The sequence below is a fragment of the Amblyomma americanum genome, chromosome 3, assembly GCF_052857255.1.
Source record: "Amblyomma americanum isolate KBUSLIRL-KWMA chromosome 3, ASM5285725v1, whole genome shotgun sequence".
In the NCBI taxonomy this organism is placed as follows: domain Eukaryota; kingdom Metazoa; phylum Arthropoda; class Arachnida; order Ixodida; family Ixodidae; genus Amblyomma; species Amblyomma americanum.
Genome location: NC_135499.1, coordinates 115,697,278 through 115,769,366, shown reverse-complemented (window position 1 = coordinate 115,769,366; position 72,089 = coordinate 115,697,278). Strand labels below are relative to the sequence as shown.

Sequence of the window (72,089 nt, the reverse complement as noted above, 5' to 3'; positions counted from 1 at the left end):
CTGGAATCGCAATGATAAAGCCTGCACTTCCAATACATTTCTGTCACAATCCACAAAGGATTCCTTTCATGCGGCGTCGCATTTCGCGACGGCATATGAGATGACATATGAGATGAAAAGAGAGTAAACTTTATTCCAGAGAAGGTGACGGTGCACCGCCGTGCGGGTAGACACCTCAACCTAGGACTCTAACGGCTTCGACGACCCCCTGCAAGCCCCTGCTGCACATGGGAGAAGACGTGCATAAGGTCCTTACGTACCACCACCAGCACCGCATTAGTGAGTTAGTTGCCAAACCTCTCAGCTCGCAAATAATAAAAATTTAAAAACACAAACATCTACAAAACTAACCTCAAAGTATTAAGTGCAAGTGCGCCGATACTACGTGTGTACCACAAACAGCTTTCCCGGACATTCGGCAACTAGCGCCATCTGTTGGCACCCAGTATCGAACGCCGCGTAACTCAATAAGGATATTTTAAACTTGTGATTTTGAGAAAACTAGAGAGTCCAGAGATACTTTTCGTGGAGATGGTGATTATCATGGCCGAATTTTCCTCCTCGTTAGAAAACACGGCCTATGAAATGTTTGTTGCGCTCACGCCAGCTATATCCGACGGCCTTAGAAAACCAATGGGATCATTCAAAAACTGGAAGTTTTGGCGGTTATTTTGAGTGTTTAGCGCCACGCTGCGTATGGTGGAAGCCGAGCAAACTAAAAGATACAGGCCGGGAAAAGTGCGTTCTTGTGTTCTTCCTGTGACTGTCTTTTACGTGCGAGCAACTCGTCTTTAAGAACAACCATGCACCAACTGCCCCAACAAGAAGTTCATCTAAACTAAAAGCTAGTTGCTATAATGAAAACGCGACGGAGCAAAAAAGAAACATTTCGAGTGTGCGATTCAAATTTCAGTTCAAATGTGCGCCCCAGACTGGATGAGTAGAATAGTGTAAGGAACACAATATGATGACTGATCGCATCTAGATGAAACTGGGAACACACTGCACGACAGGAAGAAATAATGTAGCTGTGGCAGCAACGGGCAAAAACGCTACTACGAGGAACCTTTCTGATGCTCTTCTACAGGCGATGAAAGTTCATAAAGCTTCAGAAAGATCCCTTTGGAACGACATAGGAGTCACGTCTTTATCATAAATGATACACCGGCCAGTCATCATCAGCTAAACAGGGTACGCAATTATCTTGTCTCGGGCACTGATAATGTGCGTTTTATTTGTTATTATTCATTTTTAGACAGCAGGTACTGCCACAGTTTTTACTAAAATGTTGCTGCTCCGGTAGGCCACCGTTCCTGATCGCGAGCACGAGCTCTGATTGCTATATCATTCATTCACCCTCGCCACTGCTGCTTGCAGTGACGACTGTTATTTTTTGCAGCCGTGAATGCAATCACTTTTGGCTTTTAGAATAATAAGAAAACTGATTGACATACTCTGTGTGCCGCATTGTGTGGGCGTGGTTTGTGCATTAAGTGAGCTGCAGCCGCCTCACGGAGGCATTTTTCTCATAAAACCCCTGCGAAACAGTAATGGCATTCGAATCAGTTTCATTTGAGACGAGCCTACCGTTTAAAGCACATTTAGTATACCACGTGTTTCAGGGAAGACTAAGCAATCTTAATCAGGCGTAGTCCGGCTCATGGTGATGAATAATAATAATAATTGGTTTTTGGTGGAAAGGAAATGGCGCAGTATCTGTCTCATATATCGTTGGACACCTGAACCGCGCCGTAAGGGAAGGGATAAAGGAGGGAGTGAAAGAAGAGAGGAACAAATAGGTCCGTAGTGGAGGGCTCCGGAATAATTTCGACCACCTGGGGATCTTTAGCGTGCACTGACATCGCACAGCACACGGGCGCCTTAGCGTTTTTCCTCCATAAATACGCAGCCGCCGCGGTCGGGTTCGAACCCGGGAACTCCGGATCCTCATGGTGATGATAACGAGAGATAACACGGTTATTTTTTTCTCCTTCCAGTATTTGTTTCACACAGCCTGCCCACATCCGCGGTGCTCGTTCACTAACTTTCACAACCCACCCTAACAAGAACTGCGCCACCTAGGTTGGTCAACTGTGATATGAGGAGAAGTCAGCTTGCCGAAATTTGAAAACGGTCCGTTGCTATGGACAGTCGACCAATCCTGTGTCTTCTTTCTTCTTCTCCTAGCTTAAGCTTCTATTTCTACAAACTAAGTAGAAGGGAAAAATCTGCCTCTCCGTGTTCCGGCGTCAGGCTAGAGTAAGGCAGCATCAATCTTTATGAATCTTCTCGTTTAAGTAGTGATGGCAGGTAAAATTGGCCAAGCAAGTTGTTGGAAGAGTTGCTGACGATCTTCTATTGTCTTTGGCGCTGTAACTATAGTAACATTGACCAAAAAATATGTTCTCATTTTCCGCGTAAAAACTACCAGCTTCATGAGGAACCTATCCTCCAAACGGCACGCTCTTGTGATCATTGGAAGATATTTTAAAATGGTGCCGACCACACCTATTCGTTCTTTACATGTGGAGCGATTTTATGGCAACGTGCGTTTGCATAGCTGTTTTGGGGTTTCAAGCCAATAACAAAGCTCCTAAAGCTTAATTGGTTTTTTTTAATACAGCCGATACACTGAAAAAAAACTTTTCTTGCTTATAGGTAGTTCAATTTTGGATGCACTGGCACTATCTATAAGTATTGAATCATCGTCAGTATACATTGCAAGTCGTTTACCCGTGTTTATTGGTATACAAAAGCTGGCGACTGCTTCCTGCTTTCCAGATACATTTCCAATACACTGATACACCATTTCTCTGCCAATATGCGAGATAAGTGCATGTTTTCGGCAATTCAGTGTGCAATATCAGATGTATTTTGTGATCTGGCGCTGAACCGCATGGACAACACCCGGATAACCTTCGGGGATCTCCCAAAGCAAGAAGAAAGATGAAGGAATGTTGTATGAACTGCTTCATAAGCCGACTATGCAGCAGGTTCATTTTAGGAGTGTGATAGCGCGACCAGACTTTAAACGGCAGTCTCTGAGAACACAATTTTTATGTCTTTAAGAAACGCTTTCTCCGCGACTGGTGCACCATTAAGGTTGATTTTTATGTCAGATTTTATTACGCCTGTTAAGTATGTTGTGGATTAGAAAATTTGCATTTTGTTGAAAATGAGTTTATTTGTAAACAAATTTCTCTCAAAGAATAGTGCAAAACCTGCGTCACCATTGGTTAAAAATTTATATTGAAGTATCAATAAAAACAAATACAATTTTAGACCATAAGAAAGCCACGTGAAGGAAATAAGTGACAAATTAATTGCTCTAGCTTAAATTGCGAATTGAAAAGTTATTCTTAATAAAAGTATACACTTTTTAAATGTATTTTTATTTAAATCATTGCACTTTTGTTAATTTTATTGAAACTTATGAAACGCATGGCTCTATAAAAAACATGGTAAGTGTCATGCTAATTTTCAGTTCATTTGCTTGAACGGAAGCAGAAATAATAGCAAAAAAAAAAACGATTCTTACATTAGGCTACTATTTCTTTTTAAAGTGCGCACCTCCTTTTGCAGTGAGGCCTAGCGTGATGCACGCTTTACAGGCAAAAAAGAAAAAATCGGTGGTTTGCAATTGGGGCGCAGAACGTTGACCTAGAAGTAAGCACGCAGGTAACGAACACGCCTTTTGTTTTTAATATGCCTTGTTTTGCAATGCGGCCTACTGCCCCATCGAAAGTGACAAGCGAGGACTGATTAGCGTCTGTAGTTCAGCTCACTTTGATTTCTCGCAACTGGCTGAGCGGCTTTCCGTGCCCTGTTCTCGGACGACACTAATATCAATAAAAGTAATGGCTGCACACTCGTCTCCGGTGTCTTTAGTGATTTCTTTTTTTTATTTCTAACATAGAAGAGGCGGCAAACGCGGTGAATCATTTTTTTTGTCGAAGTAGGGCTGGTCCTAGGTCTCTCTCAATCCGCTATACTCGATCCCGTCGAAGGGTTTCGATCTGCTGGCTGTCCGCGCGCGAGGACGAAAGGTGCCATCTGCGCAGTCTGCACTCCCGACTGTCGCCGTCTGTGCCGGCAAGGCAATCTGGAGAGCGTCCACGCCGACAGACTCGGCCGGCATCGATCGCCGGAGCCGCCTCCCACCGGCGCCGCGGCGGCCGAATCCCGGCGTCCGGTGGATCCGGAGTCAGACCCGCCGCTCAAGAACGGCCGCGCCTGCGCTCCTTCGCTCGCCCCTTTCCGGCTCCCTGATTGGCCCACTCGGGTTTCGACGTCACGGCGGGAACACCGCCCTCGGCGACCAATCGACGAGGTGTTCCTCACGTGAAGACGCTGAAGCACAACGTCCGCCGGACTTGTTTCACGCGCACCGCCGCGCGAGAGCGGGTGCGCGCGGCAGCAGTGCAGCTTGCCCGTCGGCTCGGGTATGCAGACTGTGAAGAGCTGTCATTCACGGGGCTTACAGATGCACTTCTACGGCAGTATAAGGCGGGGGGGGGGGGGGGGGAGGATTCCCCCTCCCCTTTCTTCCCCACAAGTGAGAAGCTTTGCAATAGGAGAAACCATGCTCAACCTCCCTTCCCTTTTTTTGACGAAAAAAATTGGCAGGCGATTGATGGATCGATCCGACAGAAATACGGATTATTAGGCTTTCATTCCTCTTGGCATGACAAGACATATCACATACATTTCTTTACACCGACATTTATTGCGCACTTAGTCTTTTTGGTACTACATTACACTTGCATGCTATACTTGCGTCCCCTCGAGAGCATGGACGCACCCTCCGAAGTCGTTGCTGTTAGTTTAAAGTTCCACTTCCATGAGACCCACTCAGGAGCACCGCACAGCGCTGTTAAACCTTCAAAAGAAGCTCGCTCACAATCACTTCACCAAAAGAGAGGCAACCGGCGCTGGCGCGCTGGACAGATATTTCAGCTCCCTTTTCAGCTTACTTTCCGCTTCACTCTCCACCTTCCACGGTATCCACCCGCCCGGTTGTTCCCGTGGCAACCACCCTCAGATTGCGCATTCCTCCGCCTGCGACAGAACCTCTTCCGTCCACGTTAGCCACCCTCTGTCTTCTTCCTCGTGGAAGTCACCTTCCGGCCTCTCCTTCCTCTCCCCTACAAGTGGAGAGGAGTTTTTCTCTCTCCACTTTGCCACCTGCCACCCGTGGAAGTTTAAAGTTTCACACAACACCACCGGTAGACACTTTTTTTCCGACAGGGGGTTCAATGCTACGCATTAAACGAAGAAATACATGATCCAAATCGGACCACCACCCTCTGCTAAACTGCTCCCTCTAAGATTGACCTATTAATCTCCCGTCCCCCCCCCCCTCCCGCCCCAGCATGGTGGACACATAGGTCTATGTGCTCGGCCTCGGCTCTAGTAGACTGGTGATCCCGCGTCAAGTGATCTAGACTTTACGCGCGACAATCTGAGATTTACTTTTGTAGCGATAGCTACATTACGCTAGCATTTCGAGCCTTCAGTGTAGCCACCTCGTGGCCACCGTGGCGGCGCCGTGGCTGGTAACGAGGTTGGTCCCGTGGCTGATCACGTGGTTCGTCACGGGCTTGGTCACGTGACCAAGTTCCACTCGGCCAGCTGTAGCTATCGCGTCACTCCAGGTTTAGCCAGAGCTAAACCACCGCCAATTTTTTTAAAAATCATACCTTATCGTGTCGCTGGTCAACGCTTTTCAAGATTGTCTCTGCCGAATTTTTTTTGTTCGCCGCAAAACTAGACAAAAAGACGCGGCAGTAAAATTCTTCGAAATCGAAATAAGAACCAGTGCAAAAAATCAGGCGCTAAAACCAATAAGACCCATGACCGTAATGAAAACATGCCCAAGTTTAAACGAAAAAGACTTCACCGTAGTGCCAATGGCGCTGAGCATAGCATGTACCATTTTGAAAATAAAAATACTAGAAGGGACTATTAAGCCCCGCCTTTAGGGTATGAAATTATAGTGTTAATGGGTTCATGCCCAAATATGCGCAATTATTAATTCTCGATTTTACGTTCATAGACTGCTGGCAGACCTGCTACCGCCCTCCTGGCGCAGTGGTGTAGCGGTTAAGCGATGCGCTTACTGCCCCTGCGATGGCGGTTGCTGCCACCGCCCTTTAAAAAATTTCTTTAGGCAGTCTATAGACTGTTCATAGACTTCTGTCCACAAATTCTATCGACTCTATATAAAAAAAACCATACAGAACAGTCTATAGGCAATACAAATCATGTAGACACACTAAAGATAATTTTAGATTTATGGCCATACACATTTAGTAGAGTTTTGTCTATAGACAGTCTATAGGCTATGAATAGAGAAAAATAAATATCTACAGGAAGGCGACAGAGTCTATAAGAAGCCTATAGACTGTCTATAGACCATTTTTGTAAGGGGTGTGACTTGTGCGACCCAGGTTGCTCTCGCTGAGCAATCTCTCGCTACCAATCTTGAATTTAACTGCCACCGTGGTCACTTTGCTCACAATCCGGTGGGCAGGTTTGTGTTGACGTCACAAGGTCACATGACCTAGGTGGCCCACCAAGGTTGCCGGAGCGCCCCAGCTGCGAGGCTTCAAATGGTCGCCGCAACCGACACTTTTTTCCGACATGGGGATACTAACGCTGTCACGTTAAAATGATCGTCCGCCTGTGCATTCTAACATTAAAATATATTGTAACAAATACAGTCGGCGCTGGAAGCACCAGCGGACAGTGCCAAAGAACCAGTTTGTACATTTCCTCTAATCACTGCAATTGTGACAGCATTCTAACATTCGTAACCTGGGCTTAAAAACTTCGATACGCAAGCCACCAGCGGATTGTACCCGTACTTTCTTTTTGTACGGTTACGAACTTTCCTGCATCACGGACGCCGTTCACCCACACTGACCTGATGCCCCGAACTGGCGACCGTTACCCAATGAGCAACTTACGCCGAAGAATTCTCTCCAGCTTGCTCGCTCCTTTCCGTCTTTGCGACCAACAACGTCAGAAAAGCGGACGTGCCGCTTCTGCATGTCTCCGCCTTGTCTTCCCGACTGCTTGGGATGGCTGTGGGCTCCGTCCTCCTCCCCCGGTCTGTCCACGAAACTTCTGAGCAAGTACCATAACCCCTGTCACGTTTTGGCAAACAGCCCCAGGCAACAACATCACTGGGCCCCTCACGCCGTTTCCTGATCACCGCCACCGATTGTCATGAAAGTTAGTTGGAGGCACTTGAATATCTCTTAACTGCGGGAAGGCGAAAGCTCTTTGCGACTCATTTCAGTGATTTAAATTTGCCACTCTTGAATTCATTTCACGACAGAGGAGAAGAGCAGCTGGCGCGAGCGTGGCAGAGAGATCACGTGACCTAAAATGTAACGGACGGACGCGAGAATGGGCCATTAAAGGCCATTGCCTTAAAATTGTCCATGCCGACCGGCTGCAGCGTTCTACGCCTCAGCTATCGTCAACTGCCTGTAGGTTGTCAGGATGTCACCTTCTCGGCAGGATGGAAGTATTAATGACAGTCGGCGCTGAAACCACCAGCGGAAAGGAAGGGGACGAGCGATGAATTACTCGACGCTCCGACGCTCGTGCTTGCTCTCGAGGGCTCTGGCCGACCGCAGTATAAATGTTCTTATGAATGAATGAATGAATGAATGAATGAATGAATGAATGAATGAATGAATGAATGAATGAATGAATGAATGAATGAATGAATGAATGAATGAATCTTTTTTTGGGGAGCAAGAAATAGGGAAACAGCTGCTGCCTGTCTCGGCGGCTGCGTTTTTATGGAGGCAAGACGCTAAGGCGCCAGTGTGCTGTGCGATGTCAGTGCACGTTAACGATCCCCAGGTGGTCGAAATTATTCCGGAGGCCTCCACTACGGCATCTCTTTCTTTCTTCTTTCACTCCCTTCTTTATTCCTTCCCTTACGGCGCGGTTCAGGTGTACGCCGATACATGAGACAGATACTGCGCCATTTCCTTTCCCCCAAAACCATAAGAAAAGAAATTATTATTATTATTATTATTATTATTATTATTATTATTATTATTATTATTATTATTATTATTATTATTATTATTATTATTATTATTATTATTATTATTATTATTATTATTATTATTATTATTATTATTATTATTATTATTATTATTATTATTATTATTATTATTATTAGACCTCATTTGTTTACACTCCAACCAGCGGGGTTCCTCAGGGCTCGGTATTAGGCCCGCTTCTGTTCTCTGTTTTTATCAATGACGTTTCCTCCGTGGTCAAAAACTCCTCGTTTCTCCTTTATGCGGACGATATAAAAATGTTCAAGGCAATACATACTCTTCATGATTGCTTGTCATTGCAATCGGACATATCCGCCTTCTCTGATTGGTGCTTGAAGAATGGGCTCACTCTCAATTCATCTAAAACCAAGGTTGTCTCATTTACGCGTAAAACGCACAGTCTTCTCTACTCTTATTCTGTGAATGGTAGGCCGCTGCCCAGGGTTGATGAAATTAATGACCTCGGCGTACTTTTCGACCGTAGCCTCAGCTTCTCCTCTCATACAAAACGCATTGCTCTACGGGCTATGCGTACACTCGGCTTCATCTGCAGGCTTTCGAGAGAGTTTCGATCCCAACTCCCTTTCTTAAAGCTCTACCTCTCCATATGCTTGCCGCTTTTGGAATATGCGTCTGTTGTTTGGAGCGGCACTTGCCAGTCGAACTGTGAAAAAATCGACAGAGTTCAGCTAAAGTTTTTACGCATATTTCAACATCGGTTTTCATGCAAAACTTCTAGTTCTCGTCCCAGACGGAGTAACTCACTGCAGCTTCCTTCTCTTAGCTGCCGTCGCGTGAGGGCAGATATAATTTTCATGTATAAACTTCTTCATGGTCACATTCTATGCCCTCAGCTCCTAGCGCGTATCCTTTTGCGTGTACCGCGAAAGAGCATAAGGGAATTCAGACCATTTCAAGTTTCTGCGCTCCTGCACTCCCTCTCCCCTCTGGACAGAATGCAAAAGTTGTTTAATTCTCTTTGTCCTCACCTTGATATATTCGAAAATTCTCTCCCTTCCTTTATATTGAATGTCCGTGACGTTCCACTTTGAGCACTCTTTTTCCTATACATAACTTCCCCTTTCATGCATTTTGTCTTTACTACACTTGTGCGTTTGCACCGGTATTATATTGTTTTTTTCTCTCCTTAATTGTACATCACGTGTACTTGTTTTCATTAATATTATTTCTTTAATACTGTGTACTCACGCCTGATTGTCTGTAACGCGTTCACTAATTACATTTCTTATTGTGTATGATTGTATTTCTAGCTTGTGTTTCAGAGATCTCTTATTCGTTCATATTAGTATTGGCTTTATTCTTGTTTGTATTTTGATATATGCGGTACTTAGCTGTTATCGGTCGTTCTTGTGTTCATTCTCTTTGTTTATTGTTTTATTAGTTATTTATATGTCTGTTGCCTGTTCTAGCTGTTTTCATTTACCGCTGTTCTCGCTGTTTAATAATAATAATAATAATAATAATAATAATAATTGGTTTTTTGGGGAAAGGAAATGGCGCAGTATCTGTCTCATATATCGTTGGACACCTGAACCGCGCCGTAAGGGAAGGAATAAGAGAGGGAGTGAAAGAAGAAAGGAAGAATTAGGTACCGTAGTGGAGGGCTCCGGAATAATTTCGACCACCTGGGGATCTTTAACGTGCACTGACATCGCACAGCACACGGGCGCCTTAGCGTTTTTCCTCCATAAAAACGCAGCCGCCGCGGTCGGGTTCGAACCCGGGAACTCCGGATCAGTAGTCGAGCGCCCTAACCACTGAGCCACCGTGGCGGGTATCTTGTTCTCGCTTTTTTGTTTCATGCTTGCTGTCGCGCCTAGTTTGTGTCTTTTTTTTCTATCGCCTTGACTGCTGCATTACCTCCCCTGAGTGTCTTCCTTTGTAGTGAAATAAATGCACATTTTGTGCGTGTGAATGGTGTACCAGCACCAAGACCTTTGGGTTGTTCCTGGGCACCGAAAAAATAAAGATTGATTGATTGATTGATTGGTTGATTATTATTATTATTATTATTATTATTATTATTATTATTATTATTATTATTATTATTATTATTATTATTATTATTATTATTATTATTATTATTATTATTATTATTATTATTATTATTATTATTATTATTGATTGTATTTCTAGCTTGTATTTGAGAGGTTTCTTATTCGTTCATATTAGTATTGGCTTTATTCTTGTTTGTATTTTGCTATATGCTGTACTTGGCTGTTATCGGTCGTTCTTGTGTTCGTTCTCTTCGTTTACTGTTTCATTAGTGGTTTATATGTCTGTAGCCTGTTCTAGCTGTTTTCATTTACCGCTGTTCTCGCTGTTTTCTTGTTTTCACTTTTTTGCTTCATGCTTGCTGTCACGCCTAGTTTATATGTCTTTTTTTCTATCGCTTTGACTGCTGCATTACCTCCCCTGAGTGTCTTCCTTTGTGGAAGACAAATTTACATTTTGTGCGTGTGAATGGTGTACCAGCACCAAGACCTTTGGGTTGTTCCTGGGCACCGAAAAATAAAGATTGATTGATTGATTATTATTATTATTATTATTATTATTATTATTATTATTATTATTATTATTATTATTATTATTATTATTATTATTATTATTATTATTATTATTATTATTATTATTATTATTATTATTCCTGTCTTGCCCGTTTGACCAATGCTTTTTGAACATCCAGGCGTGAGCTGGTCAGCATTCCCTTCCAGTGTTCAATTGTTTTCAAGCGAAAGGCTTCACTACGCCAGCTTTTCGAGCCGTCAGCGGGGCCGCAAGTTTGACCTTGAATGTAGCTAGAGGTCAAACAAGGAAATAACGCCTGTCTCACATATCTCGGTGGACACCCGAACCGCGTCCGTAAGGGAAGGAAAATGAAATGAAAATTGCTTTCAAGGAAAAGAAATTACGCCTGTCTCACATATCTCGGTAGACACCCTAATCGTGCATTAAGGGAAGGAAAGTGAAATGAAGTTGGTTTTAAGGAAGCGAATAATAATTGGTTTTGGGGGAAAGGAAATGGCGCAGTATCTGTCTCATATATCGTTGGACACCTGAACCGCGCCGTAAGGGAAGGCATAAAGGAGGGAGTGAAAGATGAAAGGAAGAAGAGGTGCCGTAGTGGAGGGCTCCGGAATAATTTCGACCACCTGGGGATCTTTAACGTGCACTGACATCGCACAACACACGGGCGCCTTAGCGTTTTTCCTCCATAAAAACGCAGCCGCCGCTGTCTCACATATCTCGGTGGACACCCGAAGCGTGCCTTAAGCAAAGGAAAACGTGTTGGTTTTAATGAAATGGAATGACGCCTGTCTCCCATTGCGCCATTTCCTTCCCCAAAAAGCCAATTTCTTTTTCAATTTAGCACTCTGAAATTATCTACAGAGTTTGCGCGTCGTTTGGAACCGGCGTCGGTTTGGAACCGAAACGCTAAGGCGCCCGTGTGCTGTGCGATGTCAGTGCACGTTAAAGATCCCCAGGTGGTAGAAATTTTTCCGGAGCCCTCCACTACGATACCTCTTCCTTTCTTCTTTCACTCCCTCCTTTATCTATTTTCTTACGGCGCGATTCGGGTGTCCAACGATATATGAGACAGATACTGCGCCATTTCCTTACCCCAAAAACCAATTATTATTACAATCTCCGCATACAACGAGCTATGAAAATTATTTTTCTTTTGGGGGGGGGGGGATGGCGCAGTATCTGACTCACATATCGGCCGACACTTGAACCGCGCCGTAAGGGAAGAGATAAAGGAGGGACTGAAAAAAGAAAGAGGTGCCGTAGTGGAGGGCTGCGGAATAATTTCGACCACCTGAGGACCTTTAACGTGCACTGACATCGCACAACCCACGGCCGCCTTAGCGTGTCGCCTCCATCGAAACGCGGCCGCCGCGGTCAGGTTCGAACCCGGGAACTCCTGATCAGTAGCCGAGCGCCTTAACCACTGAGCCACCGTGGCGGGTAGCAATGAAAATTGGTTTTTGAAATTTGGTTTTTGGGGAAAGGAGATGTTGCAGTATCTGCCTCGCGTATCGGCCGACACCTGAACCGCGCCGCAATGGTAGGGATAAAGGAGAGAGTGAAAGAAGAAAGGAAGAAAGAGATGTCGTAGTGGATTGCTCGGGAACAATTTCAACCACCTGAGGATCTTTAATGTGCAATGACATCGCACAGCACATGGGCTCATTAGCGTTTCGCCTCCATCGAAACGCGGCCGCCGCGGTCGGATTCGAACCCGGGAACTCCGGATCAGTAGCCGAGCGCACTAAACACTGAGCCACCGCTGCGGGTAAACAGCTGTAGATATCACCGAAGCTATATTAAATATGTATTGTCTTTTGTGAGCGCCTTTAATGTCATTTCAAAGAAAGGGAGATGTTTAACAAAGAAAAGAAATGCCACTACCCTGTGTGCGTGTCAATATGGTTATCTATGGACACCGCTAGTCGCTCGACCAAAAACGGAGACAGGGAGATGCAGCTTTTTACTTTCGACTAGGGATAATGCGAGCTATACCACCAACAATTTTTTTACAATATCTAATTTCTGGTTATTTTGGCATGGCCGTACCGTAAATATAGATTCGGATATTCTGCACAAAATGGTCGTTTATCTGAGCATAACGTGGGGATGTACGCTATGTACAAGGCTAAGGTGTGGGTACGTATTGATTTGGACTTTGCGCAACGGTGCCTCTTCCTCCTCAGTAAGCTCTTTGTGAGCCTGTAGGTATGCTTTAAAGCGACAGCGTTAAGGAGCTCGTGTCGCAGAAAAGGCAGTGTCGTCGGCGTCGGCCGTGAGCGAAAAATCCCTCTTCCTCCTCCTCGCAATGTACGCCACTGCCCCAACAGATGGCGCGCGACTGTAGCGCCTCTCGCTCGTCTCGTTCGGGCGCAGTGGGGCCGTGCGGGCACGCAGGAATCACGCGGCGAGCGGCGAACAACGCAGTGCCCATCCGAAGCGCGTTCACCACGAAGCTTGCGGCTTGCTGCCCGTTCGTTCGGCGCGGAAGCTATGCTTGCGTTCGTGGCATCGAGTTTGTCGAGAACGATGTGCCGACGAACTACGACTGCAACTTGAGTCCCGCGCGTTTCGGCAAGGCGCCTGGCAGCGCTTCTACATGGTTTGCCGCTCCGCGCGTACGTTTCACCTTGCGTAGCAGAGCGATTTGTCTAACAGGCAAGGCGTCGCGCCGAACGGGCGAAGGCGTCCCGTGGACTCCCTGCAGTGCTGCAACACGCTGTCACGTTCCATTCTTAAAGGCGAAGCTTAAGCGTCCTCCAGTTTTTTTTTCCTGCGATGCTGTAATAGATTTCTGTGCGCGGTTATGCTTTCGTTCCTCTCCTCGCCGTCTTCGCGTAACGCCCGATGAGTGTAGGGGTTGCGGCGTGGCCGCCAATGTGACCCCGGAGATCCACGTGATAAGGGGCCCATATTACAGTGACCATTCCTATCGTTTTGGATTTTGAAGCGAAAAGCTTTTCGAGCCGTCAGCGGGGCCGCAAGTTTGACCTTGAATGTAGCTAGAGGTGAAGGTGGCCGCAAGTTCCACCTTGAATGTAGGTAGAGGTCAAACCACAAGCATAACTAGTAGTCAGGTTCTACCCATGACGCCAGCTACAGCGGCGACACCAGCGACTGTTACACCCTCTCGACTTTGACATTTGACCTTGACTCCGGTCAAGCGGGAAAGCGTCTGCCGGCATCGCATACGCAGGTGATGAAAGTGGGTTCTGCGGAGGGCTCCGGAATAATTTCGACCACCTGGGGATCTTTAACGTGAAGTGACATCGCACAGGCGCCCGTGTGCTGCGCGATGTCAGTGCACGTTAAAAATCCCCAGGTGGTCGATATTATTCTGGAGCCATCCACTACGGCACCTCTTCCTTCCTTTCTTCTTTCACTCCCTTTTTTATCCCTTCTCTTACGGCGCGGTTCAGCTAGGTGTCCGCCGAGACGTGAGAGATACTGGGCCATTTCCTTTCCCAAAAAAAATTTCATTTTCAGAAAACGCAGGTGCACTTTGATGCGTTCAGCGGAAGGCTAGGTGTGATCGATGCGCTGCCTGCCGTGGAGACTGACACCCAAACCGCGCCCGTAAGGGAAGGAAAATGAAATTAAAAATTGGTTTCAAGGAAAGGAAATTACGCCTGTCTCACATATCTCGGTGGACACCCGAAGCGCGACGTGAGCAAAGGAAAATGAAAGTTGGTTTTAAGGAAAAGAAATTACGCCTGCCGGTGAACACCCAAACCGCGCCGTAAGCGAAGGAAAATAAAAGTTGATTTCAAGAAAAGGAAATGACGCCTGTCTCACATTGCGTCATTTCTTTTCCCCAGAAAACCAATTTATTTTTCAATATGGATTTCTGAAATGTTTCGATGGAGGCGAAACGCAAATACGCAAAGGTGCCTTGATGCCAGCGCCGGGAGGAGACAACTTAAGCGACGCCGCCATATGGAATCACAACTGGCCTCTCCCATGTAGCGCGAAATGCTCGACTGGTAGCCCAGCGTAGCTCTCGCTGCAAAAGGCCGTTCAAGTTAAAGCACTTTGAAGCGCGCCGAGAGCATGAACGGCGCCGTTACAAACGATAGCGCCGCTGATCCCTTGTGATTCAATATGGCGGCGCCGCTGAAGTCTCCACCCCGGCGGCGCTGGCATCGAGGCACTCTAGTGCTGTGCAACGTCAGTGCACGTTAAGATCCCCAGGTTGTCGAAATTATTCTGGAGCCCTCCACTACGGCACCTCTTTCTTCCTTTCTTCTCTCAGCCCCTCCTTTACTTCTTCCCTTACGGCGCGGTTAAGGTGTCCGCTCAGATGTGAGACAGATACTGCGCCTTTTCTTTCCCCAAAAACCAAGTATTATTATTACTATTTCAATTATTCCGGAGACCTCCACGTCCGCCGCGGTGGCTGAGTGGTTAGGCGCTCGGCTACTGATCGGCTACTGAAACGGATACTGCGCCATTTCCTCTCCCCAAAAACCAATTTTCAATTTTTACGCACGCGCGCAAATGTAGTGCTGTGTAAATAGTGTATCACCTCTCCCTGTATTCGTTTTTACTGTCCCCTCGCCTCTATCATTTCACTTCTTCAAACTGCCTGCTATCCTTTATTTCCGCTGCCCAAGCTCAGGTGCCGCCGCCAGAGTGATGGCAGATGTCTGGGTTAGCAAAAATCGTTTACCTTCCTTTTTCTTTTTATTTTACATTAAACACTTACTTACTGCAGGGTTTGCGCGTCGTTTGGAACCGGGTTTGGTTCCAAATCTCCGCATACAACGAGCAATAATACAGTTGTAGATATCACCGAAGCTATATTAAATATATACTGTCTTGTGTGAGCGCCTTTAATGTGGTTTCGAAGAAAGCAACATCTTTAACAAATTAAGAAAATGCTTACTACTGTGTGTGTGTCAGTATGGCTATCTATGGAAACCGCCAGTCGCTCGACCACAAACGTAGCCAGGGAGATGCAGCTTTTCGCTTTCGACCAGGGTTAACCGGAGCTGAACCAGCAGTATTTTTTTCTATATCCGTGATTGCACTTACTCAGTGCACGTTAAAGATCCCCAAGTGGTCGACATAATCCCGGAGCCGTCCACTACAGCCCCTCTTTCTTACTTATTTTTTTCGCTCCCTCTTTGTGAGATGCGAGATGGTTACTGCGGCATTTCCTTTCCTCAAAAACCAAACCATTTTTTCTTCACTCCAAGTGGTTCGAAAGTGGTATATAGATTACCTGCCGCGGTGGTTCAGTGGTTAGTGTGCTCGGCTACTGATCAAGAGTACCCGGGCTCGAACCCGACCGCGGCGGCCACGTTTCGATGGAAACGAAACGAAACGCAAAGGCGCCCGCGTGCTGTGTGATGCCAGTGCAAGTTAAAGATCCCCAGGTGGTCGAAGTTATTCCGGAGCCCTCCACTACCGCACCTCTTTCTTCCTTGCTTCTCTTATTCCCTCCTTTGCCATTTCCCTTACGGCGCGTTTCAGGTGTCCGCCGAGATGTGACAGATACTGCGCCATTTCCTTTCCCCAACAAACAATTTTCATTAACTACGGGAGGGTTTTAAATTTCTGAATCAATGCTTGGCTTCGGCAACATCGTGGCAAAGATACATGCCACAGCCGCTCTTGCATACCTCACAACGTGCAGGAGAAAGGGCGATGCCATATTTTCAGGAATAGTCAGCGAACTAAACACGTTGTTTCATTTTTACAATACCTGTAGTCTTATCGGGGGACTACCTGCGGGTGCAAGCCATGTGCATTAGTTATGTCTCAGTAATGATATCAATAATAATGGTTTGGTTTGGTTTATGAGAGTTTCACGTCCCAAAGCGACTCAGGCTATGAGAGACGCCGTAGTGAAGGGCTCCGGAAATTTTGACCACCTGTGGTTCTTTAACGTGCACTGACGTCGCACAGAACACGGGCCTCTAGAATTTCGCCTCCATCGAAATTCAACCGCCGCGGCCGGGATCGAACCCGCGTCTTTCGGGTCGGCAGCCGAGAGCCATAACCACTCAGCCACCGCGGCGGCCGTATCAATAATAATTATTTAATAATAAAGTGTTATTGCACAGAAGAATACTAAGTTCCAGAAGTGGGCCAGTCAAAGAGAGCATTTAGCTTGGACTAGGCCCGGCAAAGACAGCGGACGAGCGTGCGATAGTTAACATCGACATACGGAAGGGCTATTTAAGATAACCAACAGTTAGGAAAAATTAACACCAAAAGGGGCGAGTCACAAATAAGAATCAACTCAAATAGATAGTACGTATATATTACAGGAATAATGACAAATACATTTTACCATGTTACAGAGAACCGAGCATGTATTTTAATGCATTTCTTGATGTAACCGAGGATATGTCATCTGGCAAATCGTTCATAATTCTCGGTACAAAAACACAACCTCTAGCTTCGCCATATCTCGTGGAATAGCGCGGAATTACTAAACGAACACTATTATGAAGACATCGGGGAGCTGTGCAACATATTTTAAAGCCACTAAACCAGAAATGTCATAGCACCACAGTTTGCACAAACAGAAGCCAGAAACATGGAAGGCCAGATGCTGAGGAGATGTTAGGATTTGTAATTTACGGAGTGTTGTATGCTATATTTCTTAGTAAGTTCGTTAACAAAGAATCAACACGGTTTTGCCATCGGGTGGGGAAAACTCCGATTAAAATAATAATAATAATTAGTCGTGAGAAAAAGCGAATTGAATGTCTCACTCTGAATGGACAGCCAGACAGCACCGTGAGAGAAGAGATGAAGGAGGGGGTGAAAGCAGGGGGAATAAACACTCGCCGTGATGGACGACTCCTGATTAATTTCGGCCACCTAGCTGTCGCCCTTTGCATTTCGACTCCATCGATATGCATGCAGTTGTCACGGCCGGGATTCGATAAAACTGGCTATGAAGAATTGGATATGAGGAAGTATCTGGGAGTATTTGGCTGACAGCGGCGTCGTCTGCTGCAATGCCTGCTGCGCATGCGCAAGCGCGCTGAGACGGCGGCCATGTAGGGAAGGGGGGAGCAGGGGCAGAGCACCTAGAACTGTCAGGGGAAGCAGTCATGTCCGGCTTCAAAAAATGTGACGTAACGGCCTCTCCCGAGTTCTTTCCTTCTTTCATGCGACTGCGTTTTGTGACGCTGAGCGATTCCGGCAATGACAGGCACTGGCTGGGCAGCACCGTCTCTGTAGTGCTACCCTCGATATGTCTGCCACACTCGTCCCAATTTCGCCTCTGCCAGCTCCAGTGCCTGCTTCATCATGAACTAATCACGCCCGCAACCTGTACACATTTCTTATTGTGTAAATAGTTTGTGTGTATTACCTCTCTTTCTATCATCTCTTCCTGTCCCCTGAGCTCTTTCATTACATTTTTCTATTCTGCCTGCTATCCTTTATTACCGCTGCCCCAGCTCACGTGCTTCAGTATCGATGGCAGATGCCGGGGCTGGCAGAAACTTTATCCTTCATTTTTATTATTATTTTAATAAACCACTACTACTACTCCAGTACCTTCCCTACCACGCGCCCTCGCCGGCCGCATGCTTCCTTCAACACCTTACAACCATACTCCAGAACTTCTCACGCAGAAAAGTCGATATACGGTTCACTGCTGCAAGCACATGCGGAGCGCCCACTCTGTCACGTGATCTGTGCTGACTACCACGTGCCTCCAGCAGTCCAGCAAAGTAATTGCTGCTCCTGCGAAGGTCTGTAGACATAACCGAAGAATGCTCCCTCCGCGTCGTCTGGTAAGCACTCTGCTGTTGAGCGCGTGGGTCGGCCAGCATGGGCGTCATTGCGTCCTTTCTTCATGTTCTTGGGGCTGTAAAAAATGTACGCCCGCGAGCAGAAGTCTACGGCCGCCACGGGTGCCGCGAAGAATAGAGATCTCCCGGAGCATCTCCATGAAATTCACTGGTGAAGTGCGGTCCCCTTTGCGTGCGCGCATGTTCGAGGTTGCGCCACTCACATGCAGGCTAGCCGTTCGTGTCACGAAGATAAACCGACTCCTTCGCGGTGCCCATGGCCGCTGTTTTGCTCACGGGTGTTTTTGTATTGCGGCTCAAAAAGCTAAAGATACGGGTCGGATTTTACTCATTGTCATCCTCTTTTGGAACACGGTCAAACTGAACTCATCTTTTTTCGAAAGAAGATCAATATGCTATCCGTGTTCAACCTTGCTTCAGCCAGCCTGCACTGGAACGAACAAGTACAGTGGACAACAAAAGCCTCTGGGGGCACATGCTCCTTAAACGGATAAAATTAATAATAATTGGTTTTTTGGGGAAAGGAAATGGCGCAGTATCTGTCTCATATCTTTGGACACCTGAACCGCGCCGTGAGGGAAGGGATAAAGGAGGGAGTGATAGAAGAAAGGATGAATAGGTGCCGTAGTGGAGGGCTCCGGCATAATTTCGACCACCTGGGGATCTTTAACGTGCACTGACATCGCACAGCACACGGGCGCCTTAGCGTTTTTCCTCCATAAAAACGCAACCGCCGCGGTCGGGTTCGAACCCGGGAACTCCGGATCAGTAGTCGAGCGCCCTAACCACTGAGCCACCGCGGCGGGGCGGATAAAATTGAAAAATTGGTTTTCTGGGGAAAGGCGATTGCGCAGTATAATAATAATTGGTTTTTGGGGAAAGCAAATGGCGCAGTATCTGCCTCATATATCGTTGGAGACCTGAACCGCGCGCCGTAAGGGAATGGATAAAGGAGGGAGTGAAAGAAGAAAGGAAGTGAGAGGTGCCGTAGTGGAGGGCTCCGGAATAATTTCAACCACCTGGGGATCTTTAACGTGCACTGACATCGCACAGCACACGGGCTCCTTTGCGTTTCGCCTCCAACGAGACGCGGCCGCTGCGGTCGGGTTCGAACCCGGGTGCTCCGGATCAGTAGCCGAGCGCCCTAACTACTGAGCCACCGCGGCGGCTGCTAACGAAGCGGCCAGTTATATTATTAGCCCGGGGCTGGAGACCGTCCTTGCCCGGTTCTTTCACCTCCCCAAGTGTGGTCTCCAGCCGGCGGCTTCGTTTACGAAGGACGTGGTCTAGTGACTTCTTTCCCCGACTGTGTAGTCGAAAACACGTCACGATGTGCTTGGTTTCGAGCTAGTTGGTTATATATACTCGATACATTTTCGTGTGCTATACATGTAATAACGCACTTCACGTAGCTTAGAACAGGACGGTGCACGGAAACGCATGCAACACACTCATTCAAAGCTCAATTTAGAAAACATAATTGATCCTTCAGCCATGGGCACTCCGCGAGCCAAGGACAGGCTCGTCTTGTGTCATTTGGGAGAAAAGGGGAAGCAATTGTGTTCCCCTCCGCGTGTGTCACTTTCGAATTACGCGCCTTAAGAGCCCCTTGGAGACACTAGCGCCATCTCTTTGCAAAAGGCACACTCACGCCGTGGGTGCTAATGCCACACCTTGATGCGCAGCGCACTGACCCCGTCAGACTGAAAGACGAATCTAAGCGCTCCCAACTCCATTTAACCTTCCCCTTGACAACTCCGTGCTTTAAACAAGCCTTGTACTAAAAGGCATCTAGGCTCAGCTCACTCGGCCTTCTAGCAAGCACCCAGCCGCATTACCATGAAGCTACAGCCTTATAGCAAGCGCACAGCAGGATTACCATGAGGATTTGCTACTTCCACGGAAACAATGGCATCCACAGCGAAGCGTATACACATTTCCAGCAATTAAAAATCTAAAAAATCATTGGCAACAGATCTGGTCACTCAATAAAAAAAAAACAGTACTAGCTGTGACCAAAATAAGTCGTTCAACTGCTAGTCATGCCACAATAAAGAAAACCAGCTCAGTGCCTCAAGCGCTTTAATGTTAAAATGTGAGCCCAGTAAGCACGCTTTCCAGAAAAGGTCTCCTTTGCAGCCACATGGCAGGATAAAGGGGAAGCCTTTCCTACATGTAACTCCCGCTGCCTTGAAATTTCCTGCACCACCAGTTCCCTGTTGAAATGAACTAGAAAGGAGAACAGGACACCAAAATGCAACAGAATAAATTATACCTTTATTGGCCTGCCATGAGCAACCGAAGAAGCACTTCTTAATACGGAATGTGAACACTGGCCAGTAGTTCGAGCCAGGCAGGAAAGACTTACAGGCCTTTGGTTGACACCATCCACATGCCACAATAATGGGCATTACAGCAATGAAAGGTCACACAATGGAGACATGTGCCTTGGATGATACGTACAATCAACATTGAACGTCTGACAGCTGTTTTGTGCATGGCTTGAGCAGTCTCCACAATGTGCATGCCAGTGAAAAACGATCAACCAGAATGAGTCAATGCACAAGTGAAACCAATTAAATCCATTTAGTTTCGATTGGTTCCTATTGTGCAATGGCCTGTTCCAATCAGTCATATGCAAAGCGGCCTACATGACTAAATTAAAAATGCATAGTTACAAAATGTCCAATCCAAATTATTCCAGGCTGGTGTAGTCTGTAAACTGCCAAATTTTTTTTTGTCACTGAGGTTGCAACAAATACTGACTAGATATGCACATAGAGTCAGCATGTGGACTTTTGTTCCATTTCGAAACAAAACGTAAGAAAGCATCCTTTTCTTCTGTACCAAGCACCCAAAACTTACTGGACACAATGGAAGCAACCATTTTTCACACCTCAAAATTTACACCAGAATTAAAACAAAACTCACACATCAAGCAGACATATATGTACACTTGGATAAGCATAAACGTATATACTACACATAAACCGGTGCTACTTTCCACTAACCCGGTATTCTTGTTTATACAGGGCAGAAACACCTAGAAGATTAACTGCAACGCATATACATGTACTCTGTTTCTATTTACAGCACCCAAGGAAAACGTAACACACGAGAAGAGCCTTTGATCAAGAAGTACATTTGTAAGCCATGCTGATTTACTAGAAGCGTGAACATTTTTTTTTCCACACTAAGAACCAAAAAACGCATTTTCACGTTAAACCGCAGACCAAAAAGAAAGATCAACAAGAACATCCACACAAAACTAATCTGCAGGTTTTCGCGAGGTCCAACATTTGCATGTCACCTTACACCAAAAGTAGTGAGCGAAGAAGAAGCAGGAGGTCTGGGCTATTTGAACGTGTTGTCTCCTAAAATGCTACTGCCGACCTGCTGGCCAATAACAGTTGTCTATAGGTGAGACTAAAGCTTAAACATTCAAACTATCAGCACGAAAAAACATGATTTTGTATGAAGCAGCTGAGGCATCGCACAGACACTTTCATCACATATGAGTAACGTCAACACTGAATGCCTCAATTTATGCTGGCACCCCTGTGTTGCAGAACACCTCAAGGCTCCACTTCGCAGCCAGTTCATGCACTGCGGTAGTGGCCTTCATTGAGGACTTCAAGTGCTAACCCCGTCAAAAGAAAACTGCATGAGGCAGACTTAACCTGAAGCGCATCCACTCAGTACTAAGGCAGTTCATTTTACCCTTAATCAAAATTGTCCCCATGTTCTTCCCCTGGCTCCTAGATCCACCCTCCCCTTGTAATATCTCATGCTAAGTTCCCACACAGGCCAAACATACAGGCAGTGTTTCAAGAAACTGAGAGCACAGCTCTGGAAGCTGACCCACAACTGCTCCATATCTTGCTTCAATGTTTCACAACAAAAACTTCTGTCTCCAAAGAGGCATTCACTCTAAATATACAAGGCTTCCGGATGCAACCAAAAAGAAAAACAACCAAAAGGTGGGTGTTCTGTCACAACAAACAACAATGTGCCTCGGCTGAGGAGGCCTCCCGTAGGTTCCTCCCACACCTTCGCTGTGTCCCACTCCTTGCAGATCCATTTGTGGCAGCAACAGTGATGACAGAACTAGTCCCGCGGAAAAAAAAAAGGCACCTAAAGACAAGACGATAGCAGAACATATAGAAGGTAAAAGTGCTCCCAAGTCTATCTGTTCAGCTACTGTTGTGCCCTTGGTGCTGCTTTTCCCACGGCGGATAACCAACTAGCCCAACTTTTCCGGCCATACTTAACTAGTCCTTTTCATGCGCTGTGTCGTCATGCGATAAATGATGGAGTCTCGGCCGGGGTCCATAAACCACAGCCCAACTGAGATGCCAAATAGGGACAGCGCCAGCAGCAGCACAACAAAGCCAATCAGCACAAAGGCCACATGCGCCTCATGATCCCATGGCGTCGCCAAATTCCAGCTTCCACTCCCAGGCACCGGAGCTTTGGCAGTCGGGCTGGTGACAACAGTGGCCTCGCTGTTTGCTGACTCCTGCATAAGAAACATGTCATTGGCAACGGACATACATCTCAACAAGGAACAGACACAGACAGCCTTTGTCATAAGTTTGAGTGCAGCTCTTAGGTGCTCATTCCTGGCTTGCGCGTCGTTACCCGGCAGACCTATAGCAAAGCAAAGGTCACGGCGAAGGATGAGAGTAGGGTGATCACGAAGAAAGGGAGAGAATGACAAGGTGAAGGGGGGTAGCGATGAAATAGAGAAGAGTGAAAGTGGAAGTGGAGATGAAGGGTATGGGGGGGGGGCAAGCGAGAGGGGTCATGCTCAGTTTGCGCCGGCTGTTGCACAATGACTTCCTAAACACGTCTGCAGTTAGTCGTCATACTTCAAATGTGCACCTCAACATTTTGTGCAAAAGAGACTGTGGTGGATGCAGTAGCAGGCAGATACCCTAGCCACCCCTTCATTCCAGGCGGCACACATCAGAGGCATTGTGAAAAATGATGCTCTGCCTTGCCCAAGTGAGGAGATTCTTTGCGCAAAGATTATAGACCGTTAATTCTCACTTAGCTGCATGGCTGTTTATGTTCGAATGGGCACAAGATCTAAAACAAAAATTGAAAGGACACTTAAGCTCCGCCTTAAGGGTATGAAGCAATAGCGTAATGGGTTAATTCCCATATACACAGAAGGTCATTCTCTAGTTTATATTCATCGATCGCTGGGAGTCCTCATACCCCTCCTGGCACAGTAGTGCAGCAGTTAAGCGATGCGCCACCACCCTGCAATGGAAGGTGCTCCCAGTGCTTGCCTTTTGCAGCCCAGATTGCTCTTCTGGAGCGATTAATCATAAATTTAACTGCCCCCTGCCACGGTGGGCAGTTTGCTCACTATCCAGCGGGCAGGTTGTGATAACGTCACGTAACCTAGGTGGCCCACCTGCCTACTAGGATGCTCCCTGGGGACCAGGTGCCAGAGGCATGCCCATGATTTTTTGCTCGCAAAGCCGATGCCAACAACGGTGACAGCATATTTTCTCATGAACGGGGCCTTTAAGACTATCGCACTGAAACTGCTAATCGCAACTCGAGTCAGCCATGAATCAACAGCTGAATCGTCAAACAGCATGTACATGGATGTAGATGCTGCAGAAGAAATCTAATAAGATCTGTATTACTGGGGCAAAGACACACAGCTTGACATGGACTCCCTCTGTCCCAGCTGTCCAAGTGACACCACTAGGTTCAAGAACTTTCACATGGGTTCTTCACCTTGCAAAATTTGCTCGAACATTGTGCGAAGTGAGTCATTTCTGTTAGGGATGGTTTCATAAGTGGTTCATGGGGTTTAACGTTCCAAAGCGACTCAGGCTACGAGGGATGCCATAGTGAAGGGCTCCAGATAATTTCAACCACCTAGGGTTCTTTAACGTGCACTAACATTGCACAGTACATACACCTCTATAATTTCACCTCCATCAAAATTCGACCACCACGGCCTGGATTGAACCTGCGCCTTTCGTGTCAGCAGCCGAGTGCGATAACCACTAAGCTACCATGGCGGCCTGTTAGGGATGACTCACTTCTCGCCCACACCAGGGCTCAGGGCTGGTGATACAATGAAGGGAAGGCTAGCACATTCAGAAAGCCAACGTTTGTGCACGTGCAATAGACAGGCACGGACACCTATAAAGATGAGTGTCGTATGCAATTCCCCCTTCCCCATGTGCCATCTGATGGTGAACAGTTGCATTACTGACAAGTAACCATCCCGCAAGATTTTTAATTTTTTTTTGCCACAATTCTTCCCCTCCCCATTCCAACCCCTTTTTCTTTCCTGTGACCATCTCCAGCAATCCTGGCAGTTCACTTATGTAAAGTGGTCTGCATACTTTTAAAGACACATCTCACACTGTTTGCACTGTGGAAAAAACACCCCCTACTAGACACCTGCACATTTATAACCTCGAATTTAGTGACAATCAAGCGGTTCTGACCAGGAATACTAACTGCCAGTTTTGATGCTAGGACGCTTGAAGTTGCTGTGGAAGAGCTGTTTTCTTTGAGACTCCATGCACTGTAGACCCCCGTGATCAATATTGTGGTACTACAATTCTTCAGACATTGTCGCAAGCAACTGTTTAGCCATCTTAATATAAGTCTCTCATGCAACTGCTGCACAGCCACTCATGCATTACACGAATCAAACAATTTCAGCCGTGGCCGTGCTAACACGAGACCACACAACTGCAGAAATGCATTTAATGTCCTCAGGCGCAGTGTCCACATCTTTGGGCACAATCTGAACACTATGCAACTCCACATGTACAAGTCACAAACATAGTGAAATGTGCTCAGGTTGGAAAGATGATGTGCAGTAACACGTGAAGCCAGGAAAGAAAAATTAACTCTGTAAATTGTTTCTGAAATGGAAGCCTTTGTATTTTACCGTAGCTCTGGTACAGCTCCAGTGAGTGCGAGTTTTCATTTGCTTGTTTTGCAAGCGTGAGTGCTTTAAAGAGTGCAAAATGAGTTGATTTGCTTACAATAATGAATCCATACTACAGAAATCAGCTGAAAGAACCGTGACTAAGACCTTGAAAGGAAGTCTGGGTCACAACGTTGATATTTGATGACCAAGCAGAAAAAAAAAACTAAATTGTGGGGTTTAACATCTCGAAGCTACACATGGGCTACGAGGGATGTAGTGGAGGGGCTCCGGATTAATTAAGATCACCTGGGGTTGGTTGTTTAATGTGTACTGACAATGCACAGCTCAAAGGTGTTTTTGTACTCGCTGCCATCGAAATCCAAGAGCTGCCACCGAGATTTCATGCCATGACTTTGGGATCAGCAGCCAAACACCAAAAAAGCAGTAGGTTGAGGACCCTCCAGAAATTGCCAATTGGAGAAGGCGGGAACTATTTCTGTGGATTCTTGGTAATTTTCTTATAAAAATCTAAAAATGTGCCGAGAAAATGACTACACTAACACCACTGCTTCTCTCTGGAGTCCCCATATATGCCTGTGTTGCACTCTTCACCGTATACTACTACTTCCTCTCATCTTCTCAGCTCATCTGAACAACATAGCATACCCTCCTACCACATAGCCATGTACAGTAAAACCTCGGTGATACATTCCCGATTCATTCGCTCAAAACTAAGGGGAATAAAAATGTCCCAGAAAGTTGCATTATTTTTCTTCAGGTCAATATGTTTCCAGATAACACAACTTCCCGCTGCTACGTTTAAAATTTTGACAAATTTCAGTCGTATGTAGTAGTAGTTATCAAATGCACATGTGCAAACATACGAGCGGGCCGTTCCAGCAAGGACACGACACGAAGAGAGGAAACTCAGCTGCTTTTTCGAAGTGCCTAAGGGCTAGGGGGTGATGCACCTGAGAACTATTAGAGATGTGCTTACATATGAGCGGCGGGTCTAGAGAATGCGGCATGAAAAGCAAGAACACTGCTAATTTCAGCTGCCGCGGTGGCTTCCCTGCAGCGCATTATTGTAAGGAGGAAAAGCATCTTAAACTGATGCAAAAGAGATCCCAGTTACTTTCATCATTACCACAGGCAGATCAGACATGTTAAGGACAACACACAAAGGACAAAACAAATTCAAACAGAGTTCTGCGGGCCATAGAAATGAGGCCGCTCGAACCTTTGCCAAGAAATGATAATCGACATTTTTATGAAGTGGCGGTTCAAAAGCGCGCCTTGTTCAAACAGTTGCATTTTTCTAAATTAGGTGGTTTGGATCATATGTTTTCCAAGATAATAATATGTTACTCCCCACACTTTCTTTTTAAAACACATCGGTGAGGTTTTACTGCATACAGTGGATGCTAAGAAAGAAAGGGGAGATTAACTGCAGCACGGCAGAAAATTGAGCGAGTTGGTACAAGTTCATATAGGAAAATTCAAGCACTACAAGAACAATGACACAGCGGGGGACACAGTGTCCTGCGTCCCCCTCTGTGTCATTGTCCTTATAGTGCTCGAATTTTCCACTACGAAAGGGGAGATCTTAATTGTCTTAATGGCTGTCCAGATGAGCTTGGATGGAAAAAGATGTGCAAGAGATGGAAGAACAAAAATATGCACATACAGAAAAATGAAAACATAGATGTATAATGCATCCCTTGACAACGACTGATGGCATTTGTTGGTTCAAGGGCATCTAAGGCCAAAGAGCTCCGGAAACTGACAAGGACAATCTCAGGATAATAAAGAAATTTACAGTAAGTGATGGGAATTACATGAACATCAGTGACATTGATTAAAAAAACTAAAAGCAAGTGTACAATGCTTGCAAAATGAACAACAGATAACTGCGCATAGTGAACACTGCATAAAATTCATGTCAACTACTCCCTTAAATGCATTCCTGCAATAGTAAATACAAATACAAACTGCTCTGCCCACAACAATGCAGCAAGTGTGGGCACAAACTTACGTCCTCTGCAGCCAGGAGAGAGCGTGCCCTGCGAACCATGCCCATGGTCTTGTCGTTCTGTGTGATCACCACCAGCAGGGCCCTGTCCCCGTATGCCTTCTTCAGGGTGCTTTTGGCCTGGATGGAGAAAGAAAAATGGGCCATGCAGAGCTGTGCAAACGCGGGCTTCAGTCAAAACTAGCAGCATGCGATTCCAGTGTAAAAAGGTATCACAATGTACCACCATGACAAGGATTTCACATCAAATTCTCACAGCGAAGTAGGTGCCGAAATTGGAACACACAGGTGCCTCATCACACTCACACAAAAATCACGCAACTACTAACACAGCAAATTGCAACTGCCCACAGCACCGCAACACTAAGCCACACACTTAGCGAAGATGTCAGTGTTGAAGCATGCAAAAAGGACACAAGAGCCCAGATTGCACACTTATGCTCATATCCTGGGCATGTTTTACAATTTCAGCCTACACATATTGAGCTGCAAGCTGCTAAAAATTTGCTTCCCCGACACTGACGCCATGTCACATTTGCTTTTACTGCTAAAGTACAGCCAAACCTCAGGTTTTCTTCCCTGAATATGATAATTGCTGTATCAGTGTTTACAGCAGCACTAATACAAAACTGCTTACAGCAGTGTTGTGAAATTTCCCTTGGAAAGGTAGTAACGTGTGTTACAGACCTGGAACTTAAATGAAACCATGAAGTACAACAGAATGCAGTTACACCTGCCAGTTAAGCAAAACGAGGTGTCGTGACAACTTGCGGAAATTGCTCCAACACAGTTGCAAGGCAGTCCATAACTGTCCACCTTCATATTCTTCAGGAAAGAAGTATGTGTAAGAGCTGACATCTTAATTCGTATGCAGTAAGGAATTCGCAAATGAAGGCAAAACCTGCTGAACAGGCTTCGTATAAAGTGGTCATTACTCAGAACACGTACAGTCAACTCACTATGGTTTATGGGGTTTAACGTCCAAAGCAACTCGGGCTATGAGGGACGCTGTAGTGAAGGGCTCCGAAAATTTTGACCACCTGGGGTTCTTTAACATGCACCAACATCGCACACTACACGAGCCTCTAAAATTTCACCTCCATCGAAATTTTACCGCCGTGGCCAGGGTCAAAACTGCATCTTTCGGGTCAGCAGCTGAGCACCATAACCACTGAGCCACCGCGGCGGCATAGTCAACTCACTACAGCAAGTACAGGTCCTGACTTAAGTAAATGGGGCACAAGGTCCCGTTATAAGTGCAATCACACCTTCCCTATCGTAAACGAGCAAACATTGTTTGTCCATGAGAAAGCGCACCGGCGTCACCAGCCGGCATGCACGCACGATAGCTGGCAATTTCAATTACGCAACACGTGAAAAATGTTAGAAAGCAATAATGTGCTCAGTTTCCTTTTGTCCACACCTGTACAGTCAAACTTCAGACAGCAGATATAAGATAGGCACGGCTATTCGCCTTGAAAGTCCCCATAGAGGCCGATGTATTTGATTTCCCCTTTTTACAGAGCAAAATTTCTGAACAAAGAACTATAGAAAAATTCTAATGAAACCCCTGCCCATTTCAAGCCAAGTGCATTGATCTGCAGTGGTGCCCAAAGCTGCTCCATACCCACCAGACGTGGCAGATTGGAATTACTGCACCTAATCCACTGTCAAGCACCGCACAAAACACGTAAAAAAACATTTCCCAGCTTTACCGCATGAAGCACTTCTGTTAACCATTCAATGGTGTTGGCAAGCCCATCTTTGTCAAAATTTTGTAAACCATTAACTCAACGCTTTCACACACCTTGACAGAGCTCACCCAGTCCAGAAACTCCTTGCTGCATAAGGCCTGCTGCAAGAGGAACGCAGCCACTTGGGTGCTGTGTGCAGTATAGTTTTGTTCTCACGGTGCAGTTCGGATGATTTGAGTTTGACAATGCATTTGGCACACTCGACATCCTGCTCTTTGTCAGGAGGCCAACTTGATCGACAGCAGTGGCAAATGAAAGCATAAGATGATTTGCTGACCCAAAGGCAGCCATAGAACAGTTGCATCAGGTGTAAAAAGAGTGCTAGGCAGTGGAGGGCTTTGACGTCATCGAGTATGCTACCTAAAATCCTCATCAATAACAACAAAAAATTTACAGGGCGGCTACCGCTATGTAACCAGATACTCAGCAACAGCTGTTAAGGTGTTTATATTTTACGATATGTTGAGACAGCCAATATGAGAGCAACTTCATACCTACATTGTTCTAGAGCGCTCGTTTTAGTTTTCCCCACACACCTGCTTTATGACAACCTCTCCTCTTCACTCCGCCACTTCGGAAACGTGGCACCACTGATGACCTTCTCCTCAGGCGGTGCGTCTCGGAGCTACTGCCCCCGATGGACTGCGCTACATTTCTCCATTCTCGCCATACTCTCCCTCCTCCTTCTATGGCAACCATCCTTTGGATGTCTCCAGCGGTAACCCCTTTCGGTCACACATTCCTAAGGTCTCGTCAAACCTTCCTCCTTCCATGATAACCCTCTTCGTCTTCCTTCCAGGTTAACTACCCTCAGGGTGGTTCCCGTGGCAACCACCCTGTGCTTGCGCCTTATGCCATCACCATACATTCCTCCCTCCATGGCAACCACCCTCCCATTAAGCTTTCCTATGCTCTCACCATACCTTCCTTCTCCTTTCAGGGTAACAACCCTCCAGGTGGTTTCTGCGGCAATCAGCTATTGGTTGCGCCTTCTTACGCTCTCGCCACGCCCTTCTCCTTCCATGTAACCACCTTCCAGACAGTTCCTGTGGAAATCACCCTCGTGTTAAGCCTCCAGCCATACCTCCTCCTCCTTCTCCCACAGTAACCATCCTCCGCCTTCCAAGGTAACTGCCCTGCAGCTGTTTCCCATGGCAACTATGCACAGATGGCAGCTTCTAGCACTTTCGCCATACTGTCCCCCTTACACGGCAAATTTCCATCAGTTGGGGATCTCTCCACTCTCGCTGATACCCTCTGCCTTCCACGGCAGCCACCCTCCGGATGGTTCCTGTGGTAACCACCTACTGATTACAGACTTCTCCACTCGCATCATACCCTCCTCCTTCCAGGGTAGCCAACCTCCAAGTGGTTCCCATGGAAACACGCCCACTGGTTGCGTCGACAACTACGACATACTACACTACTACGTGTAACCCAGGAACAGGCGCTTAAAAGCTGTCGCCACAAAAAATCCATCACTGATGCCATCTCTTGCAATGTGCAAGGAACTAGAAAGAAGCTGAGATCTGCCTTCAAAGCAGTTGCAAGAATCCTTTTCAAACGTTTTATGAAATAAGGCCAGTGAATAGCCAATGCTTTAAAGGAAAGCTACAGACTTTAGATGCGTCATGTATTTTGTCTGCTTTGTTGCGAATGCTGGCTGATAGCAGTGTTTCAACAAATTTCACGTCATCATCAAAAAGTACTCAGCGGCAAATTTGAGTTCACCAACAAGAAAGCTCCTCTGTTCACCAGACATTGCCCACAAAACATTAGCCCTGAGAGGTGAGCCATGTCTTGGGGAAAAGCACAACAAACTGTGCATAACCGCGCTCCTGTGCGCTTACATGTACAGACCTGAGAAAATGCCCCTTCTCATAGTGGGCAACACTACATTTCCCGATGCTCCAGAGTAGAGCCAAACCCCCAAACACGGTGCACATCTGATTAGACAGGATGATGCTAGAAATTATTTATGGACTACGCGGCACGAGCAGTTGATGAAGCAAAGCCGGATCGTTTGCCTCCTTTTCAATAACCGCACATCCCACTGTGCAGCTTCCATGTTGCAAGACATATGAAATATGCTTCTTGCCCCCACAGCAACAGTGCTGTCTTGACCAAGATGTTACCAGGTCACTTAAGGCAGGTAACCAAATGATTACGAAATGCAGACTGGCAAAAAAAAACATCTCTGCACTGCCTCGCTAGATAGCCAGCTGGTGTTCATTCCAGCAGGTGGAACACACCTGTCCTTTTGTGCTTCTATGCTTTACACAGAGCTGCTTTGCCTGAACACACAGAAATATAAACTTTTGTTCATGACTGTCAATCTTTCACTCGAAGACTCGACAGAAACAAATCACGGACTTCTTGGAGCAAAGTAAATTCAATCCAATTTTCCCGCAATAAGATGACATTTTTTTGTTGAACATGATGTAAGCTAACATGGCATAAGCAAAACTCATAACAGTTTCACCGTGGATGGCATTAACCTGCCACCTTAGAGAGCACTAGGCTATACATTTACACAACAAAAGGTAAGCCCGGTGGCATGCGACAGTTGTATTCGAGGTTATATATAGCTATGGCAATGACACTGCCACAACGAAGGAATTTCAGAGCTCCTTTAAAGGGACTATGCAATGAATAAAAAGTCACTTGTAAATGTTTTCAATGCTTAGAAATGATGCTAAGAAGCATGCACACCAAGTATGAGTCTTCAGAACCGAGCCGGCAATTTATTATTAACTTTTAAAAACCGTGTTTTTCAAAATTCGCGGGCCGATTGGTGTACTCGTAGTGACCGATTTTGGAACTAAAATCGTGGAACAAAGACGTCGCTGTACCATGACGTCGCCAGGCCACCACACGCTCTCATTCGCTGGAGCCACGGCAGCCACGACGTCACGGACACACTTCCGGTAGCCGTGAAAATCGTCTGCTCGTGCCGCCGCGCGACCCTCTCACGCAAGCGCGAGCCAGGGCATTGCCTTCGCGCATATGGTTTCAATTTTCCTCTGCCGCCTCCTTCTGTCAAGAGTTCCGGAGCCACTCGCACGGCTCTTCGTGCGCACGCATAGGGCTCGATGCCCATCGCGGCCGTAAAAGCGAGCAGTCACACCTCAAGGTCCGGGTTTATTACTGCTAATTACCACAGATGACAAGCAAAGAAACCCGACACGCGCCGCAATCCAGGAAGAAGAGACCGGAGAGATACACCACGCCTCCAACGCTGCTGCTGGGGGGCTAGCAGCGACAACCGGAAGTTGCAAAATAAACGCCAGCGGATGACGTATTCATGGGCGGGGCCCAGTTTCAGAGCTGTTCTCTGTTTTTTTCTGGTGCTCCTCGTGTACGAGTTGAGGGGGGAGAGGAGGAGCGAAATTTTTAATCGTCTATATCTTCGCTGTTATTGATGCTAGCTCAAAAATTCTTGCACTGGGGTGACAAGTGATCGAATGCCTATCTCTCGTCTGCTTTACGTAATCTCAATTAATTTATTGCATAGTCCCTTTAACTTCATAACGAAGTTCATCAGCCCACCAAGACACAGCACAGGTGGTAGCATGAAGCCTGCCTGGCCGACTGTGAGTGAAGTTTCAAATGAAGCTTCAAAGCAAGTTCTAATGCCAGATTTGGAGCAGAATGCCAGCAATAAGGGCAACAGGCATATCTCATGGTTGAGGAGGGCCATGAGGCTAAAAGGTGAAAAATCTGAGCCAATTAACCAATCTGAATAAAATTTTGAAGATTGGTGTAAATTAGAACTATACATAACTATACAAAGTTTTGTTGGTCTCATTCAGTTTTGGAGCAAGTTACAAACTTGAAAGGCAAAGTGAGTGTGCACAACTAGAACTATTGTGCAAATCAAATTTTCTCGTTTTTAAGAAATACATCAGTCTAAGAAGGTTTCTACTATATTAGGCTATGGAAAGAATTTACCAACTTACAGCATCCCCTTGATATGTTGGTTTTGTGGCAAGACTGCACTCTAAAGATGTTACTTACCTAACAGGAAAATGGCCATAATTGGTTGGTTTGGTTTATGGGGGTTTAAGGTCCCAAAGCGACTGAGGCTATGAGAGACGCCGTAGTGAAGGGATTTGGAAGTTTCGACCACCTGGGGTTCTTTAACGTGCACTGTCATCGCACAGCACACGGGCCTCTAGAATTTCGCCTCCATCGAAATTCGACCATCGCGGCCAGGATCGAACCTGCGTCTTTCGGGCCAGCAGCCGAGCGCTATAACCACTCAGCCACCGCGGCGGCTAAAATGGCCATAATTACTTAGTAAGTAAGCTCACATTTGAATCCCTCATAAAATTATGGTTGAGAAAAAGCGTGCTCAAATAACACATCTGCCGCCCCGAGTCGGAATGAGCAAGTTTCCTTAGATGGCAATTTAATAAAATAAAATTAAGAACTCTCACATTAAAACAACCAAGAAATTTACAACAAACTCGCCCCTAATTTCTTGCCACTATCATTTTAAGAAGCACATCCAAACAGCTAAAAAGTATGCTTCAAAAAGCAAGTTTTTACTAAAAATTAGCTCGGAATGCAAAACTGAAAAATGGCACTCCTAATGGGGCTATTCGCTTCCTGATCAGTTCCTGTCGAGCATCCAATGCTCTCAACACTGTCCTCCTCATGCTGATGCTGGAGTTGCCCACTACGCTCTTCCCTTCAAGAATTCAGGCCACCAAATGGCTAGTGCAACCACGGGAAGCCCAGCCCTCCCTTTCTCAAAGGCTCCTTGCACTGCAAAGAATCTGTGTACTGCCTGGCTCGAAATTTACCACCAGTATTGTGGCCTTTAGCACAGCCTCAAACACACTGCCAGTGTCAATCATTGAGTCGGTGATGCCTTCCTCAAACCAGCACTGTCACAGTTGCAAAATTGTTCAGGTCGGCTGGCAGAAAGAAGATGTGGTCACTCAAACATAACACTCAAGGTGTTGGTAGTTCCACCTACATTTCTCAGTTCTGACTTGTGTTGTTGCTCATTTGTCCTCTGTCAATAATAGTAATAATAATAATAATTGGTTTTGGGTGAACGGAAATGGCGCAATATCTGTCTCATATATCGTTGGACACTTCAGCCGCATAGTAAGGGAAGGGATAAAGGAGAGAGTGAAAGAAGAAAGGAAGAAAGAGGTGCCGTAGTGGAGGGCTCCGGAATAATTTCGACCACCTGGGGATCCTTAACGTGCACTGACATCACACTTCGCCTCCATAAAAATGCAGTTGCCATGGTCGGGTTCGAACCCGGGCAATAAATTCACTTTTCTTCTGGCATTTCAAAACCATCCACTGTAGTGCAGGCACGTCCCCGCTGATTTGCTTGTACCACATGAAAGAACCAGGACTTCCTACCAATCGGCTAGCAACCGGACAGCAAGTTCTATTGCTGTCCAGTTCACTGATGCATGCAGCAATTGCGAAAGGCCTGTCATCAACCTGAGTGACAAACGAAATGCTTTAGAGCCCCATTAATATACACAGAAAATGCAAAAAGAAAAGAGGGCAATACAAGACAAAACTACTAGCTGTCATCAAGAGTGGTGACAAGCCACAGCCTGGTTCCACAACTTCAAATGAACAAGTGATAACAGTTGGGGATGTGCCAAATTCAACATTCACAACAGCGCAGACCAACTGACCCTGAGTGCATCAAGAAAGGTACATAAAAAACACTATCATTTCAGTGGAGATAGCTTTCAGTAAGCAAAACACTCATTGTGCAAAGCACAGCAAGTACTGCCTGCAGTCATCGATCAGTACACAGTGAACTCGTTGCTCCAGAACACCACGCTAGCCATATGGCGCAGAAGTCCCAATTTGTGCAAGTTGAAAGTCGCAATAAAATTGTGCTCCAGGCGACTAGGTACAATTTCCACAAAGTGCATAAATTCTGAGAGTTCCCATTAAGGCTACAATGTTAGGCTGCAATTTTTTTCAACAAACAGGAGCTGATTTTTTAATCACTAATGACTTGGTGATAAAAGAATCCTAAAAATAATCATAAAGATGAAGAAAATAAGAAACCAAAAGAGAAACCAAAGAAAGGAAATAAAAAAACTATTCACTGCATAAAACCAACCCTTTGGCACACAGTATAAAGCAATCACATGTCACGTGGAGGTAGAAAGACACAGAAATCTGTTGAATGTATTATTAAAATGGCAGAAATGGCACACTCATTTAGTGCAAGGCCACCCTGCCCCCTGTTGGGCACTGACCTTGTCGACAAACTCGCGGATGAGCCGCAGGGCGTGCGAAGCTTGGTACGACTCCTCTGTGTAGCGATCCATGACATGGCGCAAGCCGCTCAACCGCAACCAGACCACGCTCGGCGCGCTGCCACCCTTGGACGCCTGCCGGGACAGCTGCAGAGCAAGGCAAACCCAAAAGCCGATGCACTGTCAGTAATCACAGTGTTGTCAAACTACAGTGCAACTATCTGCTATGAGAAAAAGTGAAACAGTGAATGAAATGCTCCAAACCAAATTACGGGTGCTTACCCCATGGGTGCAGCCAGTGACCAAAATGAAATAAGGAAGCAATGCATAACAAATTACATGATGGTTGCCATGGTGATGTGTTCATGGTTAACTCTCAAATGACAAGAATGAGTATTATTACATGTGGCCCCTGTGTTTATTGGCCTCTGCTATTTCCGCTCTTTGCATCCCGATTATATGCCTGCTTTGTGTCAAGGAAACGCGTGCCTATGGGTGCACAGCAGCCAATCGATTTTTCGGGCACGAATGCTTCAAAACCATGTGTATTTCAGACTTTATCGAGGGACAGCCATGCACCTTATAGGAACATGTACATATTCACAACCAACGTTTCGGACTCTACGGAACTTAAAAGTTCAATTTTTCAGATTAAGATAGACACCAGCAATACCGTGAAATTCGTTCCTTAAACCGCTAGTTTTTTGTTTTTTTACTCATCATAGGCGTGAACAGACATTGCTGTCACAGCCAACAGACTCTTCGCTGCTGCCATTGAAAGCACCATATTGAATATCAATTAAATGCAGTCAATCTGAAGGATTGCATATGCTTGGTCATTAATCTCTAATTGTTGCCACTTGAGTTATGGCACACTCTTCGTTGCCATCTGTCTGGCCTACAACGAAGAACGTGCCACAGGTGTGCGATCACATTGAAAATGGGACAACAGCAGCATCCAGTGAGGTCGTGGCCGTGGCTTAGACTCTGCTGCCCGCGGTGTGGGGCAGATGGGGGTCACACGGTGGAATGTAGTAGTGAGGCACTTGCTTCTTCCCATGGATTTGCTCCATAAATACATCTTTTGTTTTTGACGACTGTCACTGACCACAGAAACAAACTCTGTCCTCACTTCACGCAGTGCACGTAGAGCAGCGCATTCACAATAGGACCTATGGCCACATTGCATATTCTGGTATCATTGACGCGACAGCATGCAGACAAGTGCAGTATGGACAAGGCAAAAGCAAGACTCTTGCTCAAATATACATCTAATATCGCTTGCAGACTGAAACGTCTGAAAACTGTGAAATTGACGATATAATGCCTGTCTGGAAATTGTTTACCTATAGACTAATTGTTGCCTTTAAGTACGAATTAAAAGAAAATCGAAATTTCTTTCGCAACCTAGCCAAGCTAGAAATAAAGCCTACATCCTACACTATACGTCAGTCTGAATACTGGAAGGTGGTCACTCCCCGCGCTAACTATTCTATGGGTACACTATCGTACATTTTGCCTAAACTTCTTAATGATCTGAATAAATGTGGAATTGATTTAGGTTGCACTACAGTTCGTGAACTGCGCCACGTGATATGTGATGTTTTTTGAAAAATTCTAATATTGATTTCCTTGTGACACATTAAATCGAATCAATTTTGCGTTTTTGCATGTTTGTATTCCTGTATGTTTCATGTATGCTCCTGTACTGCCTTGTAGAGGGGACCGTGGGCTCTAGTCAAGCTGTTCAGCAGCTTTTACCCACGGCCCCTCCATCGTTTTGATGGAAATAAAGCTATTATTATTATTTGCCACAGTGATTTTATTTCGGCTCACGCATTTGTTCGAATTTTTGATTATTTGAACCATTTTTCAGCTCCCACTGAGTCCGAAAAATCGGCAGATGATGAACTCCAAATCACTCAACGCACATGTATCGTGATAATGAATTAGAGTGACATCCCCTGATAGTGAAGTCGGCAGAAAAACCACTGGCGAACAGCAACCGAAACTCGCGAGGGTGGACTGAACAAATTTCAGGATGTTTCCATAACAGGCATTTCCCAGCTTTGGCGACATATTGTTGAAATCATGCACCCCGCCTCGCCTGATTATGACAGAGCCACCACAAGGCACAGACTCTGTGCATGGGGTGATCATGGGCGAGTGCGCCCCGCCCCATACAGTGACAGCCAAAGTCTCCATAGATGCAAGCGTTATTTTTTACCTTGATTGACATGAAGGTGAAAAATAACAATTGCATGTCATAGGGCAGATTATTTATTCTTCAATTCTGTATCACTGTCACTGCCACCAAGCTTCTTCACTCTTCCACTCATCCAGCAGGGGCAAGTCCGCTCTGTAAAACAGTTTGCTTCCAAAGTTATTCATCTATACCATTCACCCTTCCTTGTCAGACTAAATGCCGCCTCTACCAGGCGAACAAGTTTGCGATATTCTAAGTCATGTATTCTCAACCACAGGGCCACACAGATTTCAAAAACGAAAGAAGCAAACTCTCCCAGCGACCACTGATCCACAGTCACAAAAGTACCTGTTCAAGCATCAGCTTGGCCGTGTGCAGCTCCACAGCAAACTGGTCGTCTCCAGGCAGGGACACGTTGAACGTGCCGTCACGAAGCACTTTGGCCAGCTCTGCGTCCTTCACAGCTTCCTTCAGGCGACTGTCGACCTCCGGCGAGACAGTCAGCAAGAGTTCAGGGTAGGCCATCTTGGCTCCATACAGCTGCACAGAAGGACGCATGCAATGGTGTGCAAGTCATTATACGTACGCACATCTACAGAGGTTACTTTATGAGGAACACAGGAGGACCAAGGCATATTTCAACTGGCGCTCTGGAGCATGTTATCTTGCTACATAAACCAAGAAACACGTGACACCAGCCGAATTGAATTCAGGTCTCAAGTCCTCACTCCTGAATCAGGAGGAACTTGCACAGTGGTGGATCACCCCACATTGTCTTGCACACCTCACAGCATGCCTTGTGTTCCAATGGTCTATTTGGATTTCCCGACACCAAGAGGAATTGTGTGCTCCTTCACAGATTCATGGCAATGCTTTAGATCTCCAATTAAAATGTGCCATAAGTGAACTGGATTAAAATGCACAGCAAAGCTCGACCACCTCCACATGTCAGATGATGAGCCATAAAGAAAACACAGCTGCTGCAGCCAATATGAGAGCACTAACCATGACAATACACACAACATGACTCCATTTCTTAGCTTAGAACGAAGTGCAGGAAAGCATGTAATCCTCAGGCCTATGCCCAACAATCTGGAACAAATTCCAAACAAGTATCCAAAACAAGTATTTTTTTATCCCTTGTGCTTTCCCAAGCTCATTTCAATGAGGAAAAAAAGCTTTCATGGTAGAAAGACTGCTAGAAATTATTTTCAAAAAACAAATGATGGCCTCTGACAGCCTCATTCAATGGGCATGTCAACTGCTTTATTATTATTATTTGAAATACCTTACAGGCCCATAGGGCATTGTGTAAGGGGGGCGGCAAAACATCAAGATCAAATTTAAAAGGGGACAAACAAAAACAAGGAAACAAGGCACTATACGTGATCAGTAAAAATTTGAAACACCTCAACATAATACAGAACAGTTGACATAGGAACACAGAAATAGGAACGCATGATAAGTAAAGGTAAAGTTGACATAGGAACATCGAAATAAATCTAAAAAAAGGGACCCAGGGTACATCACACAAAAAAAATAAAATTAAAAAGCACATGGCACGTTTACTAGTGTCAGCAAAATTTGAAAACAGAAATACAAAAAAAGAGAGAAAAAAGTAAACGAAATGCGTAACAGGAAACGTGAGCGATTGCATCAACATGTTAAGATGGCTTCAGTGAAATGTGCAATGAGTTGGTGATGGAAGTTATCAAGATTAGACAGTGAGGCGATGTTGTCTGGGAGGTCATTCCATAATCTGATGGATCACGGAAGTGCTGATCAATTGAAAGCTAATGTGTCACCATAGATGCTTGTAAAACTGAGATGATTGGCAACCTTTTGGATGTGCGAGATGGGACATCTAGGTGAAATGAGCATGATCTATTGGAGTGCACATACTTGTTAAATAATGTTAGCAAAGCAATGTCATGGTGTATGCCTAAAGATTGCAAAGAAAGATCGGTCTTAATCTGAGTGAAGCTTGAATGGTAGTTATAGTTTTTAGAGATAAATCGGGCTGCCCTATTTTGAATGGTTTCTAATGTGGTGACCATGTTGTTGTAATAAGGAGACCAAATGGAGGAAGCGAACTCAAGCTGTGGTCGAACAAATGTTAGGTATGCTAGTTTCCGAATATTAGCAGGAGAATTTCGTAAGTTACGGCGTATGTACCCTAATGACTTAGAGGCCACAGCACATATGGATGTGATATGAAAAGACCATGAAAGATCGGACGAAAGGTTAACACCAAGGTATTTGTAATGGGATACATGGGAGAGTAAGTCATCTTGAATATGGTATGTATAGTCAGAATTGTTGTTTCCGGCTGAATGAGATGATTTTACATTTTGATATGTTAAGGGTCATTAACCATTTATTGCACATTCATTAATAAGAAGAAGATCTGATTGGAGTACCAGATGGTCGTTAGCATATTTAATAGGGCGGTAGATAATACAATCATCCGCGAATATTCGCATAGAGGAAGATACGTTATTAGGTAAGTGATTTATATATATAAGAAACATTAAAGGGCCGAGTACACTGCCCTGCGGCACACCGGAGGTAACTGGGGAAAGGTTAGAGGACAAATTATTAACAAATACGAACTGTCGGCGATCTGTGAGGAAGTTAAGAAGCCATGATAAAGTTAACGAGTCTAGACGGAGTGATGATAATTTTGTAATCATGCGGCAGTGAGCTACACGGTCAAAGGCTTTGGCAAAATCAAGAAATATACAATCAGTTTACAGGTTATCGTTCATATTAAAATGCAAGTCAGTGGCTAGTTCGAATAACTGTGTTTCACAGGAATGACCCTTTCTAAACCCATGTTGATTACGGTAAAAAAGTTATTGTGCTCAAGATGACAGAAAACGTGAGATGCCTGCTATATCAACAGCAAAGTTACAGCCCAATGCACTCACCATAAAAGTCCCCCAAAAAACTTTTAAGCAGCCCGAATAGCGCGGTCATAATGAAGCAAGCACAAAGCCAGCTCTGCCCTTAATACTAAAAAAAAGGGGGGGGGGGGGGAGGGGGGCAGCGCAACTCTCTAAAATATGAATCTGCACACCGCATGTATGAATGTGCATGTCTTTTTAGAGCTCCTCTTTGCATAAATGAATTTTCTCTCTTCCACTCTGCTCTGAACACTGAGTGGGGGATCGACCCCAATACTGCTCACCTAGCACACCCAATTCCTTTGCATAAAGAACAAGCAAAGGATGGGACCACATACCTGCCCCCCTTCCTTCCGTCATAAACGAACCTGTCATTTTCGGGGCCAGGTTACCTGGAAATACGTTTAAGTGCTCTGTGGACATATGCGGGCTCCTTGTTTTTGCACATTCATGCTGGCTTCTCTCTACAATGTCCAATGACCCCAACAGTAAATAAACGACACTCACAAATGGTGGCAGTAGATATGCATCCGCGTAACTAAAGTCATTCTAACACTATACATGCCACAACAGCAGAGAAATGGTGGAAGGAAATGAAGAAAAAGCAGCAATTTTTGAACAGCAAAAGCAAAACAGTTTCCAACTGTAAAACAACTTTTGCTCTAGTCTTGGCACCGTACTCCTTGAAAAGTGAACAGTAATGCTGACATTGACAAGCAGCTTTTCTGCCTTTTTGTCCGCAGCCTTCAGGGTCTACTACAAAATAGAGGGCTCGAAAAGTAAGCCTAAAATATGGCTAAAATCTATAAAATTTATGAACCGCCACTTATCAACAGGTCCCGATATTTCACAAACCTGGTCTTGATTGCCCTTTTGGTGAGAAAGAGCGCTAAGGTGTGAAAAGCAAGGTGTGTCTGCAGTAACTCAACAGCTATCACGACGGTAAGTTCCGGCATAATACATTTGGACATCGTTATAATGAAGCTGAAAGGGCCCAGAGATTACTTTGCTATAGTCGTAGCTTCGTTATAGCCCATGCTGACCGAGCTTCCAAGGGGAATCGTCATTCCTTCGTTATATCCATTATGTCGTTATAAACAGTTTCGTTATAAAATGGTTTGTCTGTAACTGCCAAAGCATCCTGTGGTCAGTACCATTTAGTGCCACACTCAAAGTCCTGAATGTTTTAGAACGCTAGCTTTTAACTCTTTCCATACCATGGGGAAAATAACTGTTTTTTGTAGGTTTCAGTAACTTCTTTTCTGCAAAAACAACTGCAATTAAAATTTAAAGCAATGCACAAAATAAAGCTCAATAAATTATTTTTAGGCATATAAGAATGGATAATGAATTGTGCATTGCAATATAAAATTTTATTTTCCAAAAACAAGCTTTTTAGGAAAAAAAACAGAACAAGATTTGTAAGACACACTTGTATGTAAAAAGCAAAAAGCCAAAAACTTTCTGTAATGTGCAAAATATTTGATATTATATGGGCCACCACATCTGCAAAAAAATCAGTCTTCTATCTTGAATAGTGTTCTTGCTACAAAATAATTACTGGAAATCCTATAGTTGGGCACCGAAGAGTGGCCAGCTGTGTTCCAGGCCGGTGCCCAACTATAGGATTTCCAATAATTGTTTAGTAGCAAGAATACTATTCAATATAGAAGACTTATTTTTTCGCAGATGTGGTGGCCCATATAATACCAAATATTTTGCACGTTACAGAAAATTTTTAGCTTTTTTCTCTTTTTATATACAAGTGTGTCTTACAAATGTTATTCAGTTTTTTCCTAAAAATCTTGTTTTTGGCAGATAAAAGTTTATATTGCAATGCATAATTCATTATTCATTCTTATATGTCTAAAAATAATTTATTGAGCTTTATTTTGTGCCCATCGTCGTTGATGTCAGAACTGAATCCTGACGAAAGGGAAGTATCTTCAGACATACTGCTTCACAGGTCGCAGATAAAAATCAATTGCAGACAAAGCGATTTACAATGGTTTAGGGTGTGCGTTGCGCATGCGGAGGCTACCAAACGACTTTGACACTACCGCATTTTCGGAGCACGTTCAAAAAATGCCGCCTTGTGGGAAAAAAAGAACTACACCAAAAAACGAAATTTGTCTGATTACAAGCCAGATGATGCAGCATGCCCCTAAGAAAAGCGGACAGCTCCAAAAGTAGAGTGTCAAAGTCATGGTTAGCGGGAAATCACCGCAATACTGCGTCTTCACAGCGTGTTGAAAAAAATGCCGCCTCGAGGAAAAAAAACATCGCCAACAAAACTTCAATTTTATAAGCCAGATGTGCAGAAAGCAATGCAGAAGGTTCCAAAATTGGTTAGCGTAAGTCATCGTTAGTGGACTAATGATGCTCTATGGGCACAGTAAGGAAAGAGTTAACGTGAAGGTTCCTGGCCTATGCGTAATCATCAAATGTTTGGTGGACGTGTCAACTGCACCATAACAAAAGAGTGGATGGAGCTTATGAAAGAATGGAGAGAGAATGTAGTGGAGGGCTCTAGATAAATTTAGACCACCTGAGGTTCTTCAAAGTGCCCTGACATCGCAAGGCACTTTTCACTTTGACTCTGTTGAAACGCAGCCGACGTGGCCACTGCAGCCAGGACCGCCCTGGCATTGCGTCTGGCTGGAGTGCAGGACGTGACAAGAAAGCATAATACACGACGAGAGATGCATGCCTAATTCATAGCATTGTTCTGCATCATGGGCTGCCCCTTTCACTCCTTTCTTCACGGCACAGTCCAGGTGTCCACCCAGCGTGAAACTGCTGCTGCGTCTGACTATTATTAACCGAGGCACAGAAGCATGCTCTACAGCTTGAGCCTCCCTTGCTGCTTTAGGCAAATGGAGGCAGCCCCAACAGAGGAAGGACGCTTGTGTGTCGACCCATGCTATGAGTGGTAGAACCACAGCACGTCTGAATGCTTCCTTTGGCCACAAGGATAAGTGTTAGAGCATTGCTGTAAGCTAGGGAAACTTCTTTGCCAGGGAAGGGCTGGAATTTCACTTCTACATAGTCCCAGGGTTTCAATCAATGGTGAAGCTCGCGTCAGCTGGATGGAGGAACGTCGTGCAGAAGTTCGGGCGAAGGACGCAGCCAGAGCATTGGTCTATGACCAAACATAAGGCACATGCAATCCCCAAGGTGAGGGCACACGAGCTCCAAGCCATCCATGAAAGATGCCAAGCTGCTCAAGTATGGGCTCACCGAGCAGAACGCACCCATTAAAACACCAGGGCCCTCAAGTTCATCTGCCTGAGGTAGTAATGCGTCCATCATAACCCTGCCAGATGAACCAGCTCAGTCATAAATCCCAGAAGTATAAGCTGCAAAATAATTATTCACAAACGCATAACAAAAAAGCTGCTAGCACTCATCATTCACACTGCCATGAATTTGTAATTGGTAAAAGATGGCTAAGGTTCAACTCGGCTGAACCTGGTTATACGGAGCGAAAGCTGGGCTAAGCATGCTTGGACAGTTCTCAGCACCCAGAATCTGTTGGGTGGTCCGACTCGACCTGTCGTCGTCAATACACAGACGCATGGCTGGCACGTGCCCGTGGCTTTTCCATGGCTCTGTGAAACACCAAGCAGCGCCCGCACTTATATATTTAGGTGAACATGAGTCACGTGGTTAGGCTCAGCTATGAGGCAAAGCGAGCACGAGGGCGGCGAGCCACTGACGAGTCACGCAATTAGGCACACCTGCCGAAGGAGTGAGTGCCACCAGCTCTCCACGTCGCAGCCGCGGTAGCAAAGCGCAGCGAGTCACGTGGTACGGCGCATAGCAACCATCTGCACTCCTTTGAAGAGCATTTTCTCAACGTGACATGACCTTTAGCTTTGCATGCGAGAAGTGCAGCACTCGCTCCAAAAGGCTCGGACAGTCTTAGCAAACAAGCAAATCGCATAGGACACATGCATATCAAAGCCTACGGTATACATTACTGCTCTAAGCTTTACGGGGAAGGCCATACAATAAAACAATCATGCTTACTCCCTCCAGAGGCAGCAATGGTCTCCCTTGTTGCTGTCAGCCACATTGTGGGCTGAATGCAGCATGCCGGTTAAAGTGTGCCGACACTCGCTGCAATAAATGTACTGCATGACGGCTGGCAATGCCATTGAATAAAGAAGGCACAGAACCAAAGCAGCTGGAAATGAAAAAGTGCTGATAGACCTCCGACAGATTTAGGGCCCTGACAGACCCTCAATGTCTCTGAAGGCTGCCAAAGGCTGAAAGCATAGTGGGCTTGGTGATGAGCATCTAGATTGGGATGGAGCAATCTTATTGTTCCGCATGGCTGCAATTCAAGCATCACACCACCTTTCAAGAAGCTTTAAAAGGAAAATGCTCCTCAGAGGGAGCTACTGCTACGTCAATTGAGAGCACAATTTTTAGCAAGGCCTGAATTAGAACACCCTTACAGCCAAAGTACCTTTTCGCCAGTCTTCATGTAAAGAACAACTGGTTCTTGCTCAGCAAACCTCTCCACCGTACGTTCAGACAGTTTCTCCAACTCCAGCTGGAGGCTTGCGTCCTGCAAGAACGGAGAAAAAGAGTTAAAATACGGAACAGCCATGGTGATTTCGCTGTAATACCATCCAGTGATCAGTGTATTCAGGGATAAATGTGTTCCACATTAGATTTTCCATACTAATTTCTGTCTTGTCACACTCATATAAATTTGGTAGTTATACACTACTGAGCAATAATTCCCACTTTCACAGTAACCCACACTGATTTCCTTGGTAGGAAACTGAAATAAAGTCACATATAGCCCTAGCAGTTCAGATGGAAAGGAATGTTTACTGAGTTCATCTCCGACAACGACATTGCCCAACAACTTAGAGCTACGACGTAGAGCAGGCATTCTCATGACCGCAGGTGGCACACACTGAGCCATGCCAACATAGCCCAAACAACCATGGCATACAAGTAAACACAGCAGCCAATGTCCACAGAATTCCAACTTGTCTTGTGATAGTAGCAATATTTTTCCTGCTGTGCTTTCTGGGTTTTTCAAGAAGAAATTTGCCTTGCGGACATCCATGCACAAGTAAAACTTAAAAAGGGGATCTTTTGTGAACAAGGCCCTTGTGTGGGAGCCAAAATGTCATTTTGTTTTTTGTTTTTACTTTTGATCGGCGTCCCCCCTTTTTAAGTTTTATTATGATTGTCCTCGACCAGACGAGTTTTTGTCCAACTCTCGACTTCATCCATGAGCGAGGTTTCTATCCAAAAACTGGAAGCAGGGATTAAAAAATAAAGCGGCTATTGTCCTACTATGGCATCTGTTGTCTGTGTTGTCCTCTTGTAATGGACAACAGTATCGCATCTCACAGCTGGTAGCACTACCCTTATTTCACGCGACTCCGGTGTGACATGCCATTCCAAGAGCCCTCGAAGCTCACGCAATAAAACATTCACCTTCTGTGTGCAAGTAAATATGCCAAATATTCTAGTGGATGAAAGCTGAGTGAACGCACATTTTCCAGAGGGAAGTTTTTGCCCGAGACGTCCAATGTTGTATCTCCATCAAAGCCATCGAAATCCAGCACAAGAGTAGTCTTGGGGACCTTGAAAGGGTTCACAGCTGCCAAGCTGTTCCATGGGTCAGTCTGTAATAAAAAACAGTAACGCAGCACAGACCGCAACTTCATCAGGACATAAGCAAAGCAACAAGCAAATTTAGTCTTGAAAAAGCTGGGATAAACTCAAATCAAATGCCCACAGATTTGAAACAAGGGACAGGATGGCTTCACATGAAAGCTGTGCACCAATCCATTTGGAAAACAGAGGAAAAAAGACTGCTAATCAAACATTTAACGGCAATATTCCAGTGCTTTTTCAAAGCCTCAGAGGACGCAGCAGTGTGTAAAGTTGTACACTGGCACAAACGATGCCATGTTTTTTGTAATGTTACATTTCATCTCAAATACTTGACCAGGGCCAGCTGGGCCATTATACATTTGAATCACACAAACTCTTGGTAAATATTTCCCAAATTTCTGGAAAATCTGCGCCACTGTGATTTAACCGTAAGAATGGACTACAAGCTTTTAAGAGAACCAGCAGACCAAACAGACCAGTGCTGCCCATTTATGACAGAATGGCACCTACAATTTTTCTGCGTGTGCCAGCTGAACCAAATACACTGTTTGGCAGAAACAAGCACAGTCACATAATTACTTTTTAATAATTGCGGTCAGATCTTTCAAAGCAATGTGGACCAGCTAGCAGAGCTTTGTGTGGCCTGTAGGGCAGCTGCAACTGCAGGAAAGTCCCACAACTCCTGAGCTCGCAACTACTCAGCAAAACGTACACGTCGAAGCCAATGAAGTTTCATCATGCATGTATAAACAGACCTGCAGTCTCAATGGGTGTGGTTTACGGGGTTTAACATCTCAAAACGCCTCAGGCTACAAGAGACATAGTAGTGGAGGGCTCTGGATAATTTCAACCACCTGGAGTTCCTTAACATGCACCGCCATCGCACAGTACACGGGCCTCCAGCATTTCACCGGCATTGAAATGCAACTGCCCCGGCCTGGATCGAACCAATATCATTCAGGTCAGCAACAAAGCACCATAACCACCAAGCCACAGCGGCGGTTTCTGTAGTATAAATAAGAGTAGTATCAAGGTATCACTGAAGGTTTTAAAGAGACACTGCGGACAAAGAGAAGTTGGCATGCATTGAGAGGCTACAGTATTTTACAGAATCTACTACACCAACATTAATTTCAAAAAGGCGGCAACAAAAAGGATGTCAGGAGTTTGAATCGACTGGCACGTAGACTTTTAAATATAATTTTTGCAGCAATAAATACATTTTCCGCTGCCAGACAATGTCAACAAGGAATGAAAGGGCTACAGAGTCAATTTTTATTGACAGCAATAATTGGACACTTGTCCTCGGTGTCCCTTTAAAATTCTAAAGTGTGTTCAAAGATGCCACAGAACCCTATTTTACTTTCCATAGTCCATAGTTTAATAAAAATCCTTTTGTACAATCAAGTTCAAACGGTCCATGAGGCAGCCCCTAGGCAGCCAACTTTCGGACACAAGAAACGAATTGCTGCAAACGCAACTCTAGTTCTGAAATCTGCGGGTGATAAGCTAAGCACTCAAGCATTTAGAAGAAATCTGGTAAGTGAGGTGACAGTTCTCATTACAGAGCAGTTTACCAAGCCATATAGGCAATCTAAACTTCGTGTATGTGAGCTTGTTGGTAATATCTTCGTTGGCGCAAGTCTGACGTAAACCATCGTGCTATCCCAAGCCAAATACGCATGTGAGGAAGGCAGGAATTTACCGTTTTCACAGTGAAACCTAGAATGCTCGACAGGACATCGCCGATCTGCGACGACTTGATGGTTTCACTAGACACGAACTTCACCGACTTCGGAGCGAGAGGGATGAAGAGCCTCTCGGTCGCACACACGGCGCCGGCTAGGCCTGCGATAAAAGAACATGTAGCAGCTAGTCAGACACATGCCGAAATGCGCGCAGACGCGAGCGCGTGACCCAGACTGCTCGGTTGGGTCATGCGCTTCAAGCTTGCAAGTTTCACTATACACCTGCACGTAGCACTTTCTGATCACACTGGTAACGGCCGCAACTGCAAACGCAAGGCTCATCGCTCTAATATCCTTATAACAGCGGAGCACATTACTTGTGGAAACAGCAAAACTTGCCGCGCTTGAAGCAAAACAGCTGAGCGAGTTGGTCAAACGCCAGAAAGTTAAGCATTTTTCGCCAGCGGTAGCAACAACAAATGAAAAAAAAAAGCCACCCACGTTTCTAAAACTTCTCAGAATACCATAATATCAGCTAAGTATTGCCACGGAAGCTACAGAAGATACTACAAGCAGCGTGAATCAAAGAATCATGTGACGCGAAGGGGCTGCTACGAGTGGTGTATTTACTACCGCCTCCAAATAGGCGCCCAAGATCGCTTTTCCGTGCCCTACTTCAAAGCATAGCTAGCTCCGATCACTGAGGACCAATTCAACGATAATTTGAACGCAATTACATAAACTTACCGAGGAACAATATCGCTGAAAACTGCATTTGAACGGCCGTACCAGCCTGATGACTAGCCGACGCACAGTAGATAACGGCGTCGCAGTTTAGGAAGCCGACATACAGATGGCGACTCTGAACGCAGAACTGCAGCACTGCCTGCCGGATTTTAGAAAAACTGCTTTTGCGCAGAAATTGAGGACCAACGAATTCGGAAGGCAGATTTGTCGTTTCCCGGACACATAAGACTGCAAAGTCAAAGTCTGCGGGCCGGAAAAACTTCTATATCCACGTGAATAACCTGAAGTGCGTCTCATAGCTCTAGCGGTCGATCAGGTAAATTATCCTTTATTATTCTGACTGGCGGTCGTCACACCCAACGTTTTTAGATAAGGAGGACCTTATTTAAAAACGTTGGTCACACCTGACCAACCCGAGTCTGGTCCATTTTGGGCATGTGAATATATCAGCCGTCCTGCCCGTGTCGATGTGCTACAGTAGATTTAATTTAATTTAATTTTCCTTACACATCGTGAATTCGCCGTCCGCATCAACAAAGACAATGTCATTGCGGTCACAAAATGGTGTGCTACAATCACCTATTTTTCAACACTACCTTCGGACCGTTGGCATGGCGCTAATTGGTGACGTTGCTGGCCTGCACGCACTCATTTATGCGAATGACATTACAGTCTGGCCCACCACCCGTCTCTACAAGCCCTTTTTCTGCACGGAAAAACAGAATTCCAGTCGTCAGTTAACCTGCATGATTATGATTGCCCCGGCTTCGCACAGCACGCCACACAATGCGTCCCAAATGCTGCACCTCACCTGCCGGTATTCTCAAAAGTCAAGTGGTTTGGCTGGTGCCACATTGACGTGCCTCCTCATCAGCTCTGTGCTGCAGCCAAGATTGATATACCAAGCCCAATTTTATCACATGACACGCGCACAGTGCGATCGCTTGGAATCTACCAATACAGCAGCAATACGTGTTATTACGAGCCCCCCCCCCCCCCCCCCCCCCCCGAATTACCCTCATTCACACCCTCCAGGTTGAGGCTCAATAAAATACTCTTGACGAACTGATTCACCGACTTCACCATTTAAGCACCATGAAGGCGCGCAGATTAAGTGATACAGCTCTGTGCCGCCTCTCGATTAATGGTTAGTAATTTCTTTGTAGGTCGTCCCTCCCTCCTTGGCCGACCTGAGCTAGGGTAGTGCACCTCCGGGGCAAATTGGTGCGCCGCCTCGTTTCCAGGATGGCCCGAATGGGCGGGGACCCAGGTCAATATGATCTGGCTGGTATTGGAGATGCTTCGTAATATTTTGATTGCTGCGGAGTGGGCCCTTCCTTGGCAAAATTACGAGTTGCGGTTTTAGAGTCGCTGATGATGTACTTGGCAGTGGTGGAGATAATGGCTAAAGCTATATTCATGTAGTCAAGACAAGCCGTCCAACAGTCTGCAGCTCTCTACCCAATCGCAGTGGGAGGCCGCGCTGCTCAGCTCGCACACGGAGGTTCAACTCGCGAGTCACGGAGCGGGCCGAAGAGGTCGCCAAACGACATCGTCGGTCGACCACCTGGCGTCCGGCCTGGAAGAGGAGCCCACCACGGGGAGGGGAACGCCACCCCAACCCGTGCCTAAGGCCTCTTCTTTAATAAAGTTTATCTCCTCCTCTCGATTCATGGCCGCCTCGGCCACCGTGGCTTTATCAGCAAGTTACGAACAATCGGCCCATGACCGGCATACTCACGATCTGTTGGCCACGTCCGAGTGAGTGTGATAGTGGACGGCGCCTCATACGCAAGTGGAAATTCTCCGGCGACACGTGGTGTATGTCGGCGCTAGTGCGAATATCACGTGACCACGGCTGTCCTGAAGTCTTGAATATGTATCAAAGTGTCAATACGGTTGCTCCACCGTCTGGCCGTAGACACAAGAGGAGCTGCTCGTCAGTCGGGCAGCATTATATCCATCCTCTGTCCTCTAGAAGTCACTTTGGCATGATCACATGCTCCTCATGCGTAGAATGGATTAACTGCAGTGAAGCGCTGCTTCCAGCGCTTCTTGCTTTGTTCACATAAATGGTTCGTTTTTAGTGATTTGTGATCGAACCTGAAAGACCAGCGGCGCCTAGTGTGCCGGGCGAGAGCTGCTGCGCTCTCCGTAGGGGCCCTGCACTAGGGGCTTCACCCAGCCGCGAGAGAAGGCTTCGCTCTACTCAATAATCGGTTTTCATTCATTTATTCAGGCAGACCATGGGCTAGTTGCCTAGTTATCAAATCAAATCAAATCAATTTTATTCAAACATCCTGAGATGCTTAGGGGCACGGACAAAAAGCCAAAGGTGGCTTGACGAGGTCCGTGCCCCTATGGTTATGGTTGTGCGTCCCTTGAATACCTGATGCCTCATTAAAATATGCAATTTTCTCATATAGCACTATTGAACAAATAAATTAACAAAATTACCCACAGCATATTTTCACTGTCACTGTTCAGTTGAAGAAGAAGAAGCTGCCTCTGGATAGGCAAGGTAAGCCCTGCGGGTCACTCATCTGAACGCTTTCGAAACATTTGACAGCAAGCGATCACAACTCTCTGCCTCGATGTTATATGTCATTGGTCACAGGACCGATTCCTTACGAATGGAATTTACGATGGTCAACGTCGAGTATGCCAGGTAACGTATGTGTCTTGCTGGGTGTTCGGAATGACAGATTTGTTCCAAGGGTTGTCTACTTCTAGAGACATGAGTGCAGCTGTGCAACACCAACTTTGGTAAATGGCCATTGTCGTGCACCCGTCGCAGTGGCCGAGTGGTTAGGGCGCTGGGCTACTGAGCCAGAGTTCCCGGGTTCCAACCCTGCCGCGGCGGCCGCGTTTCGATTGAGGCGAAGTGCAAAAGGTGTCCGCGTGTTGTGCGATGTAAGTGCACGTTAAAGATTCGAAATTATTCCGGAGTCCTCCACTACGACACCTTTTTCTCTCTTCAAAGATGTTCACTACACCTTCCTTCCCCTGCGCCGCAGTTCTGGTGTCCCGCCGAGATCTGAGACAATAACTCCGCCATTTCCTTTTCTCAAAAACCAATTTTCCAATTCTTCCGTACCCACCCGCCGCGGTGGCTCAGTGGTTACGGCGCTCGACTGCTGATCCGGAGTTCCCGTGCTCGAACCCGACTGCGGCGGCTGCGTTTTTATGGAGGAAAAACGCTAAGACGCCCGTGTGCTGTGCGATGTCAGTGCACGTTAAAGATCCCCAGGTGGTCGACATTATTCCGGAGCCCTCCACTACGGTACCTCTTTCTTCATTTCTTCTTTCACTCAGCGGGTTCGATCCCGGCCGCAGCGGTCGAATTTTGATGGAGGCGAAATTCCAGAGGCCCGTGTACTGTGCGATGTCAGTGCACGTTAAAGAACCCCAGGGGGTCTAATTTTCCGGTGGCCTCCACTACGGCGTTCCTTATAGCCCGAGTCACTTTGGGACGTTAAACCTTATCAAATCAAACAAATCTTTCACTCCCTCCTCTATCCCTTCCATTACGGCGCGGTTCAGGTGTCCGCCGATTTGTGACAGATACTGCGCCATTTCCTTTCGCCAAAAACCAATTTTCAATTTCATTTTCCGCTGCCCCAGCTCAGGTGCTTCAGTATCGATGGCAGATGCCGGTGCTAGCAAAATTTTTCCTTCCTTTTTATTATTTTAATAAAACCACTTACTGCTACTACTGCTACTTTTCATGCACTGAACAGGCAGGCGAATGATTCCTTTCATGATAAAGCATACTCTGTGTGTGTGTGCGTGCGTGTGTGTGTGTGTGTGTGTGTGTGTGTGTGTGTGTGTGTGTGTGTGTGTGTGTGTGTGTGTGTGTGTGTGTGTGTGTGTGTGTGTGTGTGTGTGTGTGTGTGTGTGTGTGTGTGTGTGTGTGTGTGTGTGTGTGTGTGTGTGTGTGTGTGCGTGTGTGTGTGTGTGTGCGTGTGTGTGTGCGTGTGCGTGTGCGTGTGCGTGTGCGTGTGTGTGTTCACTAACTACACTACACATTACGCGTGCCTTTATCACTTTCTCAGGAAGGCGGTCCGACCTACCACCCAAGTACGGAGGAGGATCGCATTAGCCTTCCTTCTCCGAGCTCCCACCGCGAATGGCGACCGACTTCGCCGCCACCTTCAGCGTCGACAGCGGTGTCCGATGGTACCGCCGCTCCTCCCTGTCCCCGAGCGGGCCGCCGTCCCCGGTAGTCTTGTGGATGGCCTCAGAGTACGCGCCGGCTTCCAGCACGACCGAAGGTCCGCCCATCCTAATAGAGCGCTACATCCAGAGGGTCGTGGGGTCCGACAAGAGAACAGCGCGCTACATGGCTGCCGTGGCCACTCTGCACGCGGCCTGCCTAGCTCTCCTCGTGGCCGGCGTCACTGTCTTCTGCTTCTGGATCTTGTACGCCATCAGCAAGTACACCAGCGACGTGAGGACCCTGGGAGCGGACACGGAGGAGCCCGAGCCCACGATGATGCTGGTCAACTTACTCCCCAAGGGCGAGGCGCGAAGCTTGGGTGAAGATGCAGCCTCGGATTTACGGCCCTTCGCCCGAGGAGGGATTATGGCCGCCCGGGGAAACCGCAGCAAACCACGGACGAGCGACGGCCGCGAGGCCGCAACGACAACAGGCGAAAGCTGAAAGGAACGCACGCCCTGTCAAAGTAGACCTAGAGGGGCTCATATACGACTGCATCCTTATGAGCAAATTCTGTGTGAGTTTTATTTGTTTAGAGAGGTCGCTGTGAGCGCGAACTGCCAGTCACGCACGTGTCGCTCTTTTTCCCTGTGCGTCTAAGTGGGGGAACGCGGTGGAACTGGCGACGCTTGGTCGCGGCGGCGCTGCTATGCACTGCGCGTGTAAAAACGCCCTTTGTGAGCGAAACCCGGGCCGAACTAATGCACGGGTAAATTACGTGATTGTTGTCGATCATTGCGCGATTAAAGCCTGCGCCTTTCCTGCATGTTTCATTCGATGTCTTGAATCCATGGCACGCTGTGGTCGACCACAGTCCTACTCAATCCGCGCCCAAAATGTAGTTCACACACAGTGAAAATTATAGCCAGAAGGCCCGAACACTGAGCGCCTCACAGCTTTGACCATGACTTTCAGTGCTACCACATCTTTGATACCGCTCTTTGTTATCATCCATACACTCCCCGGAGTTTCGAGAAGGACAAACGATACGTGGCGGAGTAATATGGTTTCGCGAATGCACTATTTCCGCAGCCTCCGTAGTGTTGCCTGCTATGTACGAAACGCAGTATTTGCTGTCGCGTTAAAAATAACTAGTCTTCTTGCCTTCTTGGAGGCGAAGCAGCAAGAGCTGTGGAGTAGTGCTTTAATCACAAAACCGCCCTCTCTCACCCTGTCAACAGATTCCCTCGACAGTTAAGGGCAACGGCAGGGGGCACAGCCTAGGAAGAAAGGACGAATGACGTAGAAGGCGGCAGGTCTTGTCTGCACCATGCCTTACTTGAGCTTTCTTCCTTGGAAAAACAGGAGGCCCAGAGGGGTTTTCCAGTAGACAATCTCTCACCTGATAGCAAGAGCAACATCCACGCTCCTCCTGCTGTTGCATGGTGATCGTGTGTGAAGATGGCCCGACACCTGTGCATTACACCTAGCGGGGCGTGCCCCAGGACGGAGTTCTCAGCCCTACTTCGTTTAATCTGACGCTTATAGCACTCCCAGAAAACCTACATAATACCGTCCACATATCTATGCATGCCGACGACATCTGCGTCTGGGCCTCCACTGTGACGCGTCTCCAGGTGCGAGCAAGGCTTCACCGGGCTGCAACCATAACTTTCTCCTATTTCCGAGAGCAATGTCTGAGCGTTTCAGCCGAAAAGTGCGGTTTAGTGGCATATACATGCAAGTGTATCACTCAATATCCGCTAATTGTCGACGGTCATACCATTGCCGATTGCAGTTCTCATCGGTTTTTTAGGGATTGTCATAGATCGGAATCTATCATGGAGCCCGCATTGCAACATCAACAGTTGCAACCTTTGCTATCGCCAAGGACTACCCACTTTCGACGTATATAGCCCATGACACCCTTCGGATCCACATACGTCATCTCGCAAGCATTCCCCAGCGTCACTTTGTGCCAGTGGCGGTTCAAAGAACACACGCAGCGTTTTCAAGGGTAATAGCAGACCACCAGTCGTCCATCCCGTTACAGTTCACTCCGACGACATGGCGTTAATGTGCGCTGTGGTGTCTGCGGGAGCCATGTGTGCGCGCGCCTTACAGTTCCGTGGATAGCGAAGAAATCGAACTTATCGACGCCGGCCCTCAAGCAGTTGACACTATAGCTACTTCACGCCGAATATAGTGACCGCACTCATGTATATATGTATATACAGACGTATCGGTGTCGTCTACTAGTTCTGCTTGCACCGTTGTCATTCCTGCGACACAGGCCAGCGTTACCCACCTATTTTCGCATCGGACAACCTCGTGGGAATTGGCCGCTCTTCGTGCGGCTGTGTAGTACATCGGTGCGCAAACACCCAACAAACTGGCTGTGTTCTGCGTTTCAAAAGCTGTCCTACAATGTCTCAGTTCTGCTTTACGCCGGGGCGATCACGAGCAGCTCGTAGCGGAGATAATATATCTTCAACACCAGGCACTGGAAGAGGGTCATGACATTATCTTTCAATGGCTACCGGGACACAGTGGCATCGTCGGAAACGACGCAGCTGACGCTGCAGCTCGATCGGTCCGCGGCAGAACCAACATTGTCCGGATACCACTGACAAGAACCAGTGCTTGGCCGAAATAATATTTTAGTATCATGGTCTACCCCTAGAAACTCAGCATGCCGTTTGCACCACCTCGACCCCTTACTTCAACTCAGTCCTCCGTCCGGCCTCTCCCGCTGCGAGGCTACGCTGTTGTGTCGTCTGTGGCGGGAGTGGCGTTTACAAATGCCTACTCCCACTTAATCGCAATGACACGCTTCGGTTTGAGCGTGAGCGTGTCCTCCTGGCTGCAACGCTCCACCGCTTAGATACACCCTCGTCCCATTACAGAAGCCAAGATTATGGACCCTTGGACTAAACCTCCATCGCAGATGACAGCTGTGAAGGCGCTTTTTTATGTTATTGCACTCAGAAATGAGTTTAAGGTTAAAAACATTTAGTGTGTGCCTTGTGTACCCTGTAAGTAATGGCCAACGGACACGTGAAAAAGTGATCTCCCTTTCCTATCTCCCCTTTTCATCTCTCTCTCTCCGTTCCCCTTCCCGCGTGTAGGGTAGCATTCTGGGACGTCGCCTATAGCTATAGTTAACCTCCATGCCTTTCCGTTCATCTCTCTCTCTGTAATGGAATTTATGGCCAAATAGCTCAGATCGAGATTGGTTTGCGGCTTAATAGTAATGCGAGCAAAGGAGCGAACGTTCTCGAACTTGAGTTGAGTGGGGAATCCCACCCAGTCCCAATGCTAGGCCGTGTGCTGCTCAACTCTCTTCTGAACGGCCAGCAACAGCCGGTTAACCAGCTCGCTTGGCAGCCAAGGCCACAGGAGCCCTGTAGTAAGGGCCCATCCTGCATGGGCGCGAAGAAACTCAAATTCTTTCACTTCTAATGAAGTTTATTACTAATGCGCGCGCTCTCTCTCTCTCTCTCGAACGCATCATCTGTGGTCCAGGTGAACTTTGGGTGGTGGGAGTGGCGGACCTCTTTCATGGTCGGTGCTGCGCATGCATGGCTGTAACTTGATCATCTCGATGGACTGCGGGAAGCATTAGTTTTTTCCTTTCTCTGTAAGTGGCAATGCCATCGCGCTTTTTTTCACCTTTGTTTTACATCAGATGGAAGAGGACCGCATACTCTTTAATGTTTTGGTAAAAGAGAAAAAACGGATAAAAACTGCACATACTCAGGACTACCGCGCAGTAGCAACACGGACGAAAGAAGAGAAGGACGCCAGCCGTTGAGTATTAGACGCATATTCACTTTAAAGGTGAAAGTGAACTTGCATACATGCATGCGTACTTGCATGCAAGGAATGCTGCAGATTTGCAGTTTTGCACACGTACAGTTGCGGACGAAAGTACACGGAACACGAAGTTTTGTTCTCAGTGTAATCGCAGTGGCCACCGCTACAAGCATACGCATACCATAACTCCCAATTTGTATTAGGAAACGCCTAGAAAATGCCAGAAGGGAAGTGTGCTGTTCACTTTTGTCGGTACATTTACGACAGTACATGATGATCGTCACCCATCACGACATTCTTTCTTCTCCTCTCCTTCCCCAGTGCAAAGTAGCAGGCCAGATATCGGTCTTTCTGGCGGACCTCTTTGTCTATGATGACAGAGTAGGTTAATTCGGCGCTAATTATTTGTCTTAGGCTAGTTAACCGTTATATCATAAAATCATGCATGTTGCAACTACGAGGACCTTCGTGTGGACGTAAATGGGCACTTAGCCGTTCTTGTTAAGAGCGCTGCAATCGGGAGTATAATGAAAAAAGTGCGCTGCCGCTTTTGAGTTCAGTGCTCTGTGGCACGACCTTTACGTCGGAACGACATTACCGAATAGAAATTGATATTTGTCGCGTTCCATTCGGCGCTGCTGCGCCACAGTGAATGAATCGATCACGCAAGGGAACAGCGCTGACTGGAAACCATGGGCTGATCTGCGCCGCAGCCGAAGAGAGCCGCGAACCGGGGAGAGTTCATGGCTGCCGCGTTGCACTGAAGCCTCGCCCATCGCTGCCCGCTTGACAAGAACGGGTCCTCCTCGCGCTCGCACAGGTAGCCGCAGTAGCGCTCGAAGAAAGCCCTCTCCGTTGCGGAATCCGCCACGGACACCGCGCCTCCCGAAAAGAGCGGAAGCCGACCCACGCTCTGTCGGAGGTACTCCTCGGCAACTTGAAAGGCGGCCACCGTGAAGAGCAGAGGTTCTTTCTCGCCTTCGGTCTGTAGTGCGTCCATGTCAGTCACGTTGAGGTGCCGCAGACTCTCGTCCAGGCATTCCTCAAATCGCACCAGCATGGCCTTTCCCGGCGAAACTTGCGGCTGGCCACCAGCACCTGTTGCCGAGCAGTTGTCGCCACGCACGGCACAGTGCTCGTGCCCGACGGCTTCCAGTGCCTTCGCGATGACGGCAACGCCCAGCGTGGCAGCGTTGAGGGAATGAGGCGGCCCGTGGCAGAAGAACGGCGCTCGAAGGAGGCAGCGCGAAAGCGTCACGGTAACCTCTTCATCCACAACTAGTGCGAGATCTGTCAGGCTGCTCAGATCACTCAGCCTGAGCTTGTACAGGGTGGCGTAGTGCATACGCAGTTCAAGCAGGTTTCGATACAGGCTCGTCGGACGCAAGGTGTACATGACTGCGCGGATGGACGGGCTGGACAGGTTCGCAGAACTGGGAGGAAGCACGTTCAGGGTATAGATTCTGGACGTGTTTTCAGCCTTGTTACTGCTCCCATTGGAGGACGTCTTGGGCGTGAGCCACTGTTGCATCGTTAATGCCATGGGTCGAATAAAAGCGAGCGCGTCATTCGTGACGTCCGTGGGAGAAATGAGACCGGACTCTAATTGGTCCCAGATGTCGCCTAGTACGTGACGTGTGAGTCCGAAGCACACGTTCTGGCTTCGTCGGTGCATGTAAGCGACGAGCATCTCTTCTGGCAGGAGAATGTACGTCAGGATGTAAACGGCTGCCTCTGTTCGCTTCATCCTAAAAAACAAGGCTGTGAGCGCTCTTTCTAGGTTCTCAATGCTACTGACCTGAACAGTATAGTTCTTTGAGGAGTAAACAAGGGGACTCCCACCGAACGCAATGTACCAGTCGTCAGGAGACAATGGGCTACCTGCCTGCACTCCCGAAAGTGTCTTCAACGACACCCTTTTTGATCTGCGCGTGGAATCCCACGTCCTCCAGAGGTCGTTGTCGATGGTCAGCAGGTTACCGACATCGATCTTCTTATCGTCTTTGTCGACCTCGAGAATTCCAGCGACTGTTCCGAACACAGAGCTCAATGTGACGTTGTCCAGGAAGCTGGACAGTGGCCGACGCACGTCCAGGAAAAGGCCGCTTTCTGCATCAGCTGCGAAGAAGATGTACGTGGGGACACCCCTTTCTGCGGACAAGATGGCCTGGAACTGTACCAGTCGTGACGGCGTGTTCAGGCCTCGTAGCATACCTTTCGTCACTGTGCGGACTGCGTCGAAAAACTCGTCCGCGCGCTCCTTGTTCAACGGCACCGTGTCCGAGGAGACGAAGTACAAGCACGACTTGTACAGGGCTGCGACGGCTGCAGCGGTATCCTGTGTCCGGCGACTGCCCTTCGACGTCTCGTAGTTTTGCTCCTGGATGGACTCTGCCAAGGCAGCGACGCGAAGCTCCAGGGGCCTTGGCGCTGGCCGGCGCTTCTTGCAGACGAACGCGTGGAAGTCCCGACAGGCGTCCTCCGTCTCTTCAGCGGCCGTCTGTTCTCCGATTCTGCGTGGCTCCAGCTCGCAGCGAAGCCTGAGCTGTCGCAGCTGGAAGGCGGTGATGTCGGCCTGGTCCGCTGCGTCGTGCGACCGGAACCAGAGGAAGAGCGTCAGGGTGACAACCGCCACAACCACGATGGTTGCGAACACGCACGCGGCACGGCTGCTGCCGCCCTGAAGAGGGCCGTGTCCGAAGCGGCTGCTCTCTTGTGACGGGCTTAGCAGGCCACCGTGAGACGGCGACGCGGGTGACCAGGGGTGCATGTCGCTTAAGTTCTGGCGCCGCAGAGAGCGCATTGCGAGAACTGCAACTACGTCTTCCTCGTTGTCAGCACGCGACCACCCGGATGTCTAGTTTGTAGAATTTTGACGCAGCAAGGCGCTGCACTCCCGATGATGTGTAGAGTCACAGGAAGCTTTCAGTGACTCTAGATATCTGTGTTGATGCACAATTCACCCAAGTGAGCCCTACAGGGTTGTAAAATTATGGCGTATGAACAAAACGCTCATGCTGTTCCCCGTGACACATTCGTGTCAAGTTAGTATACATGGCTAGGAGACGGCTAAATTTGATATCGAATGATATTAGAAATAGGAGCACCCAGCTCAAGTTAGACGTTTGAAGCATGAATTTTCACTTGTAAATGTATAATATTCATCCCCACAATAGAAATGCGAAAGAAGAAGGACTGTAAACACAGTGACATCAAGTATTATGTGTGGCAACATTATAGCACTTGCTATTTCTCATTTCTGAAATAAAAAAAGTCCTAGCTGCTAAGCGTTAAGCCTGGCGATATACAGAAACGAAGTGCTGTTATACCTTAATATGCTCCTGCATTGCAACGTGCGCAGACACCGCGACAGTGTTGTTCGCACTTCTTAAATGATTTTCTTCTACTGTTAGCCCCATCACCTTCTCATTCCCACCCTCCGACAGTCGCTCGCTTACCATGGGCAATTGATGGCAGCTCGAAGGCTTCAAGTCGGTATCGAATATTATGTCAGGGCACATTTAGAATCCCTGGTGGACAAAATTATTCCGGATCTTCAAACTATGCAGCTTCTTCCTCTCACTTTCGTTCACTCCCTGCTTCGCCCTTTGCCTCATGGCGTAGTTAAGGTGTCCGCCGAGAATTCAGACAGTCACCGTGTCCTTTGCTAAAAAAAATATTTTTGCTGCTCAGCTCCGATCTGGAAACCTAAGTACAGGTCGTGACAAGAGCCCAAGATGTCCCCGTCAATCTCCGCTGAAGGCCACCTAGCAAGATCAACTAACCCACTTGTAACTCAAGCCGATAACAAAATTTTTCCAATCCAAAATTATCAACGAGAATTGCATCCTGCGCTTTATACGCCGGGTGCGGGCTATTGTCCGGAAATTAAGAGAATTCTCTCACTCACAATTGGTTTACACTGGAGCAGAAGCTAGAACTCGCACTGGAAAATCAGGGATTAAACTACGTTATATGTTCACCCATAACGCCACGCCACATGCGTGAACAGAATCGAGATCTCTCTTAAGTCCCCTATGTCTTTGCAAGCAAGACATAACGATCATGCGCTTACACACGCACTTCCTGACCGTTTTATCTTTATGGCCTCAGTTATTTCCCGTGTCAGCTTGTCCTTTTATCTACCAAACGCTGTCAGTAAAGAACGCTTCGCACAAGCATGCTTGATAATACAAAGCAAGCCACCCTGCTCTTTTGGTCGAATTGTAAATTGCGGGGTTGTGGAGAACCTGTTTCCCCCCTCCATTTCGATGCGGCCCATCTTCATCGTCGGCCGTCGGGACGGACAGCCCCCGGCTGCGCGAGGAGGGAAGTCTCCCTCATGGGGGAAAGGCAACGGCGACGGGAGTGCCACCTCGTAGGTTACGCGGAATTCTGCGGAAACGGAGAGAGGCTCTTCGGGATCCGGCCAGCGTCACGAGCGGTTGGAGCCGCACGCTCCCGTCACCTTCCGCGGCAGGCGCACGGGGATCCGTTGTGCCTTGCCGCTGGACTTCTGGTTCCAGGCAGCGAAGTGAGTGCGGCAAACGCGCGCTCTGGTCGCCTTCCCCAGCAAATGCTAGGGAACGGCTTTGCCCCAAGAATGCGGCGCGCACGGGAAAACCCGGCCGCCATTGTCGGCGCATACAAATGTTCGCCGCCGATACTTCCGAAGTCGCGCCTCTGCCCCAGCCGGTAAGTCGCAAGTCCTTCTTACATAGCCTTCTATTTCCGAGGAATGCCTCGATGTTTTGTAGCTAGCTGGCCCGCTGTGTGTATTGATTGCAAGTGTAATAAATAGAATATAAGTGTTCACGCTATTGTCGTCCCTTTCCTTTGTCCCTCGAGCACGAACCCCATCTGCGGTTAGCGAGCGGGAACGCTGCTTCCGCGGAGTGGGAGTGCGGGGCGGAAGGCTGTCCCCCGCCGCTTTATTTCCACAGGGTTCAACGCCCGAAGCGGCACATGGCCTATGAGAGATGCCGTAGTGGAGGGCTTCGGATTAGATTAGACCGCCTGGAGTTCTATAACGTGTCCTGACATTGCGCGACGCCCCGAAGCGACACATGGCCTATGAGGGACGCCATAGCGGAGGGCTCCGAATTAGCTTACACCACCTGGGGTTCTTAAACGTGTGATGACATTGCGCATCGCCCCGAAGTGACACATGGTCTTTGAGGGATGTCGTAGTGGAGGACTCCGGATTAACTTAGGCCACCTGGGGCTCTTTAACGTGCGCTGACATTGCGCAGCACAAGAGCGCCTTTTGGATTTCGCCTCCATAAAAACGCGGGCTCCGCGGCCAGGATTGAACACGGGTCCTCCTGATCAGTAGCCAAACACGCTTACTGAGCCAAAGTGGCGGGTACGATCATTATTACGCACGTGGGTTTGTCCGACATACTGGTTGGTGCATAAAGAAAACACCAGGTAGACAACACATTTATTGCATGTGACTGAATTATCTAGGCGTTTTTGAACATCCACGAGCCAGGATTTTGTCCATTTTGCCTTCTCTGCACAACATAACTCTCCTTGGCGTCGAGAATACGACGGTTACGTTCGTCCGACGCACAATTCTTCTTTGGTTGTGGAGATTGTCATGGACTTATTGTACTACCAGCAACTGCTTTCTGTCATCAAACGGCGCAGGTGGATCAGGTTGCTTTTGGATTTCATTTGTCTGTGGAGTCTTCCTGCACCTGACACAGGGGTCTGCATGGGGTGACCATATGTATCAGCAGCGCGAACACAAAGCCTTCTGCCTGTTTTGTGTTCGCGCTGCTGATACATATGGATCGCAACCAACTAGCCCGGCAGATGGTGTTATGGGGTGACCGTGGTCACGCTATGCAGTATAGCCCTCTCAATTGTTGTTCAGCCGTGCTACCCTGCGTTCGCTACCCCCGCATATCAGCGTTTCGGGTTTCATTTGAAGGAGAGATTGCCTCCTAAAAGGTGGACCAGCAGTTTTTAGGGTGTCAGCCTGCATCTCGATATTTAACGCATATCTTCAAGGAAATAATTAAGGAGCTCGTGTGCCACAAAATCCGGCGTCCTCGTCGGCGTCTGCCGTGAACAACGCACATTCGCTTTCATCCTTCTAACGTAGTACCTATTCCTTTCCTTTTTCGTTGTTGGCTCAGTTTCCAAGCAATATTTTGCACAAAAACCGCAAGTAACCACCTTCAGCACTCGTGTGCTGCCCAGCCGTAGCACTGAAAACGACGCTCAAGAGCATCTTGCCCCGCCGCATTGGCTCAGCGGTTAGGGCGCTCGACTACTGATCCGGAGTTCCCGGGTTCGAACCCGACCGCGGCGGCTGCGTTTTTATGGAGTAAAAACACTAAGGCGCCCGTGTGCTGTGCGATGTCAGTGCACGTTAAAGATCCCCAGGTGGTCGAAATTATTCCGGAGCCCTCCACTACGGCACCTCTTCTTCCTTTCTTCTTTCACTCCCTCCTTTATCCCTTCCCTTACGGTGCGGTTCAGGTGTCCAACGATAAATGAGACAGATACTGCGCCATTTCCTTTCCCCCAAAACCAATTATTATTATTATTCATCCTGTAATAAGGCAGCAATTACTCATTGGCATCCACCCGAGCGCAGCCATGCAACTGCGAAGGAAAGCTATACAGCTTCTACAGAATCTTCCGCAGAAACTTGTAAGCCGTCTCGTTTAGCTCAGTTGGTAGAGCGACTGTCCCTGTGAGGCGGTGGTACCGGGTTCGAACCCTGGACCAGCACTAATATCAGTGCAAAACCACTATTCTGATGGGTAAACCCAGAGCAAGATCTTGCAATGCTTGTTGGTTTGTACCAGGTGAACTAAATGAATAAATAAACGTCCGCGACTGGGATTCGAACCCACGCCGGCGCGAACAGATCAGCTTCACTGGCCCCTACGCGAGAGCACTAGAAAAGAAACACTAGGCTATCTCCACAGCTGGACACGTCTCGTGTTAAACTGCAACACTCTCGCGCTGTGCACTGCACATCGTCTTCTTCATCAACTAATGCTACTATCAATCTTAATATTCGCGCTTTTAGTTATGTGCTGGTAGTGGCAGAGAATTTTGCGCAGCATGCGTTGGCTTGGACAGCGCTGTGGCAGAAGCACGACGCGAGAACAAGACGCGTTGGCGTTGACAACATTGTTGTAGAAACGCGGCACTGGTGCATAGGCCGCCGGCGTACATTGGGCAAATTGGCGTTGAAGATGAAAAAGTTGAAGACGTGCATAACTGGCTCATGGGGAGAGAGGAGATACTTTAATGAATACAAGAGAGGTCTGCTTGGTTGTTGGCTTAGCATGCTACTTCAGGTGAGGGTGAAAGGGGAGAAGCCCTGCAGAAAAGGGCTCATTCGGGTCAGTGGACACCTCTGTGGCGCTTTCAGGTACGTCGCGGTGGAAACATGAAAAAATCACATCGAGAGAGTTCAGGCGAGTATGGCGGATGGGGAAGTACAGTAATACTGTGCTTGGCGAGAAATTTTGTTACGCTGAGAGCAGTGTGCGGCTCCACCTGCAAAAAGCTCTGCTTTCGCGCAACATTTCGTGCGGAAGCTGTACAGCTTCCCTTTGTATCCGTAAGGCTGCGCTTGGGAGGATGCCACTGAGTAATCCCTCCTTGATTAGTAATTCTACTCCATCTGTGTGGTGCCACTAACATTGGAACAAAAACATCCTCTTTGCAGAAAACGTTCGCGTCGGGTCGTACAAAAAAATCCGGTCGTCTGCTGTTGAAAGCGCTCGACTGTTATGGAGCCGCTTTTTTTATTATTGGGTCTAGCTGTTTCTTTGAGCAAATGCAGCCGCCGAACGGTTTTTGCAGTCCTTGCATGTTTCATAGATTTGAAACAACGCAAGGCAAAGCATGTGTACGGTGTAAAGAAACAATTGGAATAAGAAATCTCCGCGTGCTCCCATTTGAACGTTCAACGAGAGTAGTACGGCGTCGGGTTTGACGTCGTCGGTGTCCAAGGTCGTGTAAAGTTCAAAACCTTACACGACGTTTGTTCAGGCAGGTAAGCACACAAAGAAACACACAACCCAAGGCACAGTTTTTATTCTTTTTTCGGGGCCTAATTGGCACAAACTGCAGGGGACACTTGAGCTCTGCCTTAAGGGTATAACGCGATAGGTACACCGATAACTATCTCGATACTCGCGGTGAAAGTCCTCATACCACTGCTGGCGAAACGGAGCAGTGGTTAAGCGATGGGCTACTTTCCTGATATGGCAGGCGCTGCCACCGGTGGCGCTTGTGCGACCCAGGTTGCTCTTCCCGAGCAACCTCTCGCGACCAATAATTAATTTAACTGCCACCTGCCACGGTGCGAAGTTTGCTCACAATCTGGTAAGCAGCTTCTGATGGCGCCACAAGGTCACGTTACCTATAGGTGGCCCACCTAGGTTGCTTCTCTGGGGATTCTTCGCTCGCAACAGCGACGACAACGACGACCCCTGATTTACTGCACAACGGGGGGCCTTAGCACCTTCGCGTTAACACAGATATCGTAGCGTAATCACCGAGCTGCGCTCACCAGGGAAGGCGTCGTGATTGACATGTCACGATGGTTGATGGTATCACACCGAGGGGCTGTTCCATCACGAGCAGACCCGTGGTATACTGGCGTCCGATTAGCTGCGCCAGTTCCGGCTTCCAGTTCCGGCTTCAAGAAAACCAAAAACCAACATGCTATGGCCGCACATTTTCAAATGGCAAGAAGTGGCTATCAACTGGCCTTGATCTGACGACTCATGTTGCACGTTTGCTTGGAGTGAATTCTCTGAAAAATTTTCACCCATTCTTTTTCTCCTACTGCACAGATTTTATATGCGTAGTTACTCCCATCAAGATGATCTTGCACTATACTATTCGGTTACTAACAGATGCGGCGCAGAGGTTGCGGCAAATTGGTGAAGCGTGTGAGGCGGGGTTCGTCGGTTCGAGCTTCAAAGCTAGGATTAATTTTCCCACATTTCTCGTTCTTTTAAGCATAAGAATTCATGGCATATATCGTAAATTGCTCATATTACGTCATCATTAGTCTAATATTTTTATAACTATTTATTTCAAATCAAAGCGGCGATAATCATACAAGCGATCGACAGCTTTCGGAAAGCTGGCATCGTAAATAACATCGTAAAACTATCAGCCAGGGCTGGTATATACCTAATTTCTGAATTTAGTCTGTGATTTTGATAAACTCATTGTATATGACGCAGAAACCACGCCAGACAAATGATACAATTGTTCGAGATGCGTTGCCCTGGTGGGTACAACTAAAACCAAGTGTGACCTCAGTTAGTCCTGACAAATCAATCGGTGAAATCCCGACAAGTACAAGTGGAGGTTTTGGCCCAACGTTATCAGATTTTATCGCGAACCTGTTACTGCCTTTTTCTTTTTTTGTACCGAAGGCCACTTTCAGACGACACCATGTACGCAATGATTTTTGTAAAGTTGGCTTCTTTGCATAATTATAATAAATGCAGAAAAGCCAGCTTCGACGAGCATGTTCGTCAAACCTGGCTAGCAGAGTCTTGCGGAGGAAGACACTAAAGGGGAACATTACGTCGAGTTATATCGAGATTTCAGTGCCATGATAGAAAATTCGTCATTTTTACACCGAAAAAATTGTATAAGCCATAAATTAATGAAACGAAAAATTATTCCACTGTACTGCTGATATTTGCGACTAAGCCGTCGCCCGTTTCGAGTGCCACCCAGTCGGCCCTGTGCGTAATGGTTGTGCGCAGAAACATCCATCAGAAGAGCAAGTCAGCAGCGGCTCTCATCATCGTTCGCGCCCTTTTCAAGCTGTGAGGCCGCCATAAGCATGAAAGACAATAAATTGGAGTTTTCGACCAACGGTATGGTGGCGCCATCTGTTGATAAATAATGTAAAAAGGACCCGTGCGTTTAGCGGGAAGACCGGTTTCGGGTTCGGTTGTTTTCTCTCAATGGCCGAGAGATTTGCCGTTTTGTCTGATTCATCTGATCAACGACGTCACAAAAGTGGCTTCAAAAAGATAAGGCCGTTTCATGGCTGTGTGAATTTGGGAGGAAATCGGGGGCTTATCTGCGATTTTGTCAGCAATTTTGTTAGCGCAGAAGAAAACACTGGCAGTGTTCACAAAGTGTAAATGTCATTTTAGCGCAACCACTTGTTTTCTTTGATTTTTCCTTACGTGTCCCTCTATCGCAGGAGCGACCAGCCCAAAGGCGGAAAACAGCATTTAATTTAATTGCCTTTTTCTCTGTGGCGAGGGAAATATTTTTCATACTATCCATTACGGCAGTGAGTGCGCAGCCATTAAAACGGAGGAAAATTGTTGTACACAATACTGATAACAAAAATAATAAGAGCTGATTAAGCTACTGAAGTAGGATAAGTACTGCACCTCATTAATCAGTTCTAGCTCAAAATACCTTAATAAAGCTTGCGAGCTGGTTCAATTTGCAGTGCGGGGTCACTAAATTAAGAAAGTTGGGAGTGTGTTATGTCAGTCAGAGTCTCATAAGTTACGCCACCGTTACGTTTAGCACAGTGACTACAGGGTACTGCCCCGCAGCGCACTATGCGCAGCCTATACTTACCTGGTATCGAGATAATACTGCGTTTGCCGAATCTGAGACTGTGCATATAAATCTTTGGTCCCATTTATGCACTGCGTTTGTTCAAATTGTAATTCAAGGCGCCAAAATGGAGTAACAAGAAAAATGTCGTTAATATAGTTCATCTGCAGCGCACCAAAGGCCGAAAATACATTGTCGAGGCGTTCTCCTGTATGTTTTTTTTTTTTTTCGCAAACAATCGCCATTTCTTTACTGTAGTTAGGAAGGCGGGAGGTTTCCGAACGCAAAATTTTGCCAAGATAAGGAGATAAGGCATACAGTCTATATCCTTGAAATATCAGGTTAGAAACCGTTCTTTTTTGCAGATTCTGAAATGTTTGGGTGAACGTTATAAAGCGAAAAAAGACGAACTGCGCAACAAGAACACGGACGAAAGGGAGGCCTCCCTTTCGTCCGTGTTCTTGTTGCGCAGTTCGTCTTTTTTGCATTATGATCAACCAACTAGCCCGACAAGTCCTGTTATAAAGCGCGCTGACACGCTTTGCATGCTTCCTACTGATTTTTTCGTTTTTTTGTTTTTTTTTTACAAGGTAATGCTAGGAGAGGGCCTTGAAACTAACAGTATACTTTTCCTGAAACAATTAACTTGACTAATTTTATGCCAATGTTGACGTCATTTTCTTGGTCTTAAATCAAATGCAAGACTCTCCTTTTCAGCACCAGCCTAATGTTTCTAGCGAAACGTTCAGTGGCCAGCCCCGTGCACTGCACTCACTTTCTTGGACTGCCAACTTCTTGGTGTGTTATGTACAACATTAAAGCAAGCAGTCAAAATCGTATCGAAAAACAACAAAAAACGATCTAATGTTTTTCCATGCGGACCTGAGTCACGTTACACAAGATTGCGCGGAAATCGGTGGACAGTTTTGTGACCATAACCAATACGTATCAAACTTCCGTGATCACACGCCAGCCATAATCAATCGACCCTCAAAGGAAGAAATCGAAGATGTTGCGGAAGATACGCGATCGGGGACGAATGATAACACATATGCAGACGAACTGATGTCGCAATTAGTCACGTGCATTCTTAGCTTTTTTGATGCTGTTACATCATGCTTGTATAGAGACGACACACCCGGAGCAGATTTCGTAAGGTGGACAGACGACACTGAAATTTCATCTTTTTATTTTCCTTTCATGCTGTCCTCTACAACTTTAATTGGCCGGACCACTGCAAAGCTTACAGTTATTTCCTGAATCACTCAGTCAGTGACGTGACTGCGAAGAAGACAGGACTTGGGCTGTTCGCGCTTTCCAATGTGCATCTTGCCCTCGTTTATCCGCACTTCGAGATAGGTGTACAAGTAAATCCTTATGAAATCCTTGGCAAGTAAAGCAGGCGATTATGAGTGGATCTACATTACTTTCTCTGGCAATACACCAACAGTATACGTTATTAACACGCTGGAAAGATGCCAGAGTTATTACCCCCCCCCCTCTCTCAAAAAAAAAGAAAAAGATAGGTCCTCGAAGAAACCCCGGCAAAGTCGCCATTTGCGGGACAGGATTACACTCTGTTGTAAGTAACAAAAGAGCACGCCGGTGTCTGCAATGACGGTACTTGTCTGTTAAATATGTATGTTCTGAGTCTATCTCGCTTTATTTGGTAATATACTTCGTTTGCTCCACCACAAGTTGCGCTAAGCTGGAAGTACAGCCTTACACGGCGCTGTCTTTGCCGCTTTTTTATGCGCTTCCGGCGCCAAAGAACTCCCATTGTTGTCAGGGGGGCTGTGCGGGACCTGCGCGCGTGCGCGCGCAACGGCCTTTGTTTCTGTGGCTTGCGGCGTCCGGCCGCGGAGGGAATTCAATCCGAATACATCCGCTGCGCCAGCCGCGCACTACAAACGCGCAACCAATATTCCACCCATTTTATTTACTTTTTTTTGAGCGCCTAAGAGCAGGTCTACGGCGACCGTTCCCCGACACGTCCGCCGCTCCCTTTTCCCGATCCGCATAAACGCATCCGCGGCGAGACGCGGGCGGAGGATGGCTCTCCCCAAGCGCGCTCGCCGGTGCGTGCGCTCGAGGACGCGCTTATCTCAGGGCAGGAGCGTGTCGCGCGGGAAACTCATCGATCTCTCTCTCTCTCTCTCTCCCTCCTTGGGGGCTAGAACCCGATGCCGCCGGACCACCGGCGCGGGTCCGTGTCCTCTTCCCTTTCCCGCTCTTTCATGCCTGCAAGGCTGGTGCCGCGGGCGCTCAGCCGAACGCGGGCCGCCCGCTCGAGGAGCCAACGGCGCGCTCGTACCCGCCGACAAACGGCTCTGGGCGAGAGAACGGAGAGTGGAGAGGGAATAGGAGAAGACGGGCCGACCGAGCGGCGGAGAAAGCGGGGCGCAGGTGCCGTCGCGCGCTCGTTGTGCTCTGCGGCGAAGTGACAGCCACGGGGGAAAGGGTGAGGGAGGAAAGGCAGGGCAAAGGGGTCTCTGCCCGCGGCGGCACGGGGCGCACCAAATTCGATTATCGCCCGAGCACGTCGCGCTGCGGCGGCGTCGGCACGGACTAAAGAAGAATAAAAATACAAGTGGGGATAGAAGCCGGCGATCCTGGTACGCCGCCGCCCTGGGCCGCGACCTCGCCCGCACGAACTTCCTTCCGGAGGAAGCAGCGCGCGACCCTGAGGGCCGTTTTCCTTTTTTCGACAAAGCTGAGCACGCCAGCGTCGCCCTTCGCTCCTCTCCCTCTCTCTGCCCCGCTCCCTTTATTCTGCCAGAGTCCGGTGTCCCGTCGGCGTTGCATGGGCCGCGCTTACGTAAACCGCACACGAAGCTTATTGACGTCGGTTTTTCAGACGCAGCAAAAAAAAAATGTAAAATCAGGCGCAGTTTTTCGCCCACTTTTATACTCTTGTTCCTTTTTTTTCTGCATCATGTCTCGTTTTCCTTTAAAAATAACCTTCATTTTCGCTGCGTTGGCGTAGGCGCATCTCTTTGTAACGCGTATTTCGTAACGGAGAGAAGTTCTAACATATTGGCGCTTAGCGCGGCTTATGCCTTACACCACTGGTTCTTGGAACGTGAATATTTTGACAGAAATTTGTCTGTTCGGGAGGCGAACTGGAAAGAAAAGAACATAAAAGGGCCCTGAAACACCTTCGGAGGGGAGGACATCAACATGCTCAATCACTGCATTGTGTTGTCATGAACACCTGAGCCAAATAATACACTTCTACAAGCAGCAGAGAACCCACAATCACGCGCGAAAGATGGCGAGCCCTTCCCGGCGACTTTTTCATGCTCGCACCCTCCTCCGTCGCTCGCATCTACGTATACATGTTGAGAGATGGTTATTGGTTAGATTCTTTCAGACGTCAGGCAGCTACCAAGGCCGCGGCCAATAAGCCGTGTAGCTCCGGCGGGTCGGAAGCTCTCCCCCCGATGTGGGGCCGGCGGAGAGGACCGCCGAGCTTCCAGTGTGCAAAGTGTGATGAGAGGAGAGAATTCAAATTTTGACTGTAGAGAGCTCAGCTGCTACAGAGCGCATCAAAAAAAAATTCTTCCTGGACAATATTCGTGAAGCGGCGTGCCTTAACATCCCAGGCATACAGCAACTTTATTAGAGACCCTTTCAGAGCCCCTTTAACACTCCGGCTAAATATCTCATGAAGAGAAATTGGGTGTTTCGAGGGATGCTTGGTTCCTTGTTCAGGGTGAACTGGGTGCTGACAAGCCAGGCGCCAATGATTCTGCACTTTGGAGTATGTCCACTAAGTTGTGCAAAATATTCGCCAATTTTATAACATTCGTGATTCGAACTAGTCCTAAAGCTCTCATGTCAAAATGTGCGTTGGGTCAATATACGCACATCTTGTTTTATTTACCTGAGACTATTCGACTCTGCAACAACGCTTCCTATAGTTTGGGCGTTTGATTTTCACCCCCCCCCCCCCGCTTTGTATCCTTACTTGACGGTAACACCTTTTCTTCCACTACTCAGAGTTCACCTGAATTAAGGTGCAGGCTCAAGCCCACCTGCGTTGATAGCAATCACGGGCACACAAGCTCAGTTAGAAAAGGGTCGTCGACAATCGACGCCGTTGGCCGGTAATGATGAAGGCGGTCGTTGATAACACCCTTAGGGAACTTCAATGCGGCCATTTCGCGCTGAGCACTTTATCGATCTGCGAAAGTGCGCAACAGTTCCGTAGCCATTCGATGCGACAAACTGAAATTATAGCGCATAATCAGCTTTGTCGAGCCCGCAAGCAGCGTTTCTCCAGTCGATTCGTCGACCTCGGTGCGACAAAACTATGGCGCCAACGCATCCATCTTTTCCAACACTCAATAATGCGGCGCGCCGAACGACGTCATGCATTCCTGTGCGCACACTCTTGACACGAATGCGGCTATGTGGGGGTAAAGAGGCTGTAAGCTGTCCTCTGGCAGCATTCCTTTTATAAAAGTGTGCTTGGCGCATGATGGCCTTAGTTGCCTATGTGCGCGAGACGATTTCCGCTGACGTTTGGTTGACCAGGTCGCGGCCACGATCAAAGAGGTTGCATCGGGTACGATGAAGCGTACGGTACCGAAGGGTTTCTGCGTAGCCCCAAACTCGCTTTCTGTCCGCGGCGATAAGCGACAAATCACTAACGTCGTCACCTGCGGTGTGACAGGAACAAGAAGTTGAGACTTCTATTCGAGGCAGTTGAGGAAAACTTTATCAAATTTTGAATTGATTCGTCGATAGTCTGCACTCTCGCGTTTACTTTCTTCACTAACGTTTCTGTTATGCAGCGAAGTACTAAACCCAGGCTGGTTATGCGTTATGCAGAAAAGCAAACCGAAGGGGGCATGCACGGCTGAGTTAAGGCTGAGTGGCTTATTTATTATAAATAAGATACACCCCACTACTTGTAGGCCCGCATGCCCGTGGTGCGGAGATACGGTCACACTATACC

The 72,089-nt window shown here is 47.2% G+C and overlaps 1 protein-coding gene across 1 annotated transcript; it reads right to left on the bottom strand.

Annotated features, from left to right (window-relative positions):
• Positions 1-20,670: 20,670 nt before the first annotated feature.
• On the bottom strand, positions 20,671-48,714 carry ATP6AP2 (ATPase H(+)-transporting accessory protein 2). The gene is made up of 8 exons (XM_077657728.1): positions 48,565-48,714; positions 47,835-47,977; positions 46,006-46,137; positions 44,955-45,056; positions 37,923-38,114; positions 35,369-35,515; positions 27,367-27,483; positions 20,671-22,934 (listed from the first exon to the last, which is right to left on the bottom strand). The coding sequence occupies exons 1-8, from the start codon at positions 48,590-48,592 to the stop codon at positions 22,683-22,685; spliced, it is 1,113 nt and encodes a 370-aa protein (XP_077513854.1). The 5' UTR covers positions 48,593-48,714; the 3' UTR covers positions 20,671-22,682.
• Positions 48,715-72,089: the final 23,375 nt, after the last annotated feature.

Bases quoted from the DNA above. Each gene is read 5' to 3' on its own strand.
- ATP6AP2 (XM_077657728.1), bottom strand. From the start codon at position 48,592: ATGCAGTTTTCAGCGATATTGTTCCTCG. The intron at 38,115-44,954 runs GTACTTTGGCTG...CCTTCTGTGCAG, and splicing joins ACATGAAGACTGGCGAAAAG to CTGTATGGAGCCAAGATGGC. The intron at 35,516-37,922 runs GTACTTTTGTGA...CTTGCTCTGCAG, and splicing joins CCAAGCTGATGCTTGAACAG to CTGTCCCGGCAGGCGTCCAA.